A 71133-nucleotide genomic window follows, 5' to 3' on the forward strand; every position below is an offset into this window, starting at 1 on the left:
TGCTGCTCTGTAACTTGGTGGCTCAGGCTGAAGATGAATCTGTTGGTTTGGTGTTGCAAAGAGGGCTGAATTCAGACACGAGACAGAGGAATGTGGATTTAATCCTTAACATGGATTAAACCCTCTTTTGGGATTTAATCTTGGTCTGTAGGATTAGGGGCTGAATGAGTTACTCAAATTACAATTATACAAATACTGGGAAAGGGAAATATACACTATCAACAAAGAGCAAAAGTTAACTTTGGGATGTTTGGGTTTTGATAAACTTCCGCAAGTTTTTCACTCAGATTTTCCTGTCACGCCTTAAAATATATTTGTTAAGTTGAAACTCTTTCTCAGTTGATATGAATGGAAAGAACCCCTCCCATGCTGACTTTTCTGTTTGCAGTTGCCTTGTATCTGCTGACAAATTCACGTCATATTAGTTTCTGTTAGAAATGTAACAACCTAAGACCTCTGCAGAGAGTGCAGAGTTTGGCCAGAGTCGAGGTTCTTTTCTTTGGTTGTGGTTTCATGTTTCTTTCTTCCTTTTACCTCATACACAAAATTTTCAATCAAAAAAACAGAAACACGATCAGTCTTTGTCTAAGATAAGATACAGGTCACCTGTATTCATGAGACATACAGACAAAAATATACATGGTAAGTATATTAAATGCAGATGTACACAACAGTATACTTACATGTATAGGAGTAACATTCTTCTTAAAACCACAGCATACAAGCAAACTGTATCACACTTCAGCCTTGTGTACAAAGTGTGTGTTGTAAATAATTGTTCATTCTTCCCAAACCGCAAAAATAAAAGACAAAAGCGTTCAATACAACTCACAAATCTGAGCTACATCCCACATATGGGATACACTATATCCTGTGTATGGGCTATACCTGCTCCGATACATTTACATCGATGTACATGTACATCAATGTGGCTACCCGGACTGACTGTATTTCCAATGTGTGGGACTTCACAGACGAGCACCCTGAAAGCACATCTAAAAGTACAGGGTAAGGCTCCAGAACGGTCCTTTTTCCCTGGTAGGAATCTTTGCATAACATTTTGCCCATCTAGGCTATTTATGTATTTATGTATTTGACTTGTTGAAAGCAGCACAGCGGCAGAGTTAACACCCTAAGGATACAACATGCATGGGGACAACTACTCTAGAAAAAATTTTGCTTCCCTCTTGGGGGCACCTTCAAGAGCAAGCAGTCCTGTGGATCCCAAAACAATGTATTTCCTGGCTCTGCCTTCCCTTTGACCAGTGACAGTTTGGTTCGGAGCCACTCCATCGTGAATGCAGTGTAGAGGTTTGGCGTTTTTCCAACACTGGCTAAACTGAGCTTACTACCAGCAGGCTACACCAGTAAATCTTTAACTGGGGCACCCAAAAGCAAGTTTTGTTTCACTGAACTATTTGTAGCCACAATGTGGTCAGTTGTTTTAAATTGTTTGTTATATTTTTTTTAATAAAAAAGCAGAGGGGCTGTTGTGATCTTTTCATCCATTTTCCTTACAGCACAGCTTGTAAGACTTTGCTTAATTAATTCCTGCTTGAGCTGGAGTATGTCTTTTAGACAAACATCTGGACTTGATTACTGTGTTGCGCATGTTTTGATCTCTCCCCTTAAAGACCAGCTGTTGATCAAATTCAGTGACCTGTATATAAAACCCCTTCGCTCAATGTCTGATCAGCAAATTTTGGACCTAGGGTAGAGATAAAATTTGACTCTTGTTCACATGTAAAATTACTGAGTTGTGGTGACACTTCTGCAATGGCTTTGAAAGAGAACCAATGTACGTAGTCAGCCCCAGCGCAAAGAGCCTGGTGGTTCAGACCTTAAAATGCTGGCCAACAGCATCTTAAGTGGTCAAACAGCAACTATATTTAGGCTGGGTTTTTTTAATTGCATTGGTTTGACAGATAATAGGATTTTCTCGGACTGTTTTATAAGGCAGAGTACAGTAATACATTAAATAATTTCAAGTCATCTGCTATTTCATCCAAACTTGATTTCTGTGAGCCCTTCTGTATCCATAATACACTAAATCCTGAAGAAATGCATTTAGATTTGGACACTGCACTTGCCATGGTAGTAACAATAATGATAAATACCTTACCTGTACCAAATAATTTGCAGTAGTAGATCTCAAATTGAATCACCATTTCCATTTTGCAGGTGTGGAAAGTGAGACACAGAACAGATGGTTATTGTAAGTCTGGGACCCACTCAGTGGGCATGCCACTGGGGACAGGAACACAGGTCTCATCCTTTGGGACTCCAGAAAGCTGAAAGGTGGAAGGAATTGCCCAAGGACATAAGACGACCACTGCTGACCCTGGGACCAGACCCTGTCAGCTCACCATCCTCTATGCCCTGCTTACAGAGCTACGCAGCACCGCTCTGCTCCAGGCAGCGTGTCCAAAAGCGTGCCTCGGGTTGGCTCACACTTCCCCAGTGCCACCCCTGAGTCCAGGCAACACGACTTCTGCTCCATCCACTGAGATATGGTTGCTCCTCTACCCACCCCAGCTCTGCTGTCTGTGGCGGTATGAGGAGGAGGCGGCTTTGGAGATACAGGCCAACTCTCCACCTCCTTCACACCGCTCCACTGAAAGTGGTTTGCTCCTCAGAAGGGAGCAGGGGCTAACAGATACTGTCCTCCTCTCTTTACAGGGTCTGCTAATGGTGAAGATTTTTCTGCTCCACCTCTTTCTCCATGAATGGATCTGTAGGACAGCTTGTTCAGTGTTGGATTTCCTTCTTTACCTAAAGAGTCTGAGGCCCAAGGCCAGACAAAGGCCATCTGCAGCTGACCAATATGCACTGGGGATGTTTCTCTTCGCACACGTTTCTTTTATACGGCCAGTTCACAGTGAATTGGATCATTTTGGGTATGTCTCAACTGTCTGAACAGTGCACTTGAGAAACAAAACCCCGTGCAGCGTGGTCCCAGATGCTGGGCAGAGAGCGTGTTAGACAGCATGTGGGCTCCCGCAGACAGAATGCTGCGAGTCTCACAGTCGGTGCTCGAGCTCGTCTCCAGACACGCCTCGGCAGGCTGGCCCCGGGCGGGTCGCAAGGCAGACATCTGCAAGAAGAGGGGAAGATTCCAAAACACCTGTAGGTAGCTACCCCTGTGGCCTCCTACCAAAGGCTGTGTAAGCCAGCCTGCTCGCGGGAATGTGCTCGTCTTAACCCTTCATGTCAGAACGTAAAATTCTCAAAGCATTAGGGTTGTGTCTCAAGAGAACCAGGACTGAACCACGTCCTTCTTTGCTGCCACTGGAAGGAGTATGATTTCCTCACTCATAATTTTTTTCAATGTGAGTTTGCCCACTCTCGTAAAAAAATTATATAGGATAGAGGGTCCAGGCATCACTTTTTATTATCATCTAGTTTACTGACAATATCCTTCCCGTCTATATCCTGTGTGAACTCCCCACCCAGAAAGGTATTTCTGTCTCGGGCCACACATATTGAACCCATATTCTTCATTTGTACCACATCAGCATTGTAGAAAGTAAATATATTATGATTTAATCAGTTCAGGATTATGTCTGAGGCTTTGGATGTTCCTTTCCTGCTGCGCGCAGCTCAGCTCAGTGAACAGCAGTGAGGATGCTTCACGCTGTATCTGCTCCTGCTTTGCACGTGCATCGTTTCAGCACTAGTGGAAGTTCCACTGCTGTCCAGGTCTTCTATGTCCTTTGAGGTTTCATATTTGCAACACTTCCCGCACCCATGTACAATTGTCTTCTATTGCAGCCTTTGAAAAAGAAATCCCTCTACTAATCCTTTTGAGAACGTTATGTTTGCCCTCTGATACATGCATTGGCCCGTCAGCTTGGAAAATGCCAGCCTTCTAATGACCGAAGGATTATGAATCTATTGCTGAGCATTTGCAGAAGTGCTCTTGTGGTTATAAAAGTGTCTCTTCATTCACCCATGGGCTTGGTGCCAGGAGGGCTCAGCCTGCCTTTGTGGGTCTCTTGGCTCCAGTGCCGAACTAGGGAGAATCTCACAGCGGTCCAAAGCCCAGCTCCATCACCCCTGACCGCTCCCAGCCTCCTCCTTTGCATGCACTGAGAGTTTCTTTCTTTGAAGTGAAGCACTCTTAGATGGTTCAGCCCAATGCATTGGACTGTTCCATTTTAAGTTTGCACAATTTTGATTTTAATATAATTTATCAGATTAATTTCTGTCTCTATTAAAGTTAGTAAGAGCCTCACTAATGACTTCAGCACAACCAGGACTTTGCAAAATATCTGTAATTAATGTGTTAGTCATAAGTTACTAGAATTTGACATATTTTAAATAAACTCCATATTAAATAAGATGGATTATGTATGTTGCTTTACACTCTATATATATGGAAATGAAATCTTGGCACTACTGAAACAGATAGCAGAACTTACACTGACACCAGTGGGGCCAACATTTCACCCCATTTCTTTTCCCAAGTCTACCAAAAGTTTCCAGTGATTCTGAACAAATCAGCGTCTCAGTATTACCTACTGCATAAGCCTCGGAATCATTTTTCTCTGGGTCGCAGCGGTATTGTAGGGCCCTTGACATCTGGAAAACGCTTCGAGGTTCAAACTGCTAGAGCTGTACTAACGATTACTGATTATTATTTTCCTGCTACAAATGCCTTCTCCTCAAAGCAGGAATGGCAACGTCTACTAGGAAGGATACTCAACAGTTTCTATTGTAAAACCATATTTTACATTATTTTATGTTGCCGAAACTTAGCCATTCAAATTAAATAGCACGTGCTAGACAACTGCCTTAATTTCAACCGATGGAAAGTCTAACAGTTTCCAACAGAGAAATTAGAAGAAAGTAAATGTCGTGGTTTAGCCCCAGCCAGCAACTAAGCACCACGCAGCCGCTCACTCACTCCCCCTACCCCGATGGGATGGGGGAGAGAATCAGAGGAGTAAGAGTGAGAAACACTCCTGGGTTGAGATAAGAACAGTTTAATAATTGAAATAAAATCAAGTAAAATAATAATAATATAATAATAGTAATAATAATATACAAAGCAAGTGATGCACAATGCAATTGCTCACCACCTGCCAACCGATACCCAGACTGTTCCCGAGCAGTGATCGCTGCTCCCTGGCCAACCCCCCCCAGTTTCTATACTGAGCATGACGCCATATGGTATGGAATAGCCCTTTGGCCAGTTTGGATCAACTGTCCTGGCTGTGCCCCCTCCCAGTTTCTTGTGCACCTGGCAGAGCATGGGAAGCTGAAAAAGTCCTTGACTAGCATAAGCAGTACTCAGCAACAACTAAAAACATCAGTGTGTTATCAGCATTCTTCTCCTACTAAATCCAAAACACAGCACTATACCTGCTACTAGGAAGAAAATTAACTCTATCCCAGCCGAAACCAGGACAGTAAAAAAACAAGCCTCTGAAGACTGCTGTCTTTGAGCAGCTCCAGCTTCCATGTACACTGAAATTTGATAGAGCACAGACTAGATCAGGTAAGACCTTTTACTGTTTTCAAGACAATTTGTCCAGATTGTTTTCACATTATAAAACTTTAAAAAAAAATGGACGTGGGTAATGTTTACTAGCACACGGCGTTTATTAGCACGACATTAGCTGAAACATCCAAAAATTCATGCTCATTAAGCACACGCCAGCCCTCAACAGGACATGTTGGTGTTCGGACTCCTCCTGCCTCAAGCCAAGCGGAGGGAGCGCCGAGGGTGCTCTTGGCCCAGAGCTTTGCAGGAGAAGCCACCATTTCCCTGTAATTGTGCCTTTTGTTGGGTCAGGGAGGGACGGGGCACTGAACCCAACCACGAGGGACTCGTTGCCCCAGTGCCCTGCCCGACAGCCCGGAGGAGGAAGCTGCATGTTTTGAATACAGAGGAAACACAACGCAGGCAGAGGTGAAGGCGCGGAGCCTCGAAAGGCCACAGGAGAGGAAGACGCTACCAGAGAGATCCGCACGGCCGCGGAGGGCTGTAAAGGCACGCAGGAGTTTCGGGGACAGCCCGGTCCCGCAGGGCCCGGCCACTCCGACCCCACTGGCAGCACGCGCGCACAGCACCCCTCGGCCTAAGCGCAAATCCCCATCTTCTACCGCCTTCAGCCGCCCTCCAGCTGGGACCCGCCCGCCTCCCTGCCCTCTCCGACACCCGCCGTGGCTCCTACGACGCGCCCCGTTAACGCCTGCAAATGCCGGCTCTCCCTCAACCAGACACAGTTGCGGGGGTGCTGGAGGGCAGGGGCCGGGAGGCTTCGAGGCGCCGCAGCACGAAGGCCGCCCGCGACCGGGGCAGCTGCGGAGCAGGGCCGGGCGGGAAGCAGAGGCGCGCCTGGGGACGCGCTTCGCCCCCTCCGCGGCCGCGCCTGCGTCCCCCAGCCCCGACGCCGCCCCACTCGGGCCGCCCGCGCCTCTGCCCGGGCCTCGCCCGCCGGGCCGCGGCGCCGCCCCGCCGGCGCAGGCGCGGTCCCTGGCGCGGCGCCCCGCGGCCGGACTACAGCTCCCGTCGTGCGCGGGGGCGGCGCGCAGGCGCAGGCGCGGCGCTGCTGGTCGCGGCTGAGGGAGCTGGGTCGCTGCCGCCGCCCGGGTGAGTGGGAGCGGCTGCCGCGGGCGGGGGTCCCGGGCTGGGGCCGGAGAGCGGCCGCGGCCGGTGGGGCTGTGCCGGGCAGTCCCCGCGGGGGGGTGCCGGGGGAGGGTATGGCGGGTGGGCGGCGGCGGGCGCAGCCCTCCGCCCGCTGCCACAGCGCGGCGGGAGTCCGGCGGGAGGGGCCGTGGCGGCGGGAGGAGGAGGAAGAAGAAGAAGAAGAAGAAGAAGAAGAAGAAGGGGCTGGGTCGGCGCCCGCCCGCCCCGGAGCCCAGCGGCTCACCGGGCCCCCCCCCCCCCGAACCCTCTGTTGGCTTTCCGGAGCGGGAAGGTTAGGGCTTCGCTAGTGCCCAGCCGAAGGGCGCAGGGCGGGGTTTTGGCGTTTGCATTGGGAAATGGGCTCTGCAGCAGCGGGGGCTTCCTGCCGCTGGCGCCGAAAGGGTTCTGTGGGCTCCGGCGCTGCGGGGAGCCGGGCTGCTGCGGGGCGCTCAGGTGGAGGGGCTTCTTAGTTCTGCAGCCCGCACCCGCCTTTGCCGTGCAACCCGAAAACTGTACCTTTAAAAACTTTGCCTGTACATCTGGTTAGCATAATCCTTTCAACTTGCTGTCTATGTTCTCCACGACTTACAAAGCATGCAAGTTAATGACGCTTAATTACGGAAGAATGCTTTTCCGGTGCACCCGTGGCTGGCGGAGGGTTTGTGCTGCGTGGCCCTGACACCGGGCTGCCGCCGCGGGGAGCTCCCGCTGGGGCTGCACCCGGTGCACCGGGACCCCGGCGCCGAGCCGGCCCCGGCGAGGGGCGCCTGCACCGGGCACGGCCGGGGCCCCGGAGGCTCCCCTGCACGTCTGCGCACCCGCTTTTCTGTATTTCCTGAGAATTTTGCACCTGAGCTCTCAGTATAAGCCTCTGAAAGCCGTCTGCCTGTTTCTTTGCGGGTAGGCGCAAGTTGCGCTGAAAATACGCGCCCTTCTAGAGAGGTTGCTGTATGCTTTAATTTGCTATCGTATATTGAATGTGTCCTTAAGACTAATGTTTTGCTACTGTGCCAGGTGTACAGAGCTTGAAAGAGAGCCTGTGGTGTAGGGCAGAACCTGAAATGGGCTAGTACTCGGAAGTTTTCCCCAAGCAGCGTAATGTGAATAAAGTGAATTTCTTCTACTGTCCCGTTCTAGGATTGAAAGTTTTGCCACTTACCTGTATCCATTACAGAAATCTGAATTGTTCTATAAATGTTCAATAGCTTGCATCTGATGGTTCTTCTTGATGGAAACACCTGTAGGCAGGTCCTCCAGGAGGAGATACACTGTGTATCAGTGTCTATGGGCAGTACCTCTCTATTGAAACAAATCCAGGTATTGCCTGAAGAAAAAAAAAAAATGTCAAAACGTCCCTCATCTTGGCTGTTCAGTAACTCCCAATGCAGTGGTGCTGCCCTGTGTGTTGGGGGAGGGAATGGACAGCTGGAGTGGTGATTTCCGCTGGAGGAGCGGCTCAGGGCGGGCAGTACCAGTGGTAACTGGCATTTTTAGCTTATCCCAGCCTTGTATTTATTTGTGATCATAACACCTGCCCTGCAGCTAGTTTGGTGAGCATGCCTAGAAGTGTCGTGGAGACGGATGTGCTGAAATGCCACCTCCCGTGCTGCCAAAGCTGCTGCTGCTGTGCCCCGCGCAGCTTGCTGAACGCATGCTTTGAGGCTCCTGGCTCTGTTGCCTCTGCTATTGCCTGGGCTGGATGGGTACATCTGTACAGCCCTGCAGCGTGGGTTTTCAAGAACAGGCCCACAGGAGTAATGCCAACTTGGCAGCTTAGCCATCACTCGAGAGCACCCTGCCTGCAAGATAGCTGTGTCCTAGTTCTGTGTAGTTCTATACAGGCCGTATAAAAGAGCAAAGTGGGCTTTGTCTCATTCCAGGTGCCCTCCAATACAGGGGAGGAGCTGGCAAGAACTGGAAATACAGGTGTTTTCCAATTTCCTTCATCATGGAAGAATCTTCATGGTCTGTGTAGTTACTCAGCAGTAGCTCTCTGTCCCACTCTGCTCCCCGGGTCACTGTATGGACAAATGTGAAGTTGGGGAGGCTCCGCTTGCCATCCATAAAACTTAGTAAATTGTTTCTTTGAACCAAACGAAGCCTCGGGTCTTTTTTTAGCCCAGAATAGCTATTCCTTACTGCCTGGAAAACAGAATTTGCCCTGACAGAAAGCGCAGGCAAAGATGAGCTGCCACCTGCTGGCTCCGTAAAGCTTCGAGCTAGGGAATGTCTGCTGGTTCCCTGGGCAGCAGAACCTGGTCCGGGTACCCTACCCCAGGCTGGAGATTTGGAAGGCTCAGGTGGGCTTTTGAGAGCTTTCTGCTAAGCAAAGCAGCATTGGGCTGTTCAGCAGAGGTATCGTGAGGTGTTACAAAACCCTCCTAAGGAGTTTGCTTGGGATTATGGTAACATTTACATTTATTTATTTTTCTCCTAGCTTTGGTACATAAAGATACTCTTTCAAGTGCAGCGCATTTTTTCATAAACAGTTCTGTATAATCTTGCACGCTGGAAAATAAAATTGTTGCTGTCATAGGGGTTCCCTGGGGAAACGCTCAGATTAGGCTCCTCCAAGCAGCTGGGGTGGTCTGGGGCCCTGAGTGGTGCAGGAATGCCGACAGCCCTGCGAACCCCCCTGCTCCAGACCCCCCTGCTCCGGGTCGGGTTCACCCGGAGGCTGGGTGGAAGGAGGCTCCGAAGGAACAAATGAGATTAAAGTGAACTCTGCGAACGTGCTGGCCAAAACCGGCTCGGTTTGTTTTTCGTGATGTCACTTCTATTTTAAAATCCAAGTTACAGAAACCATTTACAGTGGACTTTAACAAGACTGTAGTTTCCTGCGGGCAAGATATTTCTAAAGAGTCACTCCTGTTAGGACCCCAGGAAATTGTGTTCTTAAGTATACTAGAAGTTTCTGGGGGGTGAATTTTTGAAAGAAAATTGGAAGCTAGCTGCTTTTAGAATCTTATGCATTTTAAAAATACACTTTCAGAGAGGAGAAGACAAAAATATTTTAACTTGTAGTTAAGAGGTGTGTGAAAGTTGCTTGACAGTCTTTCAGGGGATGATTGAGATAATTATAAAATGGCCTAAAGTAAAGTTACTGCTATCTTCTAATTTCTTTAGTTGTTCATTGATTTCTCAGGTGAAGGAATAATGGCAAGATTTCTGTCTTTGCGATGTCCAGCAGCATATCTTCATTTCTGATTTTTCAGCTTCTCTTCTGCTTAATAAACAGAGAATTGAAAGTTGATTGGAAGTGGTGGCTTTGTTTCCATTTCCCCAAATGTTTCTTATGCAACTCTGAAGTTGCTAGAGTGAAGAACTTAGCTTACCTTATAGTTATATATCTGAAAAAAGAATACTAGTCCTTTTGACTTTTAACGTCAAATTAAATGTATGTAATGTTTTCATGGTAAAGCTAAGAAGGATACTTAGAAGAAAACTAGCTCCGCTCATCAAAAAAGTGCAAAGTATTTGCAAAGCCAAAATTGATGGTTACAGTTTTGCCTACAATTTTGCAGTAAGATGTGCCACAAACATTCACGGTCTAAATAACTGCTCCTTCTAAAACCTTTTCATTTGTTACGCATGTATCTTTCTCTAAGCTGCACTGCTACAGTGAGTGATGGAAAGCAAAGAGTACCAAATGCATTTTAATGGGAGGTGAAGGGGCTTGTTTGATTAGATTAGGGCTTCAGCTGGCCTTTATGCCCTTTTTAGGCAATGAGAATTCCTGACACCATGTTTTAAAACCTGATTTTAGCACGTTATATCCGAGTATCATGTATGCTGTGGTTTCTTTTGTGGGGTATGTTTCTGAAAGTCATTACCAAGATGTTTCTATGTAACATGCTAATCGGTGCTATCATCATAACTTTTTAAAGGTGTCTCAAGTTAAGTGTGCTTTCATATTTTAAATAGTACTTTTGATTGATAGGTATTAGAAAATGTGTCCAAAACTCTTTAAATTTAATTTGCCAGGCCACACTTGATTCTCTTCCTCTTGCTGGAGTGAAGACTCAGTTACAGAAATAGTGGGTTTTTTTGCTCTGCTGCTTTATTTTTCACTTTCTTGTGAACACTGTAGCTCAGGATTTGAAATGGCTACTTTGATCATATTATAAAAACAAGTAAGGCTAAGGGCTATGACCTGTACATTAATTAACGTATTATAAAAGATGAGTAGTTTTCCAATGTAAAACATACCAATGCAGTAAATAAAAGGTAACTAATTCTGGCTGACAGCATTTTACAGCAATTCATGGAGAGGAAATACAGCCTACATGAATGTAATGTACGGTTATGCAGTGCTACTCTCCGTCAGAGTAAGGGCAACATTATTCTGCAGTATGCTAACTATTCTGCTTCTTATAATTACCCATTAAAACTACACCTTTTAATATTTGAATGCAAATGGACATGCAGAAATGTGGGAAATAGCAGCGTGCTGACGTAGGACTCAGAAGGTGCAGCCTGGTCACAGACAATGCTGCATAAGTGGCTGCAGGAAATGTTTTTCTCTTATGATAGTGTGTAATGGCTTAAACTGTAAGGAAGAGGAAAACATTAAAGCTCTAGGAATGAGATGTTTGCATGCAGATTGGGCGGCAACTGCTGCAGCTATCAGCTAATTGTCCTTCAGCTGTTACGCACCTGAAGAAACAAAACCCATGAGACTCTGAGAACTGTAGGAGGTGGCATGCTAGACCATAGAGACACTCCTTTGGTTACCTTTGGAACATGGCTTTGAAAAACATAGGTGTGCTACCCTCTGTATTTTCTGCAGCCATTAAATTGTTCTCAGCTCTGAGGCCTCTTGCAAAAGGTCCAAGCTCTTCCAACATGATTGGTTTCAGTTCAGAGGAAGCCAGACACCATTCTTTTGACGTAATTTACCATGAAATTGAGAATCCCTCCTGGTTTTTGTTGCATTCAAGAGAACTTTACCTAAGTTGGTAGTTCAGCTTTGGAATTATGTACTATTGATGTCAAATGTGGTTTACAAGTAAGCTCTAGTGTTTATATCAGTAATATTTTTTTAAAAGCAGACGTCCTGAAAATAGCTGTAAATATATTCCTTATTCAGGTGTAGATGTTTGTAGGAATTGTAAATTTACCGTTCTTGCAAAGGCAATTGTTAAAGACAGATTTACTTTACAGGTAAACTTGACTGAATGACGTGAATGAACCTTTACGTACTCATGTCTGTCTGTTCAGGGTCTCTGAATTAAAATATCACCATATGTGACGGCCAGGGAGACCTTTCTTGATGTAAACAACTGAGGTGAAGGAATCCTGTAAGCAGGATTCCATGATATAGCATGTATATATGGCCCTTCTTTTCCTTTTACTTAAGAGGCAATAAATTTAAATTGATCTTGTTTTGAAATACAGTGTAAGTGCAGGTTTGAAGTAATGCAGTTAGTATATGTGGTGTGAGCGTCTGAACTGGAATGTGGGCTATTAGAGAACAAATAACATTTGCTGTATGTCTGATCTGCGTTGAGCATTTCTATAGAGCTGAGAAAGGGGTTAGGGAGGCTAATGAGCCTGAATGTATGGATCTAGCTTTTGCTCCTCAAATACCTTACACTCTTGATCACTTACAGAGAGTCATTGAAATTACCTTTTTTGTGTGTGTGTGCTCAACTTGAAGCTAGAATTTGGCTGAACAAAAGGAAAATCCCAGAACTTCTTACAGAAAAAATGAGAGAAGCCAACTTGTCTGCTTCAACACTGTCATGATTAACTGCTTTTTCCAAGCCAAATGCTCAAAAATTGTGACTGTTAGAAAAAAGGTTCCCTGTGCTCTCCTTGTCTGTGCGAAGTACTATATAGACTGTACATCTTTTGAAGGACCCCAATTTCCTCTAAGTATAATATTTAGTGAGCACTTATGCAGTCTGTTCTGTATGTTTTTTTTTTTTTTTTTCTGGTGGTAGGATTGACTGGAGTGCTGCTGCTTAGGAGCTGTATTCCCTAAGCCTTTCATCAAGGTATTTTGATTTTCCTCAGACAGAACAGAATGTTGCTTCAATGGTAGTGCTATAATTAACTTGGAGGCAAACTTCCTTTGTTCCCTCTGTAGGTAATGTGCAGGGATATGAGTCAGTAATACCCAATTAACTTGTTTGCAGTGAAGTTCTCCTTTACTGACCTCAAACAGCAGCAGCAACAACAAATGTAAAGCATCTTAACTCTTCTTTTGACTGCAGTATCTGTAAAAACTGATGGCGTCAAGCCAGACTAGGTACAATTGGTATCTCCTCCTTCCCACCCCACAGCCTGCCCTGCTCTGTGGGAATTACGGCCTTGGAGTTTTTGTTGAGAAAACTGGGTACTGGCATTCATCTGAAAATACATATAGTTTAGTTATTGATGGAAAAGGGCGTGGCAGAATGGGATTTTTGTCAGTGAAGCAGCAGGGTGTAGACAGCTTCCAAGTGCTGTTTGTCATAGAATAACAGATAGCTATGAATACTGATGAAAAGGCTTTCCTTTCAGAGATGTATTTGGAGGTTGAAGATGCTTTGTAGTTGGGATATTTACCTTGCCTGTGGTTACTTCTTTTAAAAACTTTTTCTTTTATAGATCTGGTTAAGAATAAGACTTGGGCTTTGAAGTGTTTGAGCAACAAGTGTTTGTGCTACTGCCCAAGTCATGACACTCCCATTTCGAAAGGACTTGGACAAGTACAAAGATCTTGATGAGGATGAAATTCTTGGCAAACTTTCAGAAGAAGAACTGAAACAACTGGAAACTGTTTTGGATGATCTTGACCCTGAGGTAGGTATTAGCCAAAAGAAGTTTTATTTTTTCATTTGTTCAGAAACTAGTCTGAAATAAATCGAGACTCTTTTTTTACTTGAACAATACTTTTGGACAGAGATTTTTCCTAGTCTGATAATGATATTATTTACAGATATATATGTGTGTATAATGTTTCAACTGTTTATTTCCTGTTTGCAACGTGAATGCAAATGCAGTAGAGGAAAATGGCAGAAAGGATTGTCAGGAGGAGCTTTCTGGGATTTATTTCTAAATAAAAATTGCTCTTGGTCATGTTCTTGAAAAGAAAGTTTATTTAGAAAGGGCTGTCTAACTTTCCTGTTTCCAGTGTTGTCTGTTAAACATCCCTTTTGCATCTGTTTTTATTTTGTTGCTTCTACCGTTGGAGTTTGGTGGGAGAGGGAGGGTGCTAACCTCTTCTAAAGATTCCTGGTCCTGTATCTGGTAGCCTATATCTATTCCTGTCCTCGTGCTGCCTTTGCAAAGAGGAGGCAAATAATTACTCAGCTCCTGAATGATTATGTCAGTGTGGCGTATCGAATAAGAAATATTTTAGCTTTCTGTTATAAAGAGCTGAGTTATGTCCTCTACTGATACTGCAGCTAATGTCAGAGTCTAAGACTTGTGTTTCTACCTCCTGATTCTCTGTTCTTGCTTTAATAGGACTGGGATTAAGTTTAATCTTGATGTTCAGGGATCACTGAAGAATATTATGATCACCTATTTTGTTGCACTGCAACATATTCTCGATATTTTAATTGGCTTTGGTTTTATAGACATTTTAGCAGAGGAGAACTGGCAAAAGTGATTGGTTGTCTTTTATGGTAGTCTGAATTTCTATATGTTCTGTTCTTTCCATGCTAATATCCTCCTTTTTTTTTTTTCTTTTGTTTAGCTGAAACACATTGATGATAGCAAAAAACCACCTTGAATCAGGTCAAAAGTAGAAATGCTCTGTGTTAAATGCCAGGCAATAGTATAGACAGTTGTCTGAAGGACTTAGAAACACATGGATGTAAGTGATGGAGGAAGCAGTTGTCTTGCTGAATGTCTAAACTATAAATAGTTGAGTTTTATTTACTACTACTCATTTAAACAGTGTTCATTCTAGAAAAGAAATGCAAAGTGACTAGCAAGTCCAGTGCTGGGAGCTATTGTACTTAAAGAATTGCTTCAGTTCTATTCAGAGTGCAGTGTGCTCTATTTTTAAGTAGATTCTTGGTATCTAAAGAATAGGTTACCTAGTGTCCTCCCCTGCCCCCAAAAACAGGAGGTTGGCAAGGGATCAGAGGTTGCCTAAAAACAATGATGTATCAGGTTTGAACCTTGGGGAGAGGGAGAAGGAAGAGGGAAATGAAACTAAACAGGTGTTCACTCAGACTTTCTAAGCTGTACTTGTTTGCTCTGTTTTGTTTTGCAGAACGCACTTCTGCCTGCAGGCTTCCGACAGAAAGACCAGACTGCTAAAAAGGCTTCAGGTCCCTTCGACAGGGAACGACTCCTTGCATATTTGGAGAAGCAGGCTCTTGAGCACAAAGACAGGGAAGACTATGTGCCTTTTACAAGAGAAAAGAAAGGTAACACCACCCTTTCCGGTGTAGGTGGTTATGAAATCTCTGAAGTGGACTAGCCGGAACTACTGTGAACCAAAGTTTATTGAAGCAGTGGCAGCTCTAATGCTTCTTAACTCACAGTGTTTCCAAATGAGTGCTACTGTGCAGAGACAGGATGCTTCCTGTTCGAGCATTTTGTGGCGCTGGGGCTGGTGTGCTGTTTGCATGTAGCACAGGAAGGAAATAAGACTCAAAGATTTTATCAAAGATTGCAAAGTTCTGACAGGGATGATATCCTCAAACTAAGAGCTACCCATGATTTGTGTCACAAATAACAAATGCTGTCGTCGTGCCTGTGGCTTATGCCCTGTGGTGCTGAGTACAGACAGTAACATTTGTAATACTATGTTGAATTTAAAAAATGGCAGTAGAATGATGTTGTGGTTGATAGTCAGTAATGTTCAGAGACGTTGTAGGCTGACAAGGCCAGGCAAGTGGTTTATGCGATCATGTTGTCTTTCTAGTATCCTTACTGAGAGATTTAATAAGATTGCGTAGTTATTATTAAATAATTACATAGTTAACATCTCAAGAAGCTTTGAAGTCTGGCAGTGGTTTGTGGTCTAAAAACCATGGAAACATTGACCCAATGAGTGGACACATTAAAGCCTGGGAATTTTAAGTCTTTGTTTTGGATCTAGTCTTCTTGTTGACTTGATGGGAAGCCTTTTCCTTTTCAGGAGAAAAATTAAAAAATAATGTGTATCTTAAATATTAATTAATAAATATTGTAAGAATAGATATCCTCCCTTCCCCCGCAACCAGTTCCCAAATTCGTTGTAACTTACTAAGCACTATTGGTAGGGACAGAAGCTCCCAGTCCTGTGCTGGACACATCTGCATAGGAGGAGGCTTTTAGCTGTTGCCACAGTGTTTGTGTACTGCTTGTGAATCCTAGCTTGTCTGAACCTTCCCCTGCAGCAGGGCAGATCTGCTGCAGTTAGACTTCAGTAAATTGTTTTATAAGTTGTATTCCAACTGCCCAAGATGAAGAGTCTCCTCTCTTCTTAAAGGTTTGAAACCTTCTAATTCTACTTAATTCTCTGGTGTGAGTCATTGCTTATTTCAAACTTGAGTCTTCACTCATCTACTGAGTTTGTATATATGATTGTGATTGTGGTGTATATTCAGTGAAAATTGTGGTGGGGGTATTTGCATTTTCTCCGCCTGTAGCAGATAGCTGTTACTTGACAATGTTGGTCTCTCTCTTTTCCTTGAAGTAATAGAGAGATTGTGACTTTATAATGTGCTGCACTGTATATGATATTCTACTTCCTTACAAACACACTGTGTTTTGCCTTATTTGTGTGGTTTAAAATCACTTTTGTTGAGAGATGACAACTGTGACACTCCTTTGCTGACAGGAGAATGGGAGTTTGCTGTCTGAATCTGTAAAACAGAGTTAAAGATAACACAATGTATTGAATGTAGATGGCAGTCAAAGGTACCTATAGCAGCAGTACCCTTACAGTACCTCCACTGCTGGCAAGTACCTGTTAATCCCGTGTTTGGCTGTGTAGTGTGCTGCTGCTTCCTCCCCTGTTCTGCTTGTTGCCTCACGTATTTGCTAGTATACAGTGGAGACAGCCTAATGGTTTAACATGATTGAGCTAAAGTATATTTGGGCCTCGTGGCTCATTTGGGGAATCCCTTGCAGCCTGGCTAGCTTGTACACTGCTCCTTCAGGATATGAGGCTGGGCATGGAGGATTTGCTCTAGTTAGTACTTTTTCTACTGAGTACTAGTGCTTCGTTCAGATAGGTGGTTCTTGAAAGTTAGCTTACGTGTACATGCACATGGCAAAACTATTTGTTTTGGTAGATGAAATCTGTGAGAATCATGTAGAAAACCAGAAGGGTCCAGCTGTAATGCAGATCTTGGTTAAGAAAGATCAAATGTCATTTCCTTTATGTAATGAAGTATTACTAAATAGCCAGTCTGTCTGGATGTTGCAATATGTCATACCAGTTTAGTTAGTAAAATTTCCTGCATCTCTTTAAAAAAAAAAAAAAAGAGTTGCTATTTAATAACTTTTTCTACCATTTATTTTGGTACCATAGAGGAAAAGAAAATAATATGAAAAATTAAATGTAGCTTACTTTCATCAAAACTAAAAATATGGAAACAAATGTTCAGTATGGAAATTCATGCTCTGTTAAATGAGTGGGAGGAGGCAAGAAGGCTAAGCTCATTTTGTAGCAGGTGAGAAATAACCTTTTCCCCTCATGAAAATGTTATGGTTCAGCTTTGACTTGCTGCCATGTTTGTGGCCATTTTGTGCAAAAATCTTTTAAATCTTTTAAATCAAGAAATCATGATCTTTATCTAGATGTAAAACTTGGAAAGGGAGTGGAGCAAAACTTAATACTTGTGTAGGACATTTTTTATCTAGAGGTGGCTCTTATCCTAATGTGCTTTTCTTTAATATTAAAAAAAATGAAACAGATTACTAAGCTGGCTTAACTTTTCTCCTTGGCTAGATAAATGTATTATGGAGAAATACTGTCAAATTGTGGAATGGGGGTAGGTGAAGATCTTGCTTGATTATCCTGTTAATTCAGAAGAAAACTGACAGTTCTAACCATCAGATCTAGAGGTTTTGGGGGGAGAGAGAGGGATTGGAGTTGCAGCTATTTTCTTAGTGCCATTTTTGTGGGTCAGGCTTTGCTAAAATATTTCTGTGTGCCTAGCTGGTCTCATTGCTCTAACTTGGTCTAATTATTCATTTAATGGAGGAAGAAGGGGAAAACCTATCCTTCCCTTTCTCTTCCCTTTTCCTATTTTAGTAGAACTGATGTTCTGTGTGGCAATTTGGTCTGCAGGTTTATCAAAGAAGCTTACCCTAGGTTAATTTTAAACATCCTGGCTTGCTACTGATTCTGGTAACCTTGTTTCTGTACTACAGCGTAAAGGAAAATCCTCTTTTCCAGTTGTCCTAAGCCCATTTTTGGGTAGCATGTTATTAAAACGATGTTGCATCTCTTTCACTTGATAGATGACGTGATTTCGCCAAATCTTTGGAACTTTTTTTTCCTGTGTGCTATGAAATGTGGAAGATCTGAAATCATGTAAAGTGTCCTGATGTAGTGAGATGAACTAGTGCTAAAGAAATGTGAAGCTTAACAATTCCTAAATTACATTCTATTGCATTTTCCCAGTGCGTGATTTTGTTCGTAAAAGCATCCTTAAAAACATACTTTGTTTTTAAACACAATTTAATTGCTTAAGTCACATTCGGTTCCAATTAAGTGTTGAACCATACAGTAAACCATTGTTCAAGAGATTTATGAGAGCAATGTGGTAATAATTTCAACAAAACTAGCTTTGTCTCAGTCTGTACGTAAGTATGTCATAATGATTTTACAAGGCATCCTGAAAGGAGAAGGATCTCTCATCTAAACAGTAAAGCAAGGCTTCAGTGCTGGAGTCTGTTGCCCTTGAGTGTGTTCCACACATCTGACCAAGTCTGACCAATGCTCCTCACTTCTCTTGGAACAGCAAAAGATGAGAACTATTGCACCTGAGATAAAAACATATCAGTAATGTATTTTGTGCTGTATAGTGCAAGGCATCAGCAAATTACTATGTAAACTAAGCTTTCCGTTTCTAGCCTTTGCACTGTCCTAATCGTGGCACTCTCTTCCAACTCTAACTCTGCATTCCTGCTGGGGTATGTTTGTTCTGTGTAGATTTGCATTTCATGTAACTTCTGCTTTAATGTTGTGGGTTCCCGCCCCTGATTTATCACCCAGAATATTGTTAGGCTGAAACTGTAGTCACCTGGCTTAGAGCTCTTTTGGTGCTGCCCTGCTCAGTTGTTGTTCTAAATCACCATTTGGCTTCTGTTGCAGCAGGATTTGGAATATTGTGTTCTCTGTTTGCCTTTCAATCACTGGTCTTTAAAGGAAGCGTGTTACATGTTGTAAAATGAAGCTAATATCCTGTAGGAGCTTTGGAGAAACAACTTGTCGAATTGACGTTCTCCATACAAGACCACTAGAACAAAATAATGTGATACTGTAGCCTTAATATAAAACAGTTTTCTAACTCACTGCTATGTGCTCTGTAATCAGATAATGAATAACAGTACTGTGTCTACTGTAAGACATTGAGGAAGTCACTTGTAAGCACAATTTAATACTAGTTTTTTAAATTCAACTTACAAGTGACTTCATGAACCTAAGTCTGTCACATGGTAAGAATTGGTGATTGTTGAATTGTGGATTATATCAGTTTCTGGATTGATGAAGCTTTAAGGAACATAAGATGTAAGGAATATATCAGATGCTGCTTGCTTTTCTTCATGGAGTCACTGATGAGACAAGCTTATGTTCAATTGTCCTCAGGTGACACTTGATTACTTTTCTGCAGAGCACTGAAAATTGGATTTTAGATTTCTTCTGATCTGCAAGTTGTGTCCACCCGCTGCCTACTAGCATGGAGGGTATGCAAGAACAGTACCAGCAATATGCAGTGCATGGCCACACTGAACAGACCTGATTTCTGCAAGATTTTCAGTCCCACCTTAGTTACTGTGAGTCTGTGTATGAAATACCTAGGGCACTTCAACAGACATCAGCCAGTGTTTTGCCTTTTGAGCAATGCAATTGCGTGGAACTTGAAACTGAAAGTTCATTCTGTAGCAACGAAAGCCTATGAATTAATCCTGGGATGTGCATCATTTAACACGTTAGCTAAAGGCGTATGTCACGGTTTAACCCCAGCCGGCAACTCAGCCCTGCACAGCCGCTTGCTCACTACCCCCCAGTGGGATGGGGGAGAGAATCAGAAGAGTAAAAGTGAGAAAACTCATGGCTTGAGATAAAGACAGTTTGATAAGTCAAGCAAAAGCCACGCACGCAAGCAAAGCAAAACAAGGAATTCATTCACTACTTCCCATCGGCAGGCAGGTGTTCAGCCATCTCCAGGAAAGCAGGGCTCCATCACGTGTAATGGTTACTTGGGAAGACAACCACCATCACTCCAAACATCTCCCCTTCCTCCTTCTTTCCCCAGCTTTATATGCTGACCATGATGTCACATGGTGTGGAATATCCCTTTGGTCAGCTGGGGTCAGCTGTGCTGGCTGTGTCCCCTCCCAACTTCTTGTGCACCCCCAGCCTGCTCGCTGGTGGGGTGGGGTGAGAAGCAGAAAAGGCCTTGACTGTGTGTAAGCACTGCTCAGCAGTAATGAAAACATCTCTCTATTATCAACACTGTTTCCAGCAAAAATCCAAAACATAGCCCCATACTAGCTACTATGGAGAAAATTAACTCTATCCCAGCCAAAACCAGCACAGCAGAGAAGACCTGAATATATAATTATTACAGAAATGACGTGAACATCTCTGAAATTTGTCTCTTCATGTTGTATTGCTTAATCTTTGCAGTATCCTTGTTGGTTGAAAGGGAGGATGACATGTTCCTTCGTGTGATCAAATCCCTGCTATTTGGAAATGTTCCACTTGGGGGCCGAGAAAGCTATTCATCTCATAGGCTGCACAGATGTGTAGTGGGGGGTTTTTTGTTTGTTTTGGGTTTTTTTTTTTTTTAAGCTTACATTAGTAAGGGGGAAGGAAATTGCCAAACTGTCTTGGCAGCAGGCCTTGAGTTAGATCACTATCCCCAGAGACACAGGGGTCTTATCCTTTCTGAAGTAAGTTTGTTACTAGAAGTGGGGAGTGGGGAAGGACCTGCTTTTGTATGTGCATTGTAAACCTCTGGGCTAGGATGAGATGAAGCCAATGAATGAGAGATTATATACACAAGGGTGTGACCTGTTTTAATCCAAAAGTGCTCCTGACCCAGTTCATGTGACTGGAGTTAACTGCAATTAACATTTCTGGAGGGGAGTGGCTTTTAACATTTTTGCTTTAATAAAACTGAATATACTTCTTTTTTTTTTTTTTTTTTTTTTTTTTTTTTTTTTTTTTTTTTTTTTTTTTTTAGATTATCTTAAGAGTCAGGCATGTGTGGATAAATTTAGTCTTACTCTTACAAAGCAAAGTTTAGAACCACAAGTTCCTAGCCTATGAATTTAAGAATTACTTAAAGTAACATCAGGAAAAGTAGTTCTTTTTTGTGGGTACTGCATGATGAACCAGACAGGAGGCTGATCTAGGTTGAAATACATTTTTACAAAGTTGTTTTTAATTGAGATCAGTTTCCTTCTTCCCACTCACTGCCTGCTGCACTGATGCTGCAAATAGGATGCTATGAACAAAGGCTCAGGTACTCAAATCGCACTTTCCTTCTCTTCTCCTCCTTTATACTCTGAAATCCTCATTTTTTTTTTTTTTACTAGTCTGTATTACTGAGGGAATACAATGTAAACATAGCTAATGAAAGGCTTTAGATCATGTGTATGCTCTTCAGAGCATTTCATGTATTAATGAAAACCTCATCAAATGTTCTCATATCTCTTCTGAAAATTACAATTTAAGTTGAAAGTTATTCTCTCCCCAGTAGGTGATGCTGGTAGAATAAAATGGGGGTAGAAATGTACTGTATCAATTATACCAAAATAACCTTAAACATTTACTACCCAAGTATTCAATTCATGAAGGTTTTCTTTTAATCCTGAAAAACCACAAACATAGTTTCTGTTGCACTGTCCATCAAACCTGAGGTATGGGTGGTAATGCATGTCAGCTGCTTTCAGCTACTGTTTGTAGTCAGTACAGTTATGTAAGGAGATTTATTTTCTGCTTCTAAATATGGATAATGACCATTTATGCAACTTTCCAAAGAGATAGCAACCCAGGAACAAAAATACTGTGTTGCTAGCAACAGATCTTGGTCATCAGATGGTGTTGTCAGAGAAAAACCTGATACACTTCTTCGTAATCTGTGCTAGTGGTAATGCATTAAGTTCCTTTAAAAAGAAAATGAACCACAAAATACCGTAATCTAGGATGGGAAATTGGAGGGAGAGAAAAGGTAGATGGATTTTGTTATGCCCATGTCTGCTGTGGGACACAAGAGCTGACTTCAGGCATTGCCTCTCACAAGTGGTGAAACCAAAATCCTGCTTTGTTGAAATTTCCCAGAAATAAAACTGAAACATCCCTATAAAGCTTCTTGTCACTAGGAGGTATTTAAAAATGCTAAACTTAGTTTTAGTCCAAACATGTAACAAGATACACGTGTATGTAGTGTGAGGAAAAAAAATCTTAGGCTTCTGGCTTCTGCCCAGCTGGTCTGATTCTGGTGCATGATAGGTTGTCATTGTGTAATTGGGTTGAGCTAGTATGATCTGTGTAAATGTTTTTTAGCTATGAATATGGAAGAGGGTGGGTTCCTGAATTAGCACTGAGTCTCAATAGGAAGATTATTGACATCACTTCCTAACCCGGGAAATGACTAAAGGAAGTTGGAGCCCCTTTCTCACAGCTGTTGCTGATAGCTCAGGCAAATTGGAAAGTTTGAAAAACTTTGAATAACTGTTAAAATTAGATTCACAGTTTTCTAGTTGTGAATTACTTCTATTGAATGCATCAATTTTGTTCTCTCATACAGTACTGGAGCTTTTATTTACCGTGTTAATTTGTCCTGAACCTAAGCACCCCTTACCTCTCCTGGGTTCTTACCCAGTGGTAGACTTCTTTGTTCTGAAAGGCCAATTCCAAATCATTAAAATCTGAACTGTTTTCAGAGTAACTGTTACAATAGCTTGCTCATATTCTGATTTCTTACCCTAACTTTTCAGCTGAAGTTATATGCAGGAATTATGCTAACCACACAGACCTCTATTTATAATGCACGTCTCCTAAAATAACTTTTCTCATTGCCCGTCTGTAATGACTAAAGAGTTGGTGCAGAATGTGATATTACTACTGCTCCTTTTCCCATTGAATCTTCTGTGACCTTTCTAAGTATCATTTTTGTAGAATCATAGAATCATTTAGGTTGGAAAAGACCTTTAAGATCATCAAGTCCAACCATTAACCTAACACTAAAGTCCACCACTAAACCAATTAGAGGTAGAGTAATAATTAATTTCATGTTTCCTGGCTTGGTGGCTGGATTGATTTTTTTAATGAAAGTAAAACTAGGAATCACTAAGGTTGGAAAGGATCTCTAAGATCATCAGTCCAACTGTCAACACAACACCACCATGCCTACTAAACCATGTCCCAGAGTGCCACATCTGCCCGTTTTTTGAACACCTCCAGGGAGTGACTCCACCACTAATATCCAATCTAAACCTCCCCTGACGCAACTTGAGCCCATTTCCTCTCATCCTATTGCTAGTTACTTGGGAGAAGAGACCAACACCCACCTCACTACACCCTCCTTTCAGGTAGTTGTAGAGAGCAATAAGGCCTCCCTTGAGCCTCCTCTTCTCCAGACTAAACAACCCCAGTTCCCTCAGCTGCTCCTCATAAGGCCTGTGCTCCAGACCCTTCACCAGCTTCGTTGCCCTTCTCTGAACACGCTCCAGCACCTCAATGTCTTTCTTGTATTGAGGGGCCCAAAACTGGACACAGTATTCCAGGTGTGACCTCACCAGCGCCGAGTACAGGGAGACAATCACCTCCCTGCTCCTGCTGGCCACACTATTCCTGACACAAGCCAGGATGCTGTTGGCCTTCTTGGCCACCTGGGCACACTGCTGGCTCATGTTCAGCTGGCTGTCAACCAACACCCCCAGGTCCTTTTTGGCCAGGCAGCTTTCCAGCCACTCTTCCCCAAGCCTGTAGCGTTGCATGGGGTTGTTGTGACCAAAGTGCAGGACCCGGCACTTGGCCTTGTTAAACCTCATCCAGTTGGCCTCGGCCCATCGGTCCAGCCTGTCCAGGTCCCTCTGCAGGGCCTTCCTACCCTTGAGCAGATTGACACTCCCGTCCAACTATTGTAGAAATATTTTATTTTAGAAAATAGTGTCATTGGCAGAGAAATCTATCTTGTTTTGTGCTGTTCACAAACCATGGTTTTCTCAAGCAGCTCAGGCATCCCCTGAGTTAACATCTGAAAACATAAATATCATGTATGCTGTAAAACTGCAGTGAATACTCAGGTCCATGATTTCAGATGATTCTTTGATATTCTGTTTCTCCGACACGTTCAGATTACAGTTCTGCCTGGGTCCCTTTCTCCCTTGAGAGGGTATCAGTCATCGTTCTCTAGTGATACTAAATTTTCCTTACAGGCACTTTTTCTAGGCTGTTTAAAATGTGTAGTGGAGGCTTATATTTTACTTTCTAATACTCAGGAGAAACAAATAAGATTGGAGTCATGATACAGACTCCTGCAAATTTGGAATAAATAATGTTATATTCCTGCTTATGCTCTTTCATCATGTCTGACTTTCAAGAACAAACAGAAGAAACCGCATTCCTTTATGTTGTCCTTGATGCTCTTCTCAGGATTTACTAAATGTAATATGTATTCCTTAAGTACGAAAAGTTTAAAGATAGGTAGCAATATAATACAAAGTAACATCAGACTTTTCATTTTCTTTACTCCAGGGAAAATATTTATCCCCAAGCAAAAGCCTGTACAGTCTTACACAGAAGAAAAACTCTCTCTGGATCCAGAATTGGAGGAAGCCTTGACCAGTGCCACAGACACAGAATTGGGTGACCTTGCAGGTTAGTTTTTTTGAAGTATGAATGGGCTGGTGCATATTTAGACAAGAAAGATCTATAATTAATATGGTAGTGTGTTTGTTTTCTGAAATGTGACTATATGAAGTTGTAGTTGTGATAGACACTAGAACATGTTATATGCCAGTTTGGTTGTAGCGTATCATCTGTGTTGATTTGTGATAATTTATAGGAAGGTAGATTATTTTGGCCTGCATAAGATACCTGATTTTCAAACTCAAAACCTTTAAGTTCATTCCTCAGACTGGTTGGTTTCTGTTGTGTACACCACCGCTTTTTCTTGCATGTAAGAATGTGTTGCTATGTGCCTGTATTCTTAAAGCTTCAGTCAAGAATTCTGTGACTGAACTGCACTTGTAACTTTGCTTGAACCTGGTGAGGTCAAATGTTTCTAAGATGTGAAGGCCAGCTAAAAAGTCTGTAATTAATTTTTTTTTTTCTACTTTAAATTATTAAGAGATAGAATGGCTTATTGTACTGATAACTGGGTGTTTTACAAACATCAGTTAGTATGTAAAGGAACTCTGCATCTGAACTGAATTGTTCAGGAACAGTAAAATTGCTTTTTTGCCTTCCCCCCCCCCCCCCCCCTTTTACAGCTATACTGGGAATGTCCAACTTGATAACAAACAATCAGTTCTGTGATGTAGTAGGAAGCAGTAATGGGATTGACAAAGACAGCTTCTCAAGTAAGTGTGTACGCAAGTGCTAGATAAATGAGTTCTTTGTACTGCACACAGTTACTATAGCTTTAACTATTTTCTGTTGCACTAGCATTCTTATAGACTACAGTCTTGAATTGGAAATGTGCATGTCTAACATTGCTAACTGAGTTCTGGCAAGAGTGGAATTAAAATATATCTACTTACACTAAAATATATTCTGCAGTTAATTCACTTTTGGGGGGATAAAAGTAGGCATAAACATGCATTTGTGTGTGTTGGTTTTTAGGTTTCATGTTTGTGTTTGTAATTCAACTCCTATGTGCTTTCTGAAAAAAGCTCATGTGCAAGAAAAGCAGAAATGCTGTGAGGAGCTTTGGAAAAGAATTGAACTTTATGAAAATATGGTCAGGAGAGGATGGTATGCTTTTTGGGTGGGCGAGAGATGTAAAGACTGATTAAATGATCTTTAAATACAGTAAATATTTAGTATGTGTATCAGTTATTCACAGTGAATGTATGTGACCTGTTTGATTCCAATTAAATGCCTTTTCAGATATAGTAAAAGGTGAAAAAATGTTGCCTGTTTTTGATGAACCGCCAAATCCCACAAATGTGGAGGAGACACTGCAAAGGATTAAAGATAATGATTCCCGCCTTGTTGAAGTTAATCTAAATAACATTAAGGTAATTACCTGAAGTCTGCAGTAAATATGCTGCTTTTTCTCAGTAGAAGACACTTTAAGCTGTAAAACTCTACAAAAGAGCATGATAGGCTTATTTTAAGTACAGCAGCCTTTCTGCTTAATGTTGCAGTGTGTGTAATCTCAGAAACCTGGAGCTAAGCCGATAAGCCATCTTGGTTTCTTTTGCCAAATGTGTATTTAAAAAGTCTTAGATTTTCTTACTGCCAGCCCAGATTTCTGTTGGTGCCAAGTTGGCAACAGCTCCAGCAGATCACCATCGTGGAGTTAACTACTACTTTGAATCCTTTGTCCGTGATGAAGCAATGTGCTCTCAGTTACTGCTGTTGCAAACAAAGCGATAGTTGGACCTGACATCCTTCTGATTCTTGAACAAAAGACCTATCAGCAGCTTAGGGCAGCTTCTGCTCATAAGTTGTAACAGTTGTGTTTTTAAACATGACTAAAACTTTTGTGTATTTGAGTGAAAGAAAATGGAACTATAGCACTCCTGACTTACAGTGCAGACAGCAGTGACACTATTTGTTGCCCTTACTAAAGGAAGAAAATAAAATATATGGTTCGAGAATATTGTACAATAGAGAAATGCTAGCCAAAATAAATGCCTAAAAAGGCAAGAGAACAAAATTTCTGGTATAATAAACTGAGAAATTTGCTACCCTAATTATTAATTATTCCTTTTAAGCTTGGTTGCTACTACACAGTAAACATTATCAAACAATAAATTGGCAAATTCTGGAATTATTCTTAAGAGTACGTAGAGAATGAAACGCTAATGGTTTCACCAGTTTAAAGCTATAAAGCTTTTTATATTTGTGAGAGGTTAACTTTATGCTGAGAGTTAGCAGAATGTTCAGTTCATGTAAATTTTGCTTAGTAACAGTTCCAAGTGAGCTAAATATTTTTAACACTTCTGTTGTGGCAATGGCATCAATGTAGTAAAGATGACTTTGCTTTATAGAATTGGTGATTCTAATAGCCATTGCATCTTACATGTAGCTTTGCTACACATGTAGGGCTTTACTTTGAGACTGCTGGAGGCCAGTGATAGTTAATATTATAGTACATTTTGCTGTAAAGAGAATGAGATAATGGAAGAAGTTGGGGGGAGGGGAGAAACTCGTGTATCTCAAGAGAGTGAAATGCTATTTTTAATTCAAGAACATACCAATTCCAACGCTGAAAGAATTTGCAAAAGCCTTAGAAACCAACACGCACGTGAAGAATTTTAGCCTTGCAGCCACCCGAAGCAATGATCCTGTTGCTGTTGTAAGTACTCTTGCTAATACGATTAAGTGGGGTGCAAGGGAAGTTAGGATGGAAAGACAATGGTAAGGGATTGAATTGAATCCTGTTTAAATATTTAGGAATGAAAATGATTAAATTCCGTTACAACACATGTTTGTTAAAGAAAACATACTTTACAGTGTATTAAAGTTGGTAAATGATTGCTGGTTGACTAATATGCACCGATGCATCAGATGGATAAGATGAGTGAGAATTCTTTTTTTCCAATCCCTTCCTCGTGATTTTTCATTTTGCTAACCTCCTTCCTGTTTTTCTTTCTTTCCTAATTGTTTAGTTCCTGATGTTCATTCCACAAGCCAATAGTATATTCAAAAATAACTTTAAAAGAAGCACATTTGAGGACTGAAAAAGCTCATAATCTCTTTCAAATAACTCGAGTTCTAGTTGAAGAAAGTTGTAAAATATCTATTTCTCTGATCTCCCTGCTACCAAAGATTGGCTTAAAGCATTGCCATGTAAAGCATAATATTAGTTAAGGTATCTAGTTTGACACAATTGCAGCTTCAGTATTTATCATCTGGTCCTGTTTTTCCTATGTTGAATCAAAAGCAGTACCTTACTTATTTGCAAATAAAGAGGTAAGAAAACAGCACTAACTGTTTTGCCAGGACAATCCTTTGCATTTGTTTGAGTTTCAAATTAGAAAGAAAACTAGTTAGAAAGACTCCATTAAATGAACAAATGAACATTTGAAAGCTTTATTTTGGGTTAATTAAAAAGTTCCTTTTCAGTAGAACTGAAACATTTGTAATAAAAATCTACAAAGGCTCATTTTCTTGGGTGTGGTTTTGTTGGGGTTTTTTTGCATTGTGACTTGATACAAAAAAATTTAAAGGTTATGATTTTTATGATGGTAAATGTCAGCAGTTACCTATTCATATTTTCTCAGAAATAAGATCAGATATATGCCATTTCCATAAGAGTGCTTTTAGCTACATGCTGGTACTGTGCTTAGAGCTTTGAATTTTACCTATTCCTAACAAATCTGTAGACACAAGCATTTTGAAAGTCAGATCTCCTGCTTACAAATTAAGCATATCTAATTCTCCTTTCAGTTGACTAACGCCCTTTCTTTGGCCTTTACTTAGCAGCTTGCATTACTCATTCTATGCAGCAAAGGCTTACAAAATGGAATTGGTCCAATATGCTAATTTCAGACAATTGATATTCTGTGTAGCTTTTTAATTTGTAACAAGAGAAAGACAGGCCTTTTCTTGACTAAATACTGTTAAAAAATGAATGTAGATAATGCCTGGTTGACGACTCACTTCAGTCTCAAATTGTAAGTGAAAACTTGCAAAGTTAGACCATGCATCTGTGAACTTGTTGCTCCTATTGATCTCGTTAGTGGAAACGGTTATCACTGTGTCCCATGATGTACCATAGCAAAATTCAAAAGTTTAATGATGCTTTCTTGCATTCAAAGGCTCTTGCAGATATGCTGAGAGTAAACACAAAATTAAAAAGTTTAAACATAGAATCAAACTTCATCACTGGAGTTGGAATTTTGGCACTGGTCGATGCACTGAAAGACAATGAAACATTGACAGAGATCAAAATTGATAATCAGGTAAGTGAGGTGGTGGTAATATCATAATTAAAATCAGTCTATCCTAGTTGACTGAATATTTTTAGAAGGCAGCTTGTGATAAACTTTCCAAAATATTTTACTTTTAAATATCTTAACCCCATGAATCATTGTCCTTAAGATTCTCAGAAGCATCCAGTTGAAGTTGATTCCTGGTCACTTCTGTGCTTGCTTGTGCTTTAAAGTGCTCAAACGTATTTTATGACCTTCTGCCTTTTAGATCAATCAAAATGAAGCTAAGTGTTACTGAGTAACATGACGAAAGTATTCCGATCTTTCTTAGGGTGAATTCACATAAGCTCTGTTGGTTTTGTGTACCTTTCGTTTTAACAGAGGCAGCAGCTGGGCACAGTTGCAGAAGTAGAAATTGCCAAGATGCTTGAAGAAAACACCAAGATCCTAAAATTTGGATACCATTTCACACAACAGGGACCTCGAGCCAGGGCAGCTGCAGCTATCACAAAAAATAATGATTTGGGTAAGACCTGTCAGTAGTGAGTGACTATTAAATGAATGTGTGTCTGGCACAGGTTTTAAAGGTGTCTGGTTTTTCTGCTTTTCTGTTGACATAACCAGGAGAGCAAAATATGAGTAGATCATATTCACATTTCTCCTGTGCTTTACTCCTACTCTTCTGTTGCTGCTCGATGTTCTCCTTTTATTTTGTTGTGGAGTGTTCAGGTGTATGAGTTGAGGATTTTTAGCATAGTCTAGAACAAGAACATTCAAATTCCATGAGTTGTGGCAAAGGGAGGGACAATAGTAGTTTTGATTGTTCAGTTTTATTCAGTTAAAATTCATCATTTCTTTAAAAGCAGTACTTGAAATTAATAGTGCAGGATGCCCTCTTCAATGCCAGTACACCCAGACTCATTTGGATTGTTTGAGCAAGGAAACTGAACATACTGTCATGTGCAGAGGCTGGGACTGGGTCATCTCTTCCCCTATGGTTCTGGTCATGCACAGGTACCTTCCCTGCTTCTCTTCAAGGTAGCTGGTAGCAGTGGCATCTTTATTTGCTGCAGTAAGTTCCGTTTGAGCTCATCTGTTAGAATTCTAATTAAATGGACTAGCAGAAAATTGGTTATTAATATAGCACATGAATGGAAATTGTTCGTATAATAACGTCAAATACTTGGAGCTCTCAACTACAAGAAGATAATGTGGTTCATCTATTCAAATAGAATTACATTTTAAAACTCCATTTAATTAAACTTTTTGGCTTTAGTTGCTTCGTGGTAAGGATTACACATCTCATGAGCATGAGTATGGGCCAGGCAGTTTAGCAGTAGTAGCAGTAGTTCAGAAACACATTAGAGGGAATGATGTAGGAAATTGGAATATGGTTCAAAGATCTGCTTCCCCTCTCAGTAAAGTTTAAAGTGGAGAACAGCTCTGAAAGAGATGGAGGGGAGGAGTAACAGAATAGACCACAGTGCATAACTGTTTCTCAAAATAAATTCTAAAGTGGTTATTTTTTTGTCATAATATTTCAGGTGTGTGTCTACTTTCTTTTAAGGTTTCTCTTTTCACTAGTTCTCGTTTTACTGTTTTGACTGTTGGAAATCTATGTTTCTATTGATATCTTGCCTTTTTTTCTTTGCTTTCTTAGTCTGGAGCATGCAAGTAAAAGTTTCTTCAAATATCTTTTCATCTCTCCAGCCCTGAAGCTACAGAGACAGGTTACTCTGAATACCCAGTTGGGTATTGAGCAGTGAGATGTTCAAAGTCTCTTATTTCTATCTTTGTACGTTTCTTCAAAAAAAAAATAGTGTACATCTTCTTTCTCCCTTGTTTACACTGTGCTGTACTACTACCTTTTCTTTGTCTGAAACTCTACATGTTGCTTATAACTGCATGATGGGAGAAGTCTAAGGTTGGAAACTCTTCCATCTGTTCTTGCGATTTGATGAAAGTGGGTATGCATAACTTCTGCCATTGGTGAAAACGATTTGGATTCAAATGGAGATAAGTCTATGGGTTACTCTCAAAGTGAGCAATACATTGGCTTTGTAAAGACTAAAATTCTAGTGTGATTCTATTCTGATTGTTTATTTAGACTGTATCTAAAGTGTTTCTTGAGACAGGAGGAGGGAAGGGAAACAAAACAGTTTCCCTGTGTTATTTTGATTTGGAGGGAAAGAAGATCACCTCAAATTGCAAATATCTGTAAAACTACATAATTTCCAATGAGTGGATTTGAGAACAGAATCACTTTCTTATATAGGTGTGCTTGCTTCACTTTTTTAAGCAAAATTGAGATGCCCTATATAATTTCTAAGACCCTTAGCTTCATTTGTTATGTCTGCACAGAAAAGGAAAACACAATTTGATAGGGGAAAAAGAAAATATCAACTAAAAATACTACAAATACTGAGCAAAACTCCAGTCATTCAGTCAATCTTGCATATTCTTAAGTCTAAACAGCATGCGAGCTTTTAGTGATTTTATTCACAAATTTTTGTTGCTCTTGCATTTTCTGATAATTAAATAATTTTTATTAATAAATGGAATGTTCTAGGCTATTGAATGTAACATCTGTTTTTTGCAAAGTGTATAAATCGTATTAGATATACTGTGAAACTCTTGTACTGTTTCTTTTGAAACCGTGTGAACTTATCTCCACCACTAGAAAACCACAACGTAATAAAAGCATGCTGGCTAAATCTGCTTACCAAACATAAAATGATTAATGGTTCCCACAAGTCTCTCCTCACAAATAGTTGAAGCTGTTCATGAATAATGCAATAAGCACTGCTAAAGCATAAGCTTAAAATGATGGGAAATACTAAGTGTTAATTACCGTAAGTTGTACTATGTGAAACTTTATGCAGCTAAGTAACTGTTGATGTTGTAGACATACGAAAAGTAGTTACAGTGATAAAATAGTAAAACATTTTTTTTTCTCTCTTGTTACAGTTCGCAAGAGAAGGGTTGAAGGAGACAACTAGCAGATCTTGTTGTCAAAACTGTGTGGAGATTTCAAGGGTCGTCGAGGCACGCTCATCACCGTGGGCTTTGACAATCTTGGACTACATTTACCTGGGTTAGAAGGGAAAAGACTGGAAACCCCGTTCCTTTCAAAGCAAAGCTATGTTAATAATCTGCTGGTATGCACCACGTTTTTCAGATTGAGACACAGTAACTGCACCAGTCTCTGTACCATAGTTTTTGATTTTTTTTTTTAAAAAACTTTTTTGTATTTCAAGACTTCGGCTGTGCTTTCTACTAAAAATGTAATTGCAAATCAATGGTATAATTGTCTGTAGTCAAAGAATGGGACATTGAAGATCATTGGGCAAATAATGACCCAATTGAAATGTTTGTTAGAAAATCTCTGGGGTGCTTATTTACATAGAGGGGTGTGTATATTCTTGAAAACAATGCATTAGTGAGAAAGGATTCTTCACACAACAGTTGGATTCATTGTGTAGAGCTGTTCAGCCTTGTTCATATGCACTGAAGAGAAATCTTTCACAGCTATCTTATTTGTAATTCTACTTTTTAAATTTTTTATTAGTTCTTGATACTGTGATTAAGTTTAAGGACATCCCTTTAAACCAAACAAAAATAAATCGGCTAAGGACTTCTCCCAAGAGATTTGAGGGACTAATAAAAAAGTGGAAGCCTTGAGGGAGGGAAAAAAGAAAGAAAAGTAGGAGCCTTGCAAAATGATAGTTTTTCTATTACACTTAAATCCTTAAAGTCTTTTTCAGAACGTACCATAACTGTATCTTGCTCTGTATCTAAACTGGATATGTTTTTAGACCAATTTAATGTGTTCAGCAGCATTATTTAGTTTATATTCTTTGTCTAAAAATCCTTATCTACATTCATAAGTATTGATTTCTCTAGAAGTAGTGGACACACATTTGTTAAATTCTGCATAATTCTGTACAGGAAAGGCAGCCTTAACTGTAAAACCACTGTCCCCAGTTGCTGGCAAATTGAAAAATCCTTTTTTTCCAAGCTATTGTATTAAGCTATTAGTACTTCATATAAATCTATCATTTTTTAATAATGAAGTAACACTTTTAAGAAAGGATTTTTCTATTCTACTTACGTCTTGATGTTGAAACACTACATAAGACATGCAGAAATTAACCAATATGAAGTGTCAAATGTATATGGCATAGTGATTATTAAATATTTAAAGTTCTATAAGCAAACTAATAAGGCAACAAGAATCACTTAAACTTCTGTACATAATCACAGTAGACTTCTTTGAAATAATATGAAAAGTTAGAGGCTTTTTGGTGTAGGTCTGGTTGGACTGCACTATAGTAGTTGGCTCAGTGTTGTCATGAGATCATAAACTCACAAAAATATTCTAAAGGACTGTTCAGCTGTATTTATAGTAACAGTGAATTCAACTGACAACTGTTTTCAACAAAGGATCATAATACGGTGATCAACAGAAAATGTATTGGACTGAGATTTTTGCATCAGGTTGTATATACTATAAAAATTTAGCAGAGCAACTCTCTGACACTGTGCCCATGTTGTAATTTGCTGCAAATCTTGTTCTGGATCTTTAAAGACAGACTTTATTCCAGAGGTGACTTTGAATTTTACTGCAACTGTACAGAGAATTTTAAACTATCGTGCCTTCAATGAGGATGTATATAGCTGGTTTATACTTGTGGAAGAACATTTTTTTTCCTATTTCAAAATTGGCCTTTTATTATAATAACAAATAAATGCGTGCTCTGAAAAGCAAGTTGGAATTAATTCTGTTAAAACCAAAGACTATATATACTATAACTTTGAAACAAGTAGAAGTGATCTGACTAGTAACAAAAAGGGCTGCTTTTGGTTTTGGCTTTTGTAAATTTTCAAGAACATTTTAGATTTTGAAATTGAAGTTCTTATATAGTATGCATAAAGTCACAAGTTAAATGTCTTTTTACAGACAATGCTGTATAAACATGGCCAAAGCATGTCATGTGCCGAGTTGCCTAAAGCTGTACTTTACTTTTTATTTGCTAAGCACCAGAATAATTTTGTGTCAAAAAAACAGGCTGTGATGTCTTCCTTCATTTGTTGAAGGGCTGCATGTTCATGGAATCTGTTCACATACCGATTCTATAATGATTTATCATTATCTAACAAGATTAGGCATTTATCTCCTGCTTGAAGATGGAGAAAAATGGAAGGATGGATTATGGAAATGATAGCCCAAATCCCTTCCTTACTTTATTAAATCAAGTTTAGCTGCTAATGATTTATATTCCGATCAAAGGCAGAGGCTTTTCAGCTGCAACTCTCAGGTGTCCTGTCACAGATGATAGTAGATAATTGCTTTAGCTCTGTAGACAGCAGTTAAGTATTTGACTGCTTGTGGACACTTTTGGGACAGATATCTGACAGGCTGGGCATAGAAAACTAGGGTTTCTTTCAACCAGAATGGTTTGGCCCTCCAAATTGTTTCAAGACATCTGGCATGGTGCATGAACAGTTACAACAATCATTTTCATGCCTACAGTGTGTATCCTTTTTGGAACAAATGAAGGAATTCAGTCTGTAGCCAGGAATCATAAACAATCTCAACAAGCAAAGTGAACACTCTGATGTAATGCCATCAAGTGTAGTGAGTTATTTTTGAGTGCAAAAGTGGTATTGCTTTGATAACCAGCTACCATAAACACAAGGTCTTTTTTTCCAAAAGAGGTGATACTTTTTTCTTCTTGGTTATTTTTCAGGGTTAATGCAGAAGTCAAATGACCACATACATTGATTCTTTTGGTTCCAAGCTAAGCTAATTCCAAAGCAATTATCTATTTACTGTTGTATTTTAAAGAAATAGCCTCATTCTCTCTACAGCTTGACTAATACTGTTTGTAAGCGACAAACGAGCAAGTGTTCAATTTAAATTTCCATTGAGGAAACATGAATTGAGTGTTTTAGCATATCAGCACTATATGCTGTCAGATTGTAAACCAGTAAAAGTTTTGGATGGTTAAAATACTCTTTTCTTGTTGTGGTTTTGGGGGTGGGTTGGTTGGTTTGTTTAAATAGTACAATGACTTGCTTAAACTTGACCCATGCATTTATGTCAAACCATTACTTTTTCTTCTCCGGTAGGAAAATGAGTGACCAACTGGCACTTCTGGAAGTAAAGGGCTGCTGATGTGGAACTTGATTTTCACACAGCAGGCAGCAGAAAGATGTGTTAAGAGCCCATAAAAGGAGTGACAGCATACTGTCATGCCTGTTCAATCCATACAAGCAAGTAAAGAAGTGGGTGGGGCGTTAAGACTGCTTTGTGCAGCACTATTTCAGCTGCATTTGGCAATGGGAAGGTGTAAAGACAAACAAATTCCGCTCCATTTGTTAGACACAGTGGATAAGAGTCTTCCACCTGTCTCAGCTGAGTGTGCAGTGTCTCACCTATAGAAACATGGGTGGGTTGAGCTCACCTCCCCTTCTAATATTAATGTCAAAGAAACAGGAGCCGGGTCTAATAATAGCGTGGTCTGCAAGCACAGAACTGATGGAGAACTTGTATTTAAACTAGACCAGGGTGACCAGTACTCAACAAGTGCTAGTAATAGGAAATTAAAGAGAGTACCTATGAAGTAATACTCCGTGTGACTAGTCTGCTGGGGGGGTGAGTGCCTACAGAGAGCATACCCTTAACTCTTTTTTTTTTGCTGCCGGCCTCTGCCTGCTGACCGCCCCTTCCAGGCTGCTCTAGGCCTCAGCGCGCTGACAGACGGCGTACGTGTAGGTGTGACCAAATCCTTCACTCTTTTCTCACAACGCCACTCCCTGCGTTAATAAACGGTTCCCGGTGCCTCGGGGGGGTCGTAGTCACTGCCCGGCCGGCTGTCGCCGACACGCGTTCATCGCTGTCGGCAGCGGAGCCCGCTGTCATCGGTTATCGCCGCGGAGCGCGGCCCCTTTAAGAGCAGCCTCTTCCTCCTCCTCCTTCCCGGGTTCAGCCGGCGGCGCCGTGCGGCGCTCCGTAGTGACGTCATTGAGCGGCGCCGGCAGTGTGGCCGTGGGCGCGCGGCCGTTGTGCGGCGGCGGCGGGGCCGTCCTCTCGCCATGGCCGACATGGAGGACCTCTTCGGCAGCGACGCCGACTCGGAGGCTGAGCAGAAAGGTGCGGGGGCGCCACGCTCCCCCTTCCCTTCCCTCCCCGCGGCGGTCCCCCTTGCCTCGGCCCCTCCCGCTGCCCTCAGCCGCGGGCAGGGAGGGAGGGGCGGGGGCGGCGGGCGGGAAGGAAGGGAGCAGGCCTGCGGGAGATGGAGCGACGCGGGCCCGGAGCTGAGGGGTCAACGTACCTCCTCCTGCCGGCACTGCTCGGGCAGCGGGCGCGGCCTCGGCCTCGGCCCCGGGCCTCCTTTGCACACCGGCTTTTCTGGCCAAAAGGCAAAGGAAACCGCCTTGGCGCGGCTGTCCTCCGCTTAAAAACGCCTCGCTGCGGGAGGGGTGCGCTGCTGCTTTTGGGAGCGCATGCCTTCCCGTTTACGTGCTCTCAAAGACAGACCCTGGTCTCACAGCTGGGACTCTATGAAAAAGCAGTTTGTTGTGACAGTTGTCCATCTCGGCAGCCATGGAAAACTCCTGATCGGACGCAAAAGCAAAAAGCGCTTCTGAATTTGATGACGTTTAATCATACGCTCGCTTAGAGCTGTTTAGATTTGAGATGGTGAAAACAAGGCATGTTTCCTGTTTGCCCCTGGCTAGCTGGAAGAGTTTTAGCTGCCATCGGCGCCTAAAGAAAAATGATGGAACACCTTCCGATTTAAGTAATTTGTATATTTTTGAAATGCTTGTCTCAATTTCTGTAAGTTATTTTTTCAAGGCAGGTGTTCCATGTTCCTGCTTGGAACTGCATTCAACAACTTCAGCATTCAGGAGTAGCTCCATTGTAACAAATGTGTCAGGGTACATAAGACAGCTAACTTGGATTAAAGAAATGATGGGAGATTTGTAGGATCTCATAAGCCATATGCATGTATTTACTTATTTTAAGCCCTCGCTATTCCCAGTTTTCTTTACTTTTGTATAATTGCTTATTCTCTGTACAACTTTAGAATCTTAGGTGATAGCTTGTGGTTTGAAACTTTCTGGCATCCATCGTTTTTACTGTGTCTTTCACTGGCTGTGCCTTTATTAGTAGACATTTTATTGTTCTAGATAACTGTTATAGTTCTTTCTTACAGTTCTCTGTAAGTTCTCTCTCTGGGTTTTGGTGGGGGGTAATTTTTTCTTTAAAAAAACAATGCCCATCATCTTATGTGTATTCTTGTAGGGACACGTGAACTCTTGAAAGGGTGATGTTTGTTTTGCAGATTCCGATTCTGGATCTGAATCTGATTCCGATCAGGAGAATGCTGGCTCTGGTAGTAATGCTTCTGGAAGTGACAGTGACCAGGATGATGACAGGGAGGCAATAAAACCTAGTAACAAGGAGTTATTTGGAGACGACAGTGAGGATGAAGGGGCATCCCATCACACAGGGAGTGACAACCACTCTGAAAGATCCTACAATCGCTCTGAAGCCTCAGGACATTCTGAGCATGAAGATAATGATCAATCAGACATGGACCAGCACAGTGTTTCAGAAGCTGCTCATGATGAGGAGGAGGATGATCGTGGGCATGGGTCAGATGAAGGCAGTCATCGTTCAGAGGGAGATGGTTCTGAAAAAGCCCATTCAGAGGATGAGAAGTGGGGCAAGGAGGACAAAAGCGATCAGTCAGACGATGAGGAGAGACAGCAGAACTCCGATGATGAGGAGAGACAGCAAAACTCTGACGATGAGGAGAAAGTGCAGAACTCTGATGAAGATGAAAGGCCACAGATGTCTGATGACGAGGAAAGACTCCAGAACTCAGATGAGGAGAAAATGCAGAACTCTGATGATGAGGAGAGGCCACAGGTCTCAGATGAGGAGAAGATGCAGAACTCGGATGACGATGAAAGGGCCCAGCATTCTGATGAGGAGAAGATGCAGAACTCTGACGATGATGAAAGGGCCCAGCACTCCGATGAAGAGGACCAAGAGCATAAATCTGGTAGGACTGGAGACAGTGGTAATGATTTGCTTCTGGTTTGATCTCTAATCTTTATTGTTTCATTTGTATTGGCCTGGAAAGATTCAGACTTCAGTGTAAAGGCATTAATGAGGTAGCTTTCAACTATAGTCATCTTTGTAATATTTTTTTATGCAGCACTTTTAAATTCTTTTTCATCTGAATCAACTTACTAATACAAAGGAATTTTAAAATTTGTGGAACAAAATTTTTAATTTGCTGAGAATAATTATGCTCCTTAGTAGAGTCTGCAAGGGGCAGTGATAGTGAAGATGAAGTTCTGCGAATGAAGCGAAAGAAACCAATTGCATCAGATTCAGAAGTGGACAGTGATACAGAAGGACAGAAAGGTAAATGGTGGCGTTGTTTTGTGGGTTTTTGGTTCATTTAATCCTGATCTTAAGTGCCACTGTTCATCTGCTACAGAACTTGATAAAATTGTAATGCTTGCTATACAGTGTAACTATAGTGCCATGGAAATAACAAAACAGCACAGCAAGAATTCTGTGTGGGGAAGTACACACTGTATTTCTGCTGATTGTCTCATTAGCTGTATCAGTTTTTCAGTTTCCTCCATGAGAGAGCACTTTTCTTTTGCGTATGTTGTTTGACACATTTTTACTGAAAGATGTTAAGAAATGGTGCCTCTAATCAGAGCAGCCCAGAGAAGCTATACTGGTTTTTGTGATGTTTAGCTGGCTGAAAAAGAGGTGTTGATTCTTCTGAGAAGTAAAACCTCCACAATGCATAATGAAGTTGCTGTTTACATATATTTAAGTTGTTTACTTGAGTAAAGGATGATCTTACACTCTTGACTCTTCTGTTGCCATTTTTCACCTAGGTTCTCTTATTTGATAGAGCCTTTCCAGGAAAACATACCTTGAATCCTTAGCTTAAAAATACAAGGAAAAACTGTTTTTCAGGATAAGAGGATAATGTGTGCTTCATAAACATTTGCAATTTTTAACCTTTATAGGTGATTTTAAGTGGTAATAAAAGTGAAGGATATGTTGATCTTTTTTTTTCTGTGAGCGTGCTTGCATGTAGGGGTGTGTGTGCGCATCTATATGTATTTTAAAATAATAATTTTTTTCTCCTCAAGAGCATGCAGATGTCATGGATCTGTTTGGAGGTGCAGATGACATTTCCTCAGGGAGTGATGGAGAAGACAAGCCACCAACACCAGGACAGCCCATTGTGAGTAGGCTTGACTTTTGAAATGATTAACATGCCATTCCACTCTGAAATGCGGAACACTGATTGAGTTTGATAATATTTTAGGGAAAAAAAAGACTAACGGCATTAAGTAAGCATTACAGATAATTTTGCCCTAGCTAAAAGAATTATTGAAGTTTTATACATAGCAATATCGGATGGATTCATTTATCTGCATTCCCCCATCTCTGCTCCACTTTTTGTACTTGAAAGAAATATACTGAGTAGTTTTGATTATCATCAAGTAAAATACAAAGTCATAGCTGTCTTTGGTACCTTTGTACAGCTATTTGACAAATATTTCATTTTGGGTCTTGATGATAATACATAAAAATATATTTTATCTGGGAAAAGTTGTCCCCACTTTACTCTTCGGTGCTTAGCTGAAAAATGTATGTCAGCTCCTGTGCTATTTTCTTAACTGTCTTTGGTCTCTTGAGTTTGCACTGGTATTTGAAATCACTTTAAGTGGCTTATGAAAATGCTGAATTAGATTGCTTTTGCTGAAAAAGTGCAACCTCTTTTACCCAAAGCTTCCTGATCTCTCTGTGCATATGGATGACTTTTCTTTAAGCAAAATGTAAGTGCTTATTAGAGCAATAATAGACTTCTTTCACTTATGCTCCTATTTGCCTTTTTTCCTTAGGATGAGAATGGACTGAGTCAAGAACAGCAGGAAGAAGAGCCTATTCCAGAGACTAGAATAGAGGTGGAAATACCAAAAGTAAATACAGACTTGGGTAATGATTTGTATTTTGTGAAGCTGCCCAACTTCCTTAGCGTGGAGCCCAGGTAATTGCACGTTAAGTACATGATTGATAAGGTTTTTTAGTGTTTCCTTATATTGTTTTTGGTTTAGTAATACAATTAAATATGTTGGCCATATTTAAAATGGTTAACATTAAGTTGCACACCTTTGGTTGTGATCTGTTAATTGTAATATCTGTTGTTGTTATCTAATCAAGTGCCAAGTAATTTTCTTACAAGCTTGGGTTTCAGCTTGACTGAATAACTTTTTGTCTTTAAAAACCAAACAAACATGAGTTAATTGAAAGCACATGCTATCAGCTGAATTTTAAACATAGGTTCAGGCTCTCAGAGATGTGAAAACCAAATGCACAGGATCTTTATGCACTTTGGAGTGATAAAAACATAATTTTGAATTTCAGAATAAGTCCTCTTCTATTTGTGTATGCTAAATGTACTATTTAACTATGAAGAGGCTGATTACTCATTTTCCTATTTACCTAACCCAAGCTAAAGAAATTTTCTGGAATTCATAAGGAGAAACAAAATATTAGAGTTGTTTGTGATGTAAAATTTCGCCCTAAAGCTCACCCTCAGCACTTCTAGTAAATTGCTGTTAAATCTGACTCTTGAATTGTTTTGTTAAGCAACTTTATTGCATTCTTTAATAGGTGTCTTGTTAGCTGTCAGTGTAGCATTGTTTCTGTTACACATTAGTTAAGTCATTCTTCCTGGCTTTCATGCTGTAGACTGTTTCAGGAGAGAACTGTTAAGAATCTGGTTAGTGGCTGTAATCAGTGAGAGAAGTCCTGAGGATCTCTGGGGGTCAGACAGGACTGAAAATAGAACTGTACAGTGGCAGAGTCTGTTTATCACTTCTTTCCCTTGCAGAAGCCTTGAAACTATTAGGAAGGAGGCTAGGGAATGGCCTTCCCCTACTCACTCCCACCCCAGTTATCAAGTTTTTTGAAGGAAGAGAGGAAAAACAATCCCATCTTCCTTTCCTTTTGGTTGGTTTTGAGATTCAAATAAAAAAATGACAAAGATTGTGCTCTTAGAAAATCCCTAATTCACCACATTTATAAGACGATAATTTTTCTTTTTATTTTCTCTGTGTAATACTGTATGTATTTTGTTCCAGACTTAACCCCGACCTCATCATGCTGATACTAAGGAAACAGTATTTTCTGAGGCAGACTTGCTTTCTTTAGTTAGATCCATTTAGAGGGTCTGAATGTTAAAGTGGCTGTAATTGATGGTAGTGAAGACGCTTGGGTAGGCCTCCCATGGTGTAGAATCAATGCAGTAAATTACATTACTGCAGAAATGGCTGTCTCACAGCTGCAGTGCCTACTGTTGTGTGCAGTGTATAATTTAAATCTTTCAAGCACCTGGTATTTGGCACAACTCTAGAATAATCTGGATTAATCTTTAGAAGAATAAAAACTGTGTTATATAATTTATTGCAGACCTTTTGATCCCCAGTATTATGAAGATGAATTTGAAGATGAGGAGATGCTTGATGAAGAGGGTAGAACTAGGTTAAAACTCAAGGTATGATGTTAATTTTCCTTTTCTCTTTTACACTCATCTGGCCACATTTCTTCAAAGTCCATTTCAGGTATTTCAGAATGGTGTTTTGAGTTATGGTTCAGATTATGAAAGTGTGGAGCAGTTCAGCACTGAGAAAATAAATGAAAAAGCTTGACCGCTGCATTTCACCTATAGAAGCCATACCTTTCACCTTCATTTCTTTGCATCCTGCAGCAAATTATCTAGCCTTTCTAACTGTGGTTCTTGACCTATAGAGAGTATATTTTACCACAGTATTCCTTACTATGACTTAGAAAAAGTGGTTTGGTTTTTTTTCCCCACAGGTAGAAAACACAATACGATGGCGGATGCGACGAGATGAGGAAGGGAATGAGATCAGAGAAAGTAATGCACGCATAGTCAAATGGTCGGATGGAAGGTTCGTTTGGGCTTTTTGCTGTTGAAGGAATACAGTTGTTCTTGCAGTGAAATGCCATGGCATGCAAATTGGAAGGTCAACAAACTTTGATGTCAGTTCTGCACAGCAGAAATTTTAGTCTCAGTGCTTTGAAAATTTTATGCTCTGCTTAGTTTGGATTGAAATATAATTATTGGTTATATATAAAACAGAAACATGAAGGCTTTCTCCATTTGTAAACGAGGCAAAAAATAGACTGTAGTGGCTTTATCAAGTAACTGATACATGAATCTCTTTCAAGCATGTCTCTCCACTTGGGCAATGAGGTCTTTGACGTGTACAAGGCACCACTACAGGGAGATCACAACCATTTGTTTATCAGACAAGGGACAGGTCTACAAGGACAGGCTGTTTTCAAGACAAAGTTAACCTTCAGGTAAACATGCTGTTCTATATCAAACATTAATACTACTTTTGTAATTAAGTGTTGTAACTAATATATATTAGAGATATATAGAGATATATATTAGAGAATATATTAGAGATACCAGTTCGTAAACCTTCAGAGCTTAATGTTTAATAAGAATGTGCTATTTTCCAAAGTCACTATTTTGATGTTTCCTAAATTAGGTGTCCCAGTTCGGAAGGTTAGTATGCTATTCACTACAATATATAGGCTACGTGTATTTCTTTATATATATTTTAATTTGCATTTTAAGTGCAAGTCCTCATCTGAATGAGAAAGAATATTAATATTGCATGAAATTAACCTTTCTCCTGACGCACAACTGCTATCAAGACAGTATGTCTTGGGATATTGATGTAAAATGTGAGGATGATTATTTAGGCTGATAATGGACTGTAGATGGTTTGCTGAGAGATAAATTGATGTCGCCAGTAGCTGTTACAGTGCACGTAAATAAATAAATAAATAAAGGATGATGCTTTTACTTTTCTGCAGATGAATCTTTGAAATCTTAAGTGTGCTGGCCTTACCGTTGTCCTTTAAAAATGAATGCATTCCTTTAAGCAGTATTTAACCCATAGCAATTTTTTAACAGGCCACACTCTACAGACAGTGCCACTCACAGGAAGATGACTCTGTCTCTCGCAGATAGATGTTCAAAGACGCAGAAAATTCGTATTTTGCCAATGGCAGGTCGTGATCCAGAGTCTCAGCGCACAGAAATGATTAAGGTATTGTGGCATGGAACTCTCTAATCTGCTGATTTAATCTAAAAAATCACAACTGTAATATTGCTGAACACTTCTGAACATTTTATGACTTTATGAAAAACAGTGTATTTGGGAGCTCTAGACAAGAGTTGTTAGCCATGGGTGCAGTTTGCTTAACCTTACAGGTAACAAAAAAGAATATGTACAATCTTTACGCTGCTGTGAAATTATTTCAAAAGCTACAGTAGAATACAAGGTGCTCTTCAGTATATTTTTTTCCCCTCAATCTTTATATATTGCTTCTTTCTTTGGACAGAAAGAAGAGGAGAGATTAAGAGCTTCCATTCGTAGAGAATCTCAGCAGCGAAGAATGCGGGAGAAGCAGCATCAGCGTGGTCTGAGTGCAAATTATTTAGAACCTGATCGCTATGATGAAGAGGATGAGGGAGATGATGCAATCAGTCTAGCAGCTATCAAAAACAGATACAAAGGTGGCATCAGAGGTAATAATAAACCTTACCAGCACGTAAGTAGGTCCCATGTGATTGAGATGGATTAATTTCACAGGAGAGTCCTGGTAAGACTGTAGTTTGCCAGTTCATTTAATACGTGAGGAGATACGAATTCAGTTTATGTAAGCTTATCTTGTTTACTCTGGGGTTAGGTTCTGCCAGCTTTTTGTGGGACTAAATGCAAGAGAGTTAGTTATTTTTAATATTCTTTCTTCCTCACTGATTTCAGGTAAAGATAAATATTTGTCTTTTCATTTTTCTCTGTAGAGGAACGTGCTAGAATCTACTCTTCTGACAGTGATGAGGGCTCAGATGAAGATAAAACACAAAGACTACTCAAGGCAAAGAAACTTACTAGTGATGAGGTAAGAAAATGGTTTTGTTCTTAAGCTACTCATTTTCAGTCAGGAACATTTCCTGCACTAAATCTAGTTTTTAAAGCTGAGACTTTAGTAGTTTCATTTATGCTGTGATGAATGTATTATTTGACTTGGTGTGCTTTCCGTGGTAATTAATCACCAATTTCTTATACACTGCATTAGTTCATAGACCTGAGTGATTCCCAAAGGAGGTCACTACTGTTATTGCTGATTTAAAGATGGAAAAATTTATGCAGAGTTACGCAAAATGACTTCACCAAAATTATGCAAGGAGTAAGAAGATTTAATACTGGAATCCTAGTGTGGTCTTGTCTCCTAAGCTACATGGTCCTCTCCTGTTTACTCTGGTAATAGCAGAAGCATTTTCACGTAGTATTTCTGCTCTTTTTAAATAGAAGAGTTAAAAAAATGAGTTAAAAGAAGTTAACGTCCGTTGCTAAACAGTATCATCCTAAGCATTAGGCCATGATCAAGTTAACTGTTAGCTACAGCAATAGTGCTACTTCCTCTTCTAAAATTGTCTTTTATTAGTTTGTAATTTATCACTGCTGGGTATAAGCAAATGAATCTTTGTGTATATCATGTCTTCAGGTCTAGTTCATTTCAAGTAATGTCACTGCTTCTGATACAGCACTGCAGTGTAACACTTCTCAAAATTGACATACCATTTCTGAGATTAAAACTTAACTATTTTCATCCAGTGGTAGAAGTGGAACCAGGAAGTATATGGACTCTGTCCTATATCAGCTATACCTCTGTAGTCTCTTTTCCTGACCCTTGCTTCTCATTGTAAAATGCTTCTGTGGCAAAAAGCCATAGGACGTTTACTGTGTACCTTGGGAAGCTGAAAGAAGAGGCAATTTTGCAATGCATGACTAAGGGCAATTGACACTGGCTCCCTGGCTTCCCACTGCCCTGTTCAAGAGGGAATTGGGTTGGGTCAGGTATTTGGCCTACTTGGTTTTAGTAGCCCATTAGTTTGCTTTCTTTTAGACACCACCAGTTCTGTATTACCATACTCTTGCTGTTGATCAATATAGTGCAGCCCTGAGTTGCAGCTGTGCTTGCATTTTTCTCAAGCCAAGCATGGCTTAGGAGTGGTAGTTTGGACATTGAGCTGATAGTCACCTTCACTTATGTGGCAGAATAATAAATACAAACTAACTTAGCTTAATAGGTTCTTATTACTACCTTGTAGGTCACGAGATGTTTTTACACTGGCATGCTAGTTTGATTAATCTTCCTGTCGTGTTTTACTGTAACTTTTATTTAAATGTTTCTGCATAGAATACCATGCAGAAGTTTAAAAAGAGGAAGTTTGAGTAGATCAGTGTAAGCTTATGGAATATTTTTTAATGCTTTATTATCACCATTTCCTTTAAGAGATTATTTTAAATGTTTAAATTATTTTAACTAATTGCCCTAAGACTTCTTTCAGTTATTTCCTACAGTCATATCTAGTGTGCTACTCTAATAGCTGCTGAAGTTGCTAGAACCTTATTCTTGAATTTTAGAGGCTTCCATAATAAAACATCCTTTTCTTCTTAAAAGAGTAATTTTGCAGCATAGCTTGCTATGTGTCCTTCTAGTGAATGAATGCTTGTCAGACTTCTGTAATCACAGCTGCTGAAATTCCAAAGTTGTGTTTAAATGACCGATATATGACATAGTTTTCAGTATGACACATACCTCTATAACGTAAGAAATCTTAATTTTTGAAGGAGTAAGTTTGCTCTCATTTACATGTCTATACTGTGCTTCCTGTGAACTTCTCAGGTGGCATGTCTTATTTCCCAGCCGGTTGGATGTTTGCTACAGTCTGAACGCATGTTCTTGCTGCTGTGACACTACTACTCTTATGCTGTCAGCTGAGTATTTGCACTAATAGGGATTGTAATATGAAGCAGAAGTAAAAATTAGCTTTTCTTTTGAAGACATAGATTCTGGCTTTTTATTATACACTGAGGAAAATTTAATATTTCAGAAAGTATGATAGTAATCCTGGAGACAGCCATAGTGAGGCATGTAGACAAAACTGTAATTTTATGAGCTCTATTAGTGTTTGTTAGTAGAAATTGAATTGTTTATTTATAAGATACTACTAGTTGTTAGTTTTTGATATAGCCATGTCAGGACTTTGCAATTCCGGTCTCTCAGAAGAAAAGGTCTAGTCAACAGCACTTCTCTGCTGCTTGAGGAACGATAGCCTCCATTTTAAAATTACATGACTTGAAGGTAATATTCCCATCGAGGCCACGGAGGGGTGCTACAGTATTACAAAAAAACCCCAGTGAGGCATAACTACTTACTTTCAGTCACCGCGTAGGAAGTATGGTATTTGTAATACGTATCCGCGTACGTGAAACACGGACTTCCTTGTACGCAGACTTGCTTTTATGTGCTGTCAGTCAACAACACAGCACAAATCTTTGACCTGATAACAGTTTGTTACCATTACTGAAAACGTCAATCACTATTAATACACTTCATCACCACACAGCAAGTAGTTTTACTGTTACTGTAGTTAACGGCGACAGTCTGTTAACCAGGAAGGTGAATCATTTAACAATAGCCTAGCTAGGTGACAAGTGAATGCTTGTTCTGAGCAAGAAGCTATCATTGAGATTCCCTACTAATTTCTGTTTTCCATGCTTCAGGTTCCTTCCTAACAGATTCTCACTGTACTAACTTAATGTTAATATAGAATAAAATGCTTTGAATAAAAAGTTATTTGAGTTCTGAAACTAATAATTCATTAAGGTTCTGAAACTCAATCTTTGCTGCTGCTTAAAATCCAAGCAATATGTGTTGCTTTAAAAAACAAACAAAAAACCCAACCAAAAAGCAAAACCAGCAAATCAAAAAGGAATGAAGTTACGTAGACCTGAGGGTATTTTTAAAGATACTCTTCTTTTTAAACAGTGATTGAGTTACCACTTGTTCTTCATGTCAAAGTTTATGAGTTTTGCATTAACAACTAGTGATTTGTAGTTTGATTAAACATTTTCATAGTGTTCTGATTTAAAATGTTATTTGGAAGGATGATTTAAACTGAACTGGTGTAAATGCACATGGAATAAAAATCAACCTGTTGACTTTAGGTGCTAAAAATTTGGCATGCAGCCTTATAAAAGTCATTATGGTATTGCTTGCAAACAGGTAATTAACTCAATGATTTGAGTTCCTTTGACCAGCTCTTTGAAGCCTCCTACTATTATATTTCTTGGACTGTGAACTGTAGTGTTGATTCTCAGTACTAGTGGTTTCTCATCAGTCTTTTTCCTTTATGCCAGGGAGCAGTTTAAATTTTTGTTTAAAAATTAACAAACAAACAAAATGCCTACCCACTTACTGAATTTCTTCTTTGCTTCAGTAGCTCTAATTTAGGGCATACAAGTGTCAATAGTCTGAAAACGTAGCAAAGCTATGCAGGTTGTTGGTAGGGAAAGCTTCTGCACATTGAAAAATTCACTACAAATTCTAGGAATTACCCATGCTCGTAAGACATGCTGAGAATTATATTGTACATGCCATAAATCCAGATTATGACATACATTACTTTCATGCCGTAGTTCAGTTTGAAGCAGATATGGTTGCATGTCTGTTGAGGTAAATGGGGCTGCAGCTGTATTATAGACCCTCTCAGGTTGGGGTTTGAGACTGGTAGCAATGTTGACTAAACTTAAAGTACTGATACGTAAGAAGTCCCACATCACAGTAGCGCGAAGTGGAAAAACTAGTATTAATAATTTTGCTTTTCTTATGAGAAATACTTTGAGGTCTTTTTGTTGTTTTTCTGAGTTTTTTATTTTAGCTTGAAGTATTTGGGTTTTTTTTTATTTTTGTCATTTTTTGCCTTTAGGAAGGTGAACCTTCTGGAAAGAGAAAAGCAGAGGATGACGACAAAGCAAGTAAGAAGCATAAGAAATATGTGATCAGCGATGAAGAGGAAGAAGATGACGATTAATGTTAAGGAAGCACAGAAGTTGATTTTTTTTTTTTTTTAAATATATATATTTATATATATATTGTACAGTTCTCTTGCAGCAAAGATATAAGTAACCATAATGGGGTTATTTTGATAAAGGTAAATTCCATTGAAGTCTGTGTTTCTGATGTGAATAAAGTTTTTTGACTTCCTTTTATTTTTTAAGATTTTTCTCTTACTGCAGCAACTGTTGCACCAGGGATCATCACAGTGCCATTTTTTTATCTTGCACAGTACATTCCAGTTTTGAGAACTGTAGTAACTGGTTATACAAGTGAATTAATCAGTGATTTTTACTGAATTCATGAGGAGAAAGCATTCTAATCTTTATAGAATGCTTAAATGATAAGTTCGCCTGACAAGGGTATGGCAATGTAGCTTACCGTTTGTATGGAGGGGCTGGAAGAACATATGAGTGGTACAGTACAATTGTGGTTTTTTTCCTAGATATTCCCTATTTTCTGTTGACTGTGGACAGTACATTACTATGCTGGTATGTTTTGATGACTAAAAATATTTCTTACCATGTTTGAGTGAACTGTGAAGTTCCTGCAGTTAGAATAGTTAACTGATCACATAGGGCATTTATTTTTCATGTATGGAAGCCCAGAATGAAAATCTGCATCTTGCCAGAGCATTAATAACAACAACAGTAATAATAATAATAATTGGTACATGCTAGTGATGTAAATGTCAGAGTAAAAACACTTATTTAGACAAAACTAAGAAATTTCTGTCAGCAGAGATGAAAGCCTCCTTTAAGAGGTGAAATGAACCACAGTGCAAAAATACATACTAACAATAGTGTCTCATAATCTCATATAATCCTTATGGTGCTATTTCCTATTGTTCCTGGTTGGTTTTATACATTGGTTTGTTTAGCTGAGAAGTCACTGGAGGAGAATGTTCTGGACAGAATCATTTCTGCTTTTATGCTATTTCTAAACACCTTATTTGATGATGCAGTACCAGTTGTAAAGTGGGGAAAGGCTAGAAGAAATATCTGAACTGTTCCACACGTTCTTTCCAAGATGAAACACCCCATACATAGTTTCTCTCATTGATGAGAGAGCATTCAGATGTTATCTGTGCTGCTTTTTTAACTGACTTTTCATGCAGTCCTACAGAGTTTGGATCTGACTTGAAAAAGGTAACAAAAAATACAACCAGCTTAATGCCTCTTTAAACAAAACCATTGACTGATGATGTGAGAAGTTTATTATGTGGATTTGTGTTACGTAAGATGAAATAAAGTAGCTGATAGTTACGTAAGAAGGACTGTTACCCATCTCTCTCCTGCCCAGCTGAATTCTCCTTTTTTATAAAACAGTAGAAGGGTGCAAGTGCCTTGTAGTGAGCATTTTGCTCTCATGACGTTCCTTAGTTCTTTGAGATACAGCTTTCAACCTGGATATCTTCCATCTTGCAACCTGGTCATCTTTAATTAGGCTAGTAGTTTGTCAAAATACTCTACCTCCATTTCTCCTGCCTGGAAGGTATGGAAAGTGTTCCAGCTGCAGTAGCATGGAGCTCTGCCTGTGTTAATATATTCTGCTGAGCAGCTGACTGCAGTGTAGACATTTGCAAGTATGAAAACAAAGTGAAGAATTTCAACTCGTAAGTCTGAGTGCCTGAGAAACTGTTCTTTTTTTTTCTATAATTAAATTGTTATCTAATTGTTCCTGTGCCTCTTTAATGTTCAGATAAAACCTTTCTCCATCTGCTGGAATTTTGACCCTGTAATCCTCTTAGTTTAGATCTCTGCTGGGAGACTGGTTCCTAACATGAGGTTACCTGCTTTCCGTTTGTAACCTCAGAAGAAGCCAGCTGTATAGAAAGGGACTCACTCTGTATGGATGTAACATTTTGTACTTTCATGTAAAAGCCTGCCAGATACCTCTTAAACAACAAATTTGGCATATGGAAACACACCACCATTTCACTGGTAATGTGTTTGCTTTTATGTCATTTTAATTAAAGTGTTGGCTATTTTTATCTTTACTACACTCCTAAGAGTGAAAATGTTTTAATCACTTTCATAGGTTTGATGCTGACTAAGCCTTTACTAAGTGGTCCATTTTAGCTTCCAAAAATGAGGCTTTTTGTGGATTACAAAGATGAAAAGAAGTAATTTTTTTACACTGCCTTCTTTTGTAAATTGCTCTTTTAAAGTCTTACTTAAACATGGAATTTTAGAAAGTGTTTTCTCAGCTAAATTGGTTTAACAATCATCTGGTAATTAAAGTCACTTGAATGAACTTAGCCTTATCCACAGTATGTTTTTAGTTGTGAGTTGAATGTATAGTTTTATTTAACTCAAAGACAGTTTTTGCTATCCTGTTTCCCAGCCTCCAAGTACGTGAGAATTACTTGGAATTGTTTCTTTTTATCCAAATGAAAAATACTAAGCCAAGGGAAAGGGAATGTAGATTGAACTGTGTTTACTCTTGTACTGACTGGTCAGAATACTTCTTCCAGAAAGGGCATGATTTGAACAACTTCCAACAAAGAAAAATTTCTTTGAAGAGCTAATATTAAGCTGTGTGAGTACTAGATTTTCTGGGTAGTGGTAGGATGTAGGATAGATTCTCTTGAAACAGTCACTGAAAACTGTTCTTGGCTATATAGTTTTGTTGTTTCGAGTATATCCTTCAACTGTATCCTGGTTTCCAGTTGTTGATCTGGAGTTTTCTTTCTAGTACCTGTTAGCATTTTCCACCAGCCATTTTTCTTCATCCTACCCATGCAACTTGGCACAGATTTCATGTTGCAGTACACCTGATGGATCGGGGAGCACCCACTGAAAGGAGCAAGCTGCTCATGCAGTCCTTCGCTCTTCCTAGCAGCAGGTTTGGTGATAACTAGCCCGGCTCAGTGTGTCAACTTGCTAAACTGTCAGGAAATTTCTTTGCTGCTGAGTTCTTGTGTTTTCTGCTAGGCATGCCTGCAGAACAGCCTTATTGGCCATATGAGCATCAGAGGCAGCTCAGTCAGTTGGTGTGGTCATGACTCGGGGGGCATCAGGGAGGGGTGATCTCTTGGGCAGAGGTAAATGTTGACTTGGCTTCCTTTTGAAAACTCTCCCTGACCATACAGAAAGAAGTGCATAGTTTTCTAGGAACTGGCACATTGGAAAGTCAGCTGTGCCTTGAGGTGGGGCAAGGGGCAGCAGAGGTGGAGCAGGACAGATCCCATGTATGGCAGCAAGTTTCAGCTCAGCTCTGATGTGAAGCTGCAGCCTGAGGAATGTGTTAAACATGAGATGGTGACTTTCCTATGAAGTCATGGGTATTTATTTCTCAGCCAGTAGGCATGGGGGTTCTCAGTGTCAGCCCATTCTAGTAGAGTGCTTTTGTTTAACAGCATTAGACTGCTAATCAAGCTCTCTGGGTGGTGTTGAATGTACAGAGATTGTTACATGGGAATAACTGAGAAGTTGATTTGTTTCTGATAAATGTTCTTTTAATTTTTGCTATAAGAGGTATAATGTCTTACACTTGTGAAACTTAGGTAGGCTATTCTAACGCTCAGGAACTTGCCTGTGGCTTGACTTGGAAGTGCTTCTTGGAGGGCAATGTGACTAACACCTACTGTTGCCTAGTGATGCCCTTTGACTTCAGCTGAGGTTTTTTATGCTTGTCTGGACATGAAGGACTTGCAGAAAAGCTGAAAACTGGTATTGATTACTAGCTTGTATCTTTAATTGCTTTAAAACTCCTGGGCATTCTGAGGAATTATGTAAGCTGAGTAGTTGAGAAAATAACATAAAATTAAGTAAATCTATGCTGAAGTGATTCTCTGACACAAAGCCTTTTTATTTTAAAAAAAAATCCTTTGACAAGACTTTTGGTTTCTTGAGGTTTTTGATGGTTGTTTTTAAAGCATATTTTTATGCTTTAAAAGCCTATGGATCTTAGTTTACTGGGCTGATATTTGGAAGAAATCAGTTGTTGAAGTGGAAGCTTAACTTCAGAAAGTGGTTTTTCTTTTGGTCTGGATTTTTTTTCCATTAAGGCTTAGTCTTGAAGAAATGAGAGGTGGTAGATCCAGTTTACCAACAAACGTAACTTCATGTCTCTGGGTTATGTTGAAATTTTCTGGGAAGCAGTAGCATTCATGCAGTTATTGTTAGTCATGGAATCATATCCATGTCGTAGTCTTCATTTATTGTAAATTAAATAAAATCTTAGAAAATAGTGGAAGTATTAACTAACATGCCCTCTTTTTTATATCCTATGACTGAGTTGGATTATATCTCATTTTATATTGCTTTATGCTTTTCCTGTTATTTGCAAGATACCTCATTTCAGAATATAACTGTGGAAGTGAGGTGCTAATCTCAGCCTGGTAATTTGGCAGTTTTCTGAGGTTTTTCTTCATCGAGCGTAAAGATGTATGATAAACATTCTGTGCAGTACAGGTTCTTACAGTAAGACTCATTATTGACCTTACGATGAATCCATTTTTGGAAAATTTACATGGATACTGAAGGAGCATGCTCATTTTCAATATGTAAAGGAAATAAACATTAGGGGTTTGGTAACAGCAGTACCAGCCCTTCCATTCAGGTGTTTAGTACACTTGTATTTAGTGTTCATGTGCTTGGTTGGGGGGGTGTAATTTTGAGCTCTAGAATCCTGCTGTAGCTGTTGGTACAGTGTTGGTTCTGATATTGTTTACTGCCTGCAGCTTTGAGATTTGTTTATTGGTATAGAATAAGGTAACTGTATTTAAACTGAGTGATCTCGCTATCTCCTAGACTTAGTTTTCAGCTTAAAATAAACTGTTACTTGGACTATGCTATATTTGTGAAGGGAGGAGTATATCCCAGAGAAGATAAGGAAGGATCAAGCCAAAGTGTTGTGGCTAAAACATAGTTTGTTTGGGGTTTTGGGGTTTTTTTCTTTTTCTTTTCTTGTTTTTCCCTCCCAAAAGTAACTGGAAAAAGCTCAAATGCCAAAATCACAGTTGTGCAATTTAAAATTGACCCTGGACAGCTTGCACATTTCCAGATTCACACCCGATAATGTTAGTGGGTTTCTCCTTTCTTGCAAGCAAGTTAATCTGTGTTGGTTTAAGGGAAGCTCTTAATTTAGCCTCTGAAAGGTATCTTTCTTTAAGTAAAGATGGATCTTTCACATTTTTCTTAGAGGATACCTCATTTTATATTAACACAACTTGAGTTATTACCCCTTTTCCATACCCACCTTGCCACACTATCTAAGTCAGATCAGGAATTTGTCTTTTGGATTTAATTTTCTGTGTTGTTTCTCTCAGTACAGGTTTTTCTGGTGATTAGGAAAGGAAATGAGAATATTCTTCCCTTGGAAAAAAATGCAAAATGCCTACTGTCAGTTTGAGAAGCATTGGTGATCATTTACAGGTTCATGTCTGATGATGAAACAAGAAGCTTAAATAGCAAGGACAGAAATAGTGGAGTGTTAGCTTACTGACTAAAAATGTTTGTCTGTTATTCTTCCCAACAGTTCTGTGAATTGCCTTGGGATGTAGATGGTGTTCCCCTTTTCTTCTTGGAACTTATACCAGTGCTTTATTGAACGTAGACAGTCTTAGTCTAATGTAAAAAGCTCATGGTTTCATAGAATGGCAAATTCTGGTGCAAATATGTTTGGATTCTTAAATCAGTCTTCTGAAAATGACTGGACACATTGGGTCCAACTATGTGTAGATCAACCTAGTAGGAGAACATGGGATACAGATAAAACTCTCGCAGCACCTGCAGTGAAGACATTTAATCCCGTAGCAACCTGCCGTATTTTAAAAAGAGTTAAATTGATGAAGGCTAAACTTTCAAATTATAGTTTCAGGAAAGTATGTAAGTTTTGTAACAGTCCAGCTGTGTATAAATGGTCTAATATACTTAAGGTGTACTTTGCAGTGGTCTATATGTAACAATGAATGGAAATCAATTTAGAGGGGAACAACCTTCAAGTCAGCAAGTTGACTTCACAGTTTTTAAAGTGGGTTGACACTTTCAGAAGTGTTTGGGCTTACGGTGAAGGATAGCCAACCCAAGCTAAAGTATTGTGGAGACAAAATGGTCAGCTTCCAGAATAAACACACAGGATCCTTAACCCAGTGAACTATAGGCACTTGGTCTAGGATGTGAAAGCTGTCTTAAGGAAAAAAAAAAATCTGCCTACTCATCTAATGAGGGTGCATAAAGCCTGTTATAGTCCCTGGTGAGTTTTTATGGTAGGTTTGTAAAAGATTCAAGAAGAGTGTTGTACAGTGAAAATGTTAACTTAGCCTTGACCTGTCACTGTGTGACTAGGCATTGCTATAAAAACAAAAGATTTATTTGTTTCGGGTAAGAGGAGGATCAGGTTCCATGAGAAAGTAAGTTTTCATTTTCTTAAGTAGGATGTGCAAATAAAACATGCTTGGGAGGAAAAGATAGACAAGTACCTTCAGTAGAAAATACAGGAATTTGTTACTAGCTGTTCTCTTCTCTGAAGTTATCAAGACAAATTGGTCTTCATTTCAGCACCCAATGAAGTGTGCAGTTACAGGACGTGCCTGGTCACTGTCAGTATTAATTTCAGGTCTGTACTGAAACTTTTCCAAGGATTTACAGAACGAGCCAGCAAGTGGTAATACAGCTGCCATATGGGCAGGTTTTGAATAGCGTCCATCAGAGCCCAGAGCGAGGAATGTGGCATTATACAGGTAGTGAGTTCTGGCACCCAGTCAGTTTCTGCGAACGTGTTTAATGTTCCGTTTAGGAAAGAGAATTCCAGCCGAGCACAGCACCCTTGAAAGATTGCTATCCAACTGAGTCAGAGTGTTCCAATATGGGATTGTATCTTCAGCTAAACTCAAGAGCACTTTCTTCTCTTGAGGTTATGCTTAGTCATGGGTAGTGGGATATACATAGAGAATAGATTTTTATCAGAACAGCTGGCTGACTTGATCTGGCTGCTCTTACTCTGTGGACATGCTGGATAGGATGTTGCTGTAAACAAAAAAAAGAAATGGGTATTAAACTGTCCATGTCCAAATATACTAATAAACCCCCAGTTTGCTACCCCAGTACTCCATTAGTCAGAGGTGTCACTGAGCCAAAGCTGCAGGGTAGCTCTAAGGCTGAGCTTGGTTAGTTGAGGGCAGGGGGGATCTGGTGGGTTTGGTATAGGGTTCCAGTGTGGAGCAACTGAAGGGGATGGAGCAACAAGAGACTAGGAGTTCAAATACACTTAACTGCAATGGGATGAAAAAATTATGGGGTAGGGGAATGAATATTCGAGTATAGCAGGAGTTGTCCTATATCAGCTGAATGAGATCCAGAGTTTTCTGCAGCTCTAACTGCCCTGCTCTTATCACAGAAGTAACATCTGTGCATCTGTTTAGGTTATTTATGGTGCTTGCCTGGTTGATAATTAGATTTGTGTCTGCTGTAACCTCTTAGATAATGTTTTCCCAGGATGTCCACTGGCAGTGGTTTTCTGCTTTTGGATAGCGTGGGGTAGAAAGCTCTTTCAGAAGGGTCCCTTCCTGCCCTTCAGGTGATGTCTGTGGTTGGGTGCTGCAGTCAGCTCAGTCCACTGAGCAGTATTTTCCCATGATCTGAGTGGACTGCATTTTCTTTTGGAAGTGGTTCATTCACAACTGCCTTGGGTGGAGGCTTTTCTGTTGTGAGCTGAATGATACCGCTATTCTTATAGTAGTGGCAGAGCACAAAGAATTAAGAGCAGACTTGGAAGTTTCATATCTAAGCTATTTGTTAAGGACCTTGTCAACAATGAGCTCTGGGAAGCTCTTCAGAACTGTTAATTGCTGTAATTGCAGGTATGGTTAGGCATATAGCTGTGTGCTGGCTTGTAAGATGCATCAGTGCATCATTTTAGATTCACTATGAATTAATTGTGGATAATATCAGCGTGGACTTTGTCTGCTTAAACAAGTGGCATTTTGATAGTATCTTTAAATAGTTTCTTCCCTCTGAAGAAAACCTTGTTTAGAAAAGTTGATTACTAGACAATATTGATGGGCTTTTCTTTGCTAAGAAAGAGATGCTGTGCTCTGTTCATGTGTTCCTTTTGATCGTACGTATGGCTGTGGGAGAACCTTCCTGTATCAAAAAGGGAGTCAAAATTTGTATGAAGGGTAGATAAGGTGGGTTTGGTGTCTTATGAATACCGTTCTCGGTTTTTTTCCATATATATTCATATATATGAATGTATATTTTTCACGTAATTCTAATGTCTCTGGACATGGTCAAAAACTTTATATCTACAGATGAAGGTGCTTTTCTGAACATGATTGCAAAGCGACCATACTTAAATTGAGAACATTTCACTAATCTGTGGATATGTTACCCTTTTACAAATCCTGTTTGATCTCTCGGAACTAAATAGGATTATTCTGGCTCTCAGACTTTCTCAAACACTACATCTGGAGTAGCTGCTGGCATGTAGCAGGCGGCACCATGTATGTGGTCGTCTGTCGTAAGATTTAGTCCTACTATAGCATGACATTACTAGATGCTGGGGAAAACTAAATCTGTGAATGCTGCGCTGCCAGTTTGAAGACTTGAATCATTTAGTAGTTGTGGTGGGTTGCCTTTGGCTGGATGCCAGGTGCCACCAAGCTGCTCTATCGCTGCCCTCAACAGGACAGGTGGGGGGAAAATGAGATGGCAAAAAAACCTCGTGGATCAAGAGAAAGGCAGTTTAATAAAAAAGCAAAACCCGTTCGCGGAAGCAAAAAAATAGCCCAAAGATTTTATTCTCCGCTTCCCATCAGCAGGTGATGTCCAGCCACTTCCCAGGAAGCAGGGCCTCGGCATGCGTAGCAATTGCTCCAGAAGACAAATGCAAATAACGAATGCCCCTCTTCCTCCTCGTTTCTCTTAGCTTTTATCGCTGAGCCAACGTCGTATGGTATGGAATATCCCTTTGGGCAGTTTGGGTCAGCTGTCCTGGCTACATCCCCTCCCAAGATCTTGCCCACCTGCAGCCTACTGCTGAGGGGGGGAAATGTTGGTGGGACAGCCTTGATGCTGTGCAAGCACTGCTCAGCAGCAGCCAAAACACTGCTGTGTTATCAACACCTTTCCAGCTCCCAATACAAAAGCGCAGCGCTATGGGGGCTGCTGTGGGGAAGATTAACTCCATCTCAGCCAGACCCAATACAGTAATTTGGCACTTTACTGGACTTCAGGGCTGCCATTTTCCTTAGCTATTTGCTACTTCTGCTCTTGTGTTTTTAAATTTTAGGACAACTTTCCCTTCAGTTAGCCAGTGAAGGTTGTGGGTAAGCAGGATAATCTGAGCTTTTTCAAGTAATTTAAATGTCCCTAATACATGTGACAATGACATTTGTTAAAGGCAATTATGATTTTACATCATGTGAATTATATAAATGTGTAATGCATTGTGATTGCCATATGTTCATTGGAAATACTTACATCTCTGAATAAGTCACCTAGCTGTGTAGAGCAGTGTTTTTAAATCTGATTTCTGTCTCCGAACTTACTTGCAAGGGATCCACAGCATGTAACTGAGCAAAGCTGGCCGGTTGTGAATAGGCTTATATCAGATATGCAGAAGAACTAATACTACTGTTAAGAATTGAGGCTGCAGATTGGAAAAGGTTGAGAGCCACTGACCTGGACGCAAGGGACAGTTCATAGTTTTGTATGTAGTAAGACAGTAGTTTGCATCTGAAATACACTTGGCTGCATAGAAAGAACAATTCCCAGATAAGCTGGAAGGAAGCTTTTTTTTAAGGGAAGAAATTATTTTGAGGCATGTTTCATAAACTCCTTTTGAGCCTATCTTTATCCCCCCTTTTTTTGTCTTCCTTTCACAATGTCTTATTAAATCTCTTCAGACCTTCCTAGACCGAACAGGTCTTTGCTGTTACACACCATCATTCAGGGTGTGCTGGCAGATCAGCTAGTATTGCTGGGGAGCTAGAAATGAGAGCTCAAGGTTTTTGACACAGTTAAGAACACACAGTGTCATGTTTGAGTTCAGGATCTTTGGGAGTAATTTAAGACACGTGCATTGCATGCTGCAGGGCTGAACTCTGAGCAAACATGCATTTTTTTCAGCAGTCTGCGATTGTAAAATCTAAAATGAATCCACAGCTTTCAAAAGTTGTTAGACATTTTAGGTAAATTGGCTTTTTGAAGGTCTTTGCTCTTGAAGGTCTCCGGCTTTTAGATGTTCTATAGGTGTTTCAAAAACCTGAAAAGCTTTAAAGTTAAAGGAATTCTGAAGTAGATGCGAAAAAAATCTGTTGTTTTGGAAGCAGAGAAATGGCAGAACTCTTAGCAAGTGTGTAATGTGGCAGAGGGGCTTTGTTGGATGAAGCAGCGGCTGTCCGATCTGCAGTGCTTGCGGCCACCGCCTGTCCATGGGAAGCCGCCTCCCCTGGGGCAGAGCCGTGCGGGACCACGCAAAGGCAAATGTACAGCAGGTGGGGGGAACGAAGGCGCAAGTCACAGCCTTTTGTGGCGTGTGTTGGATCTGGGCCTTGTACACAGGGCTTTGTTGCAGCTGAGTTGGAGAGAGGCAGAACGCTACTTCTCAGTCTTTGGAAAATGTAATTAATGAAGAGTGGGCTCACAAATAAAAAACCCAAGCATGCCCTGTCTTTCTATAAACACACGCTAATTACTCAGAAGTACACAAGTTGTCTGCCAGAAGGATGTGTTTTTCAGGACGTGATTCCAGATGGTTCTTTCTAAACCATATAAATATATGTATTTTAAAACTGGTAACAAAGACAACTGTAAAATAAACTGAAAACCCCAAACTTGCATTAAAAAAAAAAAAAACAACCTACCAAACATTTAGAACACATACCAGTCCAATTTAGGCTGAAAAATTATTTGGATTCAACAACGGAAGTATGTGGTACTTCACATATATGCCCACGCGCAGATTTGACCAAGCTGTGCACCTCTACGTGCGCAGCGTTCTGGGGCGCACGGCAGACTAACCCAGTCGGGACCCCCTGCTTGTGCAGCGGGGCTCCTCCTGCCCCGCTGTCCCGTGCCCGCCTGCCGCACGCGTGCCTTCCCCCGGCAGTCACTTGTTTCACGTTCCATCTGGCTGGCTGAGCTGTCGTCGTGTGTTTCTGCTCTTGCAAGGCAGGGCTGTACTTTTTTCTACGTATGAAATGTTTAGCTGTTGCATCAGTTACGGTCCCTTAAGTGTTTTTCAGACAAGGTGCAATTTTGTCCTGCTCCAAGATAGTCGCTTTATGGGAAGGATCCTGTGAGTGTGTGGAGGCTGTTGGGGGTTTGTGCATGAAACCTCCCTCTGAGGCTTGGGTTGTGAGATGAGGGTCCTGGTGCAGCATGGCAGGGGACGACCAGCTGGAGGGCCTGGTGTTAGATGGGTGGGAGTATAGCTTACAAATCCTATGAAGAGTTTACTTAAATATCTAGAAAGCGGGAAAGTGTTTGCTAAGGTGTATGGAGTAGCAAATACCTAAAACCAAACTTCTGCAGTACAGAATACTGAATGCTTTCGTTCTTGGGCTGCTTGGCATGAAACACCAGTGGTTTTAGGTTTATAGAAAAATAGGCTTGGACATGGACCTTTGAGAGTTATCTAGCCTACCTTCATGTTCTGAGGCAGGATAACTTGATGTAAGCCTTCCTGACAGATTTTAACCTGTAAATTCCAGTGATGCTCATCCTGCTTAGCTGTCTCAAACTTTCTGAAGGTTTTCTGAGTCTCAGCTCACCTTTTGCTACAGCTTCAGTCAATGCATTTTCAACTCTTAGTAGGCAAGGACAAGGTGCAATTTTCATAGCTACTTTTTGAGCTTTTTTCTAAATGTGGTGGTGTCCCTCCCATTCAGTTATGGACCACTGAGCTCTTGGCACCTCCCGGTTGCTTGGACTTCTGGATTATTCCTGCTTCTGGAAAAAAAATGTGTCTTAAGGCCTTACGATTTAAAGGTGAGTTGTCTGTCTGTATGTGGGGAGTCCATTCTGTGAAGATGAAGCAAGGCTGCACATTGCATGAGGTCATTTGGAGGTGGCGGGTAAAATATCTTTGCACTTTGGTGTGACCCTTGATAATGCATTGGCAGAGCTTTGATGTGAAAAGCTTAGATTGCTGCTGCGGACCGGCTGTAACTAGTCCGTGTCGCCATTCATCAGTGTTAGAGTTTCAGAAGGGAGTAGGGCAGATTAGGAGAGAGCAGCACACAAAATTCTTGTCTTTGGGCAGCTTTTTGGTTCTTGTGACTGGTTTCCATAGCAGGAAAACATGCAGCTTTGGCTAAACCTGTTATGTGTGACTTTGTTGTTGTGCTCTAAAATGGTTCCTGTATTTAACAGCAGTCCTGAGCAGTGTAAAATCTGCTGTTGCCAGATAGCGTGTGGGTGTTGTGCCAGTGTGTTTGTGCAGATAGGAACTGCTCCGGCAGCTGAAGGGCAGCTGGCAGCTTTCCTGCCTCGTCATGCGCGCTGGCGCGCTCTCTGCTGCCCAGTGAACTGATTCACCGCACCAAAATAATTTGCTGGTCCGGGGCGTTCTTGTGAACCCTACTGGCATCTCGGCATGATCAGGGGTAGAAAATGAGATTGCCTTCCGCATGCAGCTGGTAGTTGGGAGTTTGTGTATCATTAGTACTGAATACGAAGGGAATTTGTTTTGAGCTGAAGATCCCAGCATATGCTGGGATTCCTCTTGTCCAAAGCCACGCAGCTTTGGGAAAATGAGTTAAGGAGTGATTTTGCTGCCAGATCTACCCAGGTGGTCCCACGGATGTGTTTCCGTGGAGCGTGGTGCAAGTATGGGGGCTTGCATACCATGCATGCTCTTCCACTAGCGAAAGAAGTGTCGTAATCCCAGTGCTGATCAAATTATCATCTGTTCAACGGCAATGCATTGCGGCAGCTTTTTCTTTCTCTTTCTGAACTCCACCAAGTCTGTACAACAAGAACAGTGATTCACAGCTGCCGTTTGGAGAAAGGTCACGGCAAGGAAGGATTTAAGATTTTGTAGGAGTGAGGGATGTCCCTGGGGAATGTTTGTAGTAAAAAACCTGATAATTTCCACTCCCGCAGCAAATCCCAGGAGCTGCTTTCTGAGGTGGACGGATAGGTTGCCTAAATTCCTTTCCTGCGTTGGATGTGGGTAGCCTGTTGCGTTAGGCCAGCTCTCTGAGCGGCCTCAGGAAGGTGCCGGGGCAGCAGTGCAGACCATCCTCTTGCTAGGGCACCTTCTGTGCTTCACTGCTGCATTCCTCGCCTTTTGCTTTGGGACTTCTAACTTCTCTACAGAAGTCAGTACTGTTGTCTTCTTTCTGCTTGTGGTAAATTCTGAATTGAAGTGTGTATTCAGCAGTGGTTTGAATCTCTCTTAAAAAAAAAAAAAAAGTTGTTGTGTTCATTTCTGTTCTCAAGAGCAGCTAAACACCTTGTTTCTCTCCAACCTTCTTCGACTTCCCCAGCCCTCTGCTGCAGGTGTCTGAGGTGCAGAATGGCCCTATCCGCAACTGCTTTTAACTGATAATAGTTAATCACTGCCTTTTGCAAAATGGCCTGTAATGTTTTTTCTTTCTCTTGCTCCTCTGCTGGCCTGCTCTGTTCTCTTTCATTTTGATTTATAGCTCTACACGTGGGTATGTTAATGGCAAAACCTTGAAGGGACAGATTGTGTATGCTCAGACAGCCACTTCAGGAAGAGTATGCATTTAGCTGCTTAGATTTCCATGTATGTACTGCATTATGGCCCAGCAGAGCAAGTGAGGTGTGCATTTAACTTAGTAAATGTCTTCCCTAACCTGTCACAGTGCTGTTTGTTTTTGCTAGAGCATACGCTCTGATGGGGGCTGTTGATTCAGCAAAAATAATGATAGCCAGTAGAGCTGATCAAATGCTCCAGAAATAGTTTATCACATAAATTATTCAGTGACTGTTGCTGTTTCTTATCACATAATGTGTTTGACCACTTGGAGGTTGGTGTGCTCCTGTGCAGAAGCTTGCTGGGGGGGCTTTTCTGCTTCACTCGCTTTTGGTGCAGGTGCAAAGGTTTGCCATGCTCCTCATGGGCGGTACAGGTGGGGAGGTGATTGCCTTGAAGGTCTGGTAAAGGCTTGAAGTCCTCTTAAAACAGTTCCCAGTTGGAGCCCTCCGGTTAGCAAAGCCATAGAGCGCCCCTGAGAGCCGCTAACTGTGCATGTTAAAGATGTTACCGTTCATTTTTGCCCACCAGTTGGGCACTGCCACAGTTGTGCCAGTAGAAGGGATCGTCGAATGTGTACTGGGTGGTGACTTCAGGTAACCTGGCTGCCTGTGCCCGAAGCTGGGCTTGCACAACCCCTGGGGCTGACGGAGCCGTGGGAGTGGTAGGTAACCTCCAGCAGAAGCCAGTGGGTCCACTGGTTGTTCAGGGAGTGGGAGTCTGGCCATGTTGCAGCATAGGGTGGCACACAGCTTTGCCAGCAACAAACCAGTTTAATAAGTTCTCAGGCACTCCAGTTGAAGTCATTCTTGCCCCCTGCCACAGCAGCTGTAGAAACCAGGAAATTTAGGTTTGAAAGTGTGTGGCAGGTCTTTTTGTTTGGGTGAAGAGATATTGTGTCTTATGTTTTTCTACAGAAAGATCTGTTTGCTCTCTGATGTGGCACAGTTATACTTGTGTCAGGGCTTGTGGGGTTTGGTTTTTTTGTTTTGTTTTGTTTTCTGGGCCAGGTAAGTTATTCACTTAATGCTTAGGTTAATTATACAAGTATAAACCTTTTATGATACTGATAAATGGATTATATGTCAAATACTGAGGGCACTGTGTAAAACTGCACTTCAGAAAGATCTTTTGTTGTCATCCAACTGCCATTGTCCCTGTCACCTGCCCGATTTGACGCAGTTTCCCCGTGGGAGCAGCCTATTCCCTTCCCTAGTGCTGGAGTCAGCTTGCTGGGGATATGCAACATCAAAACATGTTCTCATGCTGGTGGGTGGCTTGGGTGTTGATCTTGGTAAAGGTAGGCAGTAACAGGGATGGGTACTTTGGGAGTGGCAGGGAAACCCCCAAGACTTTGGATTTTTTTTTCCAAATCTTTGTTGAATTGCAGTTGAAATAGCTGGCTTATTCCTCCTCTAGTAGTCGGCTGCTGGGCAGTACTTTTACTGCATGAACGTCTGTGGTGAAAATCCCAGTTTCCTTTCAGAAGCAAAAGAGGATCAGGCCTGCAAATCTGTCTAGGACGATAACTTGCCTGTGCACGGTCAATTTGCATTGCAGATGTGGTTTCCTCACAAGCCAGGGGCTGGAAGGCAGGCTGTTCTCCACAGGCATCCTGCAGTCCCCACACCCATCCTTGCCTGTTGTGCACCACCTTGTCCCTCAAGCGCTACAACTTCTCTGAGCAGCCTCTGCAGTATTTTAACCCAGTGCTTCTCCTGGGATGGTGAGTGGCCAGCCAGTTAACCCCTGCTCTGCCAACCCAGCACTGTTTCCTTGGCACTGAGATGCCTCCTAGTTGGTGTCTGGTGGAAATGTTGGTTTCTGCGGTATTTTGGACACATCCACTCTTGCATCCTTTTTGAAACAGTCATTAAGGAGATGCGGGGTCCCCTTAGATCCGTGAAGAAAAGTTGTGGTGAGCAGAGAATGTGAAGCCATGATCCTGACTGTGCTCCAGGATGCTGTCCTTGATGTGCAGAGCTTAGGAGGCACCGTCGACAGGATCACCTCCCATAATGCTGTTCTTTTCCATGGCCACCTGTCACATGGAAGAAGAAGGGAGAGGATGCTTGCCTTGAAGGGGTCTGGGATACGCTGTGGTCTGAAGGCTCTGCTTCACTGCCCGGCTTGAGGGCTCTAAGGAGACTTGTTCAGCTGGGGACCTGTGAAGCAGCCTGCTCCTCAGCCCTGTCAGTACTGCTGCTGCCATCGTGGTGGTTCAGTGGGAAGTTGTGGGGTGAAGGACAGGGCTGTTCTTGCAGTGGGCTGGTGTGGGTGTAGTTTCATGGTGCGGGCGCTTTGGTGGTAATGTCCCCCACTCCACCCTTGGCTTCTCATCCCAGCTTCTGGAACTGAGTGAACCTCCCCTCATGGTGACGCAACTGTGCGTGGGACTCTGTGCCGAGCACATCTGCGTTTTAAAGCAAACACAAAACTGATTTTATCTTTCTTGCTTTTAAAATGAATAATTTTAAGACCTAGATTTGTTCCTCAGTTAGTGAAGCCCCATAAAAAGTTCTGTTGCTGACAGCCTAAGGGGCACCCTGGTGTGAGGTGAGAAAGAGATGTCAGCCACTTCTGCTGCCCAAATGGGATGAACTCCACCTTGCTGCAAACCAGGCAGGATTTTCATCTTCTTGGTGATTGATCATCCCTAGGTTAGGTGGACCTCACAGTGAGAGTTTCTGTGGCAGTTTGTGCTGCTCATACCATCTTGTGCACTGAGAACTCAGCAAATTGTTTGGAGAAGGAAGGATTTAAAAGTCATAAGCCAAGAGCTAAATGTCTCCTAATGTTACCTCAGTGCCTGTAACCACCACCCATCACATGCCTCTTGGCTCTTGGTGGGGTGGGATTCAGCCTGCTCTTAATACATTGGCCTGTGTAGGGAGAGCAAGGGGGAACTGCAGTCTGTGAGGATGTTTCATGTACCAAAATGTGACTCAAGGTGTAGCTCAGTGCCATGTTTTCTTTAGCAACAAAACCTTTTGACAAAACAAACCAAAGCCACTTGACAAAATTATTCCCGTTCCAATGGCCTGGACTTCCCCTCACGCCCCTTTGCTGATAGACCTGCCTGTGGGGACACAGTGTAAGTGCGAGTACTGAAATAATCAGAGTTTATTTTAAAAAAAAATCCTTTTAAAAAGAGGAAAATTGGTTCTTGAACTAAACTCCTTCATCTGTGAACTGCATCGTCCCTCAGCATCTGATAACATTGTAAAGCAGTAGAGAGCGTTACTGGCCTTGCAAGTGTGTGTCTGAGGAATCTGTCTCCACCCTGAAACCGGGGAGAGGAGGAAAAGAGGCATTGTATTTTTGGCAAAGGTTCCTTCATGTATTTACATTTTCTGCTGAGACAAATTGCCTGTAATGGCCAAATCTGAGCGATTCAGTTCGTTTGGGTTTTTTGGTTTTTTTTTTTTTTTTTCTTCCAGCCTTGTAGTTCTGCAGTTCTGCATGGAAGCAGATCTGAGGCTGTTTAAACATTGCTTACTTTTGCAGTTTATCACAATTCTTCTTGATCTTTCCTCCTGTGCGGTGAAGCGATGCTTAAATATCTGTCTCATGGCAAGCATTCAAGTTAATTGTTAGGGTCAATTTGTCGTTAATAGCTGAGGACACCATGCTAGGCTACCTCAGCATCCTCAGAGCAGTGGTACTAACTGTGTTGGTCATACTGCAGTTGGGAAAACCCCTCTAAAAGCCAGCTGTGATACCAGTCCATCTTTGAGGCTGATTATGGCAGGTAAGCTTAGAGGAGCACCACAGTAATTCATCAGGGAGCTGATGCCCTGCTTCCTCAGGTTGATGTTTTGGAGCTGCTGTTGAACTTTCCCCCTTTGCAATGCAGTCTTGTCCCACCCTGCAGCACCAGGTCTCCCTCTCCGAAGGCAGCAGCGTGTGCGGAGTGAGGGCAGTAGTCGCAGCAGTGATTCTCCTCTGGTTCTGCTGGCTTCTTCCACAGCCTTTACATTAGTGTGGCTCTGTCAGTCCCAAAGACTGCCCAAAATCAAATGCTTGGGACAAAGCATAATGCGTGGAGTAGAGCAGCACGCTGTGCAGATGATCGATGTGCCGTGGTGGGTTAAAATAGCTGCTGCCCCTGGGGCTGTTTGAGGAAGGACGATTCTAGGAACCTGGGCTGCCTTCCCACAAACCTTCCCACTGCACAGATGTGCCAGGTGAGCTGGTGTGGAGGCTCATAAGTGGGATCCGGCGTCTGTTGAGAAACCGTGCCTGAGAAGGGAGCTGCTTGCAAGACGAAAGTTTACAGGATGAGGTGTGAAGTACATAGGCAGAAGTACATAGTACATTGTAGACATCCAAAGACAAAGCTCATGCTCCAGAAGGTATGTTGTTGATCTGACTTGCAATGTACTTCCAAGATGTTACGCTGACCAGGATTTTATTTTTCTTTTATTTTAGTAGCTGAATGAACATCTTTGTCTCATGAGAATGTACCGTACTAGGCAGAAAGGATTTACCTCTCTGGAGGGATACTAATTTGGGCAGTGCCAGGCTTTTCATTGTCATGGCAAAGGGTCTTATGTGGCATGAAAATAAGATGAAATCTGCTACCTTCTCCATCATCAGCTTCAGCAATAAATGCAGCATCCACCAAGGACTGCGAGTCCTGGCACTCATTCTGCGAAAAGCAGTGACGCTGCAAGGCCATACCAGATAGGTTACGCACAGGTAACTTAACCCAGCAATAGTAAGGGGAAACTGGCTTGAACATGAGAAGGTCATGTTGTGTTGCTTCTCTGGTTTCCCAAGCTAAGGCCCACTGTGTGTCCCTGAAAGACCTAGGTAAAGCTAAAATTCAGTCAGTCAGATAAATATTTATAGTAGGTATGTTAGGACATAATCCTCAAGGGGTCTGATTGCTCTCTCTGTGCTCCAAAATGTACTAAAGGGGAAATAATAGTGTTATAAATACAGTCATGTTTAGCTAGGTCATTACCTTAGGGGTGTTTATGGTCATTCTCTAGGGAATAGAGTTGCAGCAGTGAAAGAATTAACAGGGAACTGAAAAACCGGTAGAGGGTGATCCCTTCGCAAGTGATACTTCGGTTGCGATGCTTTAGTTACGCAATGATTCATCATTACAGTAGCAATCAGGTTTAAAGTCCTTGTATGTGCAAGTCATGGCAGTTACTAGTGCAGCATTTGTACAGGCTGATCAGACCATTTTGTTGCAGATTTCTTGGAGAAGGCAAGGCCATCAGCTCTTTTGGGTCATTTGTGGTGGTTTTTTTTTTTTTTAATTTCTTTTTCCTTACATAAGAAAATAGAACAGTGCACAAGAGTTTGAGGATTCAAACAAAAATAATAAAATTATTATGTTATTTTTCAACTGTCAGTTTTCCACACCAATTTACTTAGACATCTTCCAAAGTATTTAATGTCTATACACAGACAAAGTGCAATTTTCTTGTAGTAAATTAGTTTCTTTGATTGGGTTTTGCTCTTTCCCTTTATAGGAGCAAAACTCGGTGAGCTGCTGAGTACGTGCTTCCCCTGGAACAGGCTGCTCCAATTTCAGTAATAAAGTGGGTAGTGTTTGCAAGAATTAAAAACGGCTTGCACAGAAAGTAAAAGGACCTAACGTTCATAAACCCACAATCCCCAGCTTCTGTGGGAAAAACTTTGAGGTTAATGTGCTGCTCCTTTGACCAAGAAGTTCCTGGTATGTGAAAGTCTTGCTGGGAAATGTTTAGGTTTTAATTTGGTCCAATGGTCCCCCCACAGAGGAAGGGAGGCTGGCTCCCCGGGTTAGGAATGTGGGGGTGTGCCTCCTGCCCGCGGCTGCACGAGCCTTTCTACTTGCGTATTAGGAAGCGCTCTCCAGAAGAGTCAGGAGGGAGTTGTGCAAAATGATGCTGGCTTTATTTTCCGAGGGGGAAGCCAGCGTACATGCAGGGACTCTTTATCTGTCCTCTTTCCTGTCTGGTAACTTGAGCGCATGTTATCTCAATGTCATTTAGTCTGTACTTGTTAGACCTTAGCAACTTTGCTGCTTTAATTCCTATTTCTCTATAGTTAACTCTGAAACTGGGTTTCTGCAGTATAGCAGCCTTTATAACAGTGTAACAGTTTGGGATAGGCATGTATTGTTTATCCTACATGTGACACCAATACTGAAATAAATCTGTCTAGCTGGTCCACGCATAGTGTTTTACTTTACGCAGACAGTACATGGGGTATATTTAGGGTCATGACTATATTTAGTATGTTGTTCTGAAACATCTGACAGCCAAAAGGTCTGGGGGGGACTTTGGCTTTTGAGTATCAACAGCAAGCGGAAACTTTCTCCTGTGTCGTTGGTGCTTGGGCTGCTTAAACAGCAAAGAATTGGTTCTGCTTGAATTTGTCATCACTCTGTTGTTGATTTTCAGCTTCTCTGTGACAATAGGAGCTCTGGAAGAGAAAGAATAAAATCTCTTTCCTTTGCTGAATGTAATAGCAATGATGTGGAAGAAGTAAGTGGACAAAGTGTGCTGTGAGCTGCGTTCTGGCCTGGGATTCCTGGGGTCTTCAACTGGTTGTCCCAGTGTATCTGAACATGAATAGACCTGTGATTGTCAGCCTGATGGAGAAGTAGCCTGTAACTGTGACCAATCGACTTGCTCTCACCCAGAAAGAGGATTTAATTTCTTACTGTAAATCATGTTTGGCACAAGCTTTATCTAGTTTCATCATTCATCTTCACACCTAACTTCCTACACTCTTTTTCCTTTGACTTCTGTTGCGGATCTTTCTCTTGTGGTTGTGTATTGTTGTGTTGAATGGGCGGCTGCAGCCACTCCCCAAACACCTGCCGAGCTCTGGAAATTTTATCACAGATCAGTCAGCATCATGTGGTCAGACTAGATTATCCTGAAACAAATTCCTCTTTATTTCTCTTTTCTTTGGGTTTGGTTTTGGTCTGGTTTTTTTTTTTTTTTCCCGGGTGGATAGTTGAAAATAGCCTTGTTCAAACAGACCTCCCACAGAAGCCTGTATGAGTCTGGAGACACTCATGACTGAATAAGTGCTTCATGATTTGGTTTTGACTTAATAGTTCATATCAGCATTTGAAAAAAAAATAACACTACCTCTTCTTCACTGAAGGGCTTCAACTTTGTGCTTGATGACTGCATTTATCTGATCATGTACAAGAAGAATGATCTTCACATGATATCCTTCTAATGTCAAGCCATAAAGCAGCCTGGAGTCTGATCCCAGAGGACCTTACCCAGCACTGTCTGCTGGCTGCAGCAAACAGTGATTTCTTGCAAATAATTAAATCCCTGGGGAGCATCAATAGCTGGGTTGCTAATACTGCATTTAGATAAGAAGGAGGAACTGTAGGTGATGTGGGAGAATTACTTTGAAGAATCTGCTGTCTCTCTAAAGCACTTTCTACTGAGGGCAGATGTCTATCAAATGTTCCTCTTGCCAATTAAATTTAGGGCTGAAATTGCTGCTACTGTAGAGCTTCAGGAGGTCCAGCCCTTTATGAGCACATAAGTTTGTTCTTCCAGTCGTCTTCTGGACTGGTGCAGACTAAGGCTGTGATCAGTACTCCCCCGCCCCGCCAAGTACCCCAGACCTGGCATGTTCTCCCCACTCCTGGCTGCCTCTGACTGCAGGTACCTGTACACCGGGCATGAGCTGAAGTCAAAGTGCTCTTGGCAGGCGCAGCCTATTCCCATCCCTGCTCAGGGCAGCCCCATGCGCAAAGCCCATGGACACAGTGTGTAACAGGCTTCCCCAAGCTTGCACTTGCACTTGCCCCTCACACCAGGAGCAGAAACTTACTGCATGCATCTTGAGCCTTCAGTGGGAGTGGGGGTGCTTAGCCCCCCTCCGCACATCAAACTGTTGTGTTTCCAAAGAGCTAAACACTCGCGGCTTCTGCCACAGCTAATGGGAGCTGCAGTAAGAGCTCAGCAATCATGGAAATCAAGCCTTCAATTGCACTCTCGGGAATGAAAGGAGGTGGCTTATCCTGCCATGAACGTTTAAAAGCCCTGGTAGTGCAGTGGAAGTGGTTTGTAATAGCAGGAATTCATTTGTTAATAAATTTCCCCTTGCTTGTCCTGTCACTAATTCAGTGGGCTTCCAGTGTGAGCCTCTGTGGCAAGGTGGCTGGTGCTCAAGCTGAGGAAAAGCAGCTGAGTGCTTTGGGGATCTTGGTAGTATCACGGTTCTGAAAAAAAGCTTCCTAGCTCATTTCAGTGTAGATGGGGTAACAGATGTACCTATTTACTAGCTTGATTAGCAGCTTGTTTCCTTCTGGAGTATATGCTGTACATAAAGAATAGCAACTGTGATATTTTTTGGAGAGTAAGTTTAAAGAAAATACATAGCAAAGAGGGATTGGCTATATAAACCACTAACAGGCAACAGTCTTGCACTGGCAGGGAGAAGAAAAATGTTTTAATGGGTTTCCCTGATTATTGAGGAGATCCCAAACTGTGTGTTTTGCTGGTTTACATATCAAAAATACAAAGGCGTGGATCTGGAAGGCAGAGGGCTATTGGCGTTCTTCAGCCTCACCCAGGTCTTGTGCTGTCAGGAAGAGTCCTGCCAGGAAGAGTGCTCGTTGCTCCTGCAGTCCCATGCATGGACCTGCTGGAGGTGGTCATCTGGAGCCCAGAGTCGGGCTGTTCTCCCGCACTTCTGGCTCCTGCTGCTGCACTTTCTGCTCTTGAATTTTCCCATAGCTTGTTTCTCCCGCCTATTTTTGGTGTCTCTATCATCTGCCACAACCCCAACTGCAGCCTGGCTGTTTGCTGCAGGGGGTCCCCTCACCTAACCGTCACTGCATTTGGGGACATTATGGAAATCGTTTGCTCTGGCAGGAGGCAGAGTTCGCCGTTTGATCTGTCACAGTGGTGGGTTTTGTACAACGTGAACGATGGCCGGCCTTTCTGCTCCACCACGCAGCACAGGATTGACTAGAAGTTGTTTTATAATTAAGCTATAAGACAAGACGCGCCATGTGTTTCTAGGTAACTGAAACATGCTGCGGGTGATGGTAGTTCTGAGGCAAAAGGATAGTGACTTCAACGTAATACTCACCTGCCTGAAGTGCGTTGCCAGAGCCTGCAGTATTTTTACAATGATCATGCTTAATGCTGAATACTTAGCATTCATCTTCAAAGCACCTTGCAAACATTAACTAATTAATCGGCACGACAGCCCAGTGAGGGAGGCGAGACCAGGGAGAGGTTATTAAAAGCAGAGTGGGTCCTCAGGGGAGAATTAAGTGGGTAAGATCAGTAACATTTTATTGCATGACCATTTTAGCACAGTGGAAGAACCCAAAGTGAAACGTATGAGTTTGATGAATGCCTTTCTTGCGTGTTACCCAGGTAGGGAGGAGAGGAACCCCGTTCCAGGAGGGCCAGCTGTGCCCCGCGTGCCAAATCATCGAGGACCCTGCAGTGCCGCCTTCTCAGGCTGTTAGTCCAGGGATCTTTGTGCACATTAGGGCTATGTTTTACAGCGTGCATCTAGAAAAGCCACAATGTAAACA

General features: G+C 41.3%; 2 protein-coding genes across 6 annotated transcripts; both read left to right on the forward strand.

The window, feature by feature from the left end:
* The first annotated feature begins 6557 nt into the window (after window positions 1–6557).
* On the forward strand, window positions 6558–34856 carry LOC104034198 (tropomodulin-3). Its single transcript, XM_075714686.1, has 10 exons — window positions 6558–6598; window positions 13229–13423; window positions 14847–15003; window positions 24510–24632; window positions 25247–25336; window positions 25866–25996; window positions 27175–27282; window positions 28748–28891; window positions 29243–29387; window positions 31829–34856. Exons 2-10 carry the CDS (start codon window positions 13298–13300, stop codon window positions 31858–31860), a joined length of 1056 nt encoding a protein of 351 aa, XP_075570801.1. The 5' UTR covers window positions 6558–6598; window positions 13229–13297; the 3' UTR covers window positions 31861–34856.
* Window positions 34857–35928: 1072 nt separating this feature from the next.
* On the forward strand, window positions 35929–48053 carry LEO1 (LEO1 component of Paf1/RNA polymerase II complex). Of its 5 annotated transcripts, none has more exons than XM_075714680.1 (12): window positions 35929–36017; window positions 37213–37938; window positions 38199–38330; window positions 39059–39153; window positions 39818–39963; window positions 41388–41472; window positions 41796–41890; window positions 42171–42305; window positions 42931–43066; window positions 43362–43548; window positions 43825–43922; window positions 47800–48053. In XM_075714680.1, exons 1-12 carry the CDS (start codon window positions 35960–35962, stop codon window positions 47902–47904), a joined length of 1998 nt encoding a protein of 665 aa, XP_075570795.1. In that variant the 5' UTR covers window positions 35929–35959; the 3' UTR covers window positions 47905–48053. The 5 variants fall into 5 exon arrangements, with proteins under 5 accessions (XP_075570795.1, XP_075570796.1, XP_075570797.1 ...); XM_075714681.1 differs by having other exon boundaries at window positions 38199–38306; XM_075714682.1 differs by having other exon boundaries at window positions 38202–38306.
* Window positions 48054–71133: the final 23080 nt, after the last annotated feature.

This window comes from Pelecanus crispus, chromosome 7 (genome assembly GCF_030463565.1).
Source record: "Pelecanus crispus isolate bPelCri1 chromosome 7, bPelCri1.pri, whole genome shotgun sequence".
NCBI lineage: Eukaryota > Metazoa > Chordata > Aves > Pelecaniformes > Pelecanidae > Pelecanus > Pelecanus crispus.

Excerpts from the sequence above, each read along its gene's own strand:
- LOC104034198 (XM_075714686.1), top strand. The coding sequence starts at position 13,298 with ATGACACTCCCATTTCGAAAGGACTTGGACAAGTACAAAGATCTTGAT. Across the intron at positions 13,424-14,846 it reads TGGATGATCTTGACCCTGAG|AACGCACTTCTGCCTGCAGG; the intron begins GTAGGTATTAGC and ends TTTGTTTTGCAG. Across the intron at positions 25,337-25,865 it reads TGACAAAGACAGCTTCTCAA|ATATAGTAAAAGGTGAAAAA; the intron begins GTAAGTGTGTAC and ends ATGCCTTTTCAG.
- LEO1 (XM_075714680.1), top strand. The coding sequence starts at position 35,960 with ATGGCCGACATGGAGGACCTCTTCGGCAGCGACGCCGACTCGGAGGCT. Across the intron at positions 36,018-37,212 it reads CTCGGAGGCTGAGCAGAAAG|ATTCCGATTCTGGATCTGAA; the intron begins GTGCGGGGGCGC and ends TTTGTTTTGCAG. Across the intron at positions 43,923-47,799 it reads AGAAACTTACTAGTGATGAG|GAAGGTGAACCTTCTGGAAA; the intron begins GTAAGAAAATGG and ends TTTTGCCTTTAG.